This window comes from Hyperoodon ampullatus, assembly GCF_949752795.1.
Source record: "Hyperoodon ampullatus genome assembly, chromosome: 14".
In the NCBI taxonomy this organism is placed as follows: Eukaryota; Metazoa; Chordata; class Mammalia; order Artiodactyla; family Ziphiidae; genus Hyperoodon; species Hyperoodon ampullatus.
Window position 1 is genome coordinate 84,408,016 of NC_136927.1, and position 71,653 is coordinate 84,479,668.

Sequence of the window (71,653 nt, forward strand, 5' to 3'; positions counted from 1 at the left end):
AGAGCGACCCCACGGCGCCACCCAGCCTCGTGGCGGTCCAGGCCTGGCCGCCATACGCCCGCCCACCAATGCGCTTCTAACCACCCCGGCCGCATAACCTCTTAGGGCGTTCCAACGCGGCGCCCCCTATTGGACCTCCCACTCACATCCGGTTTCCGGTCCGACGCCCCCCGCTCATTCGCCAGGCAGCCTTGATTGGCGTGACCCCAGCCCAATGGCCGACCCAGCGCTGGGGTCGGAGGGGAGCGAGTTGACTGTCGCGAGCCAGTTGGCCCATTCAGTGGATGCCCAAAAGGTTGAGCCGTTGCGCGTGGGGATAGTTGTCCAAAGTTGGAACCAAAGTTCATTGTTGGCACTTGGAAGTGTGTAGACCCGAAGAGCCGAGAGGAGACGCCCTTGGGGAGGCTCCACACGTTACCCGGGGTCCAACTTGGTCAGCTTCCTCCTCGCAGCGCGGCCGCGTGCGGGGGCAGTGAGGCGCTCTGGCTGTGACCCCCTCGTTTGAAGAGGGTTGCGTTAGGTTTCACGAGGTTGGAGAGTGCGTGCGTACGTGGTTCGCTCGACTGCGGCTGGCAGATACAGCGATCCAGGCAATGCGATCCCGGCGATGCGCCCCGCTTGCCGCATCCCGCCACCCCTCCCCCCGCCCTAAGGCCAGGCGACCACCTGACTCTTGCCCAGCTGCCTTCCACCTAAAAGTGGCTCACAGGTCCCTGTCACCCACTGGCGAGACAGATACGATGCCCGAGTCCCGGGTCTTAGGCGAACTGCAAACAGCCAATTTTTCCCGGGGCTCAAAGCCAGATTTCGCCGACCCCAAACCCAGATCAGTGTGCATGCACGCGCGAGCCCACCCAGGTGGTGTGGGCATTGATCCCCGCCGGCTCGGAGCCCACCACGCGCTACGGCGACGGGAATGCAGCCAGGCGACTGCCGGGTTTGTGGCCGGACTTTGTGCCTCCTCAGCGGGCTCAAGCACTGGAAAAGTAAAGCAGCTGCTCTGGGAGACCCACAGCGAGAGCAGGAGGACTGGAAGGGGGCTGGAAGAGGGCTAGAGAGGGGCTAGAGGAGCAGACTGACCAACCCCGCAGCCGGTACCCGAGGCGGGGAGCAGCGCACCGCGGCCGCAGCTGCCCGCGCGGCACGGTGTGTATTTTTGGATTTGGTGCGCATGGGGTTTGTCAGTTTCTGAGACCACCCTAAACCGGCCATAAATTTCAACTGAAATTCCATTTAGCCCTTCCCCCCGCACAGTAGGACCCCCGGAACTCTGGGGCCTACAGTCTGTGGGGTCCCTGTGTGCGTCCCATGCCCCCCCGCCCCGTTCCGTGCCGCGGCAGCTACCGCTTAGAGAGTCTCGGTGGTAGATGCCCGAGACCCTCTTATTCCCCCGTATTTATCATAGTCCCCATAAATGGGGAGGAACCCTGCCTGCGCCACCGCAAGCCACTGCTGAGACCCCAGAGTGTGGTGGGGATGGGGGACATAGAGGTGCTTTATAGGAGCCGACGTCGGCAACCGGCAAACAAAAACTGCAGAAGCGATGGGAAGTACCCCCAACACATTTTAAAACAAATTGCGTGCTCACACTCGGCACCCCTTGCCCCTCGCCTCCTGCCTGCTCCGCCGGTGGGCTCACGACCACCTGTCGCATCCCCGCGCGCGCCTGCACCCCCTTCCCACACGCCCAAAGCCTTGCGCTCCAGACCTGGGCAGGATCCGAGGCTGTCCAGGGCTGGGGGCTGGGGCTCAGGGGTTCAGGGGTAATTTGGGGTTATGAAACACTCCTGCAGTCCCCCCTCCCCTCGAGGAGAGTCTGTTGGGTCTGGGAGGGAGGGTTTCAGCTCCTGCGCTCAAGCAGCCCGGGGCCCACGTCTTGCATCACGTGTCCCGCAACGCAGGAGAGCTCTCTCTCTGGCCAGGGGAGAAGAGAGGAGAAAGACTCCAAATCAGTCAGGGAGAGGACTGGAAGGAGCCAAAACGTCCCTGCGAGGCCTGCGCTCATCAGCCCCCTTACCCAAAGTCCCGGGGCTCCCGGCTCCCGGAGCCGGCTCCCAGAGCCACCTCGGCCGGGGCTGGCATCCCCTGGTGGCGGAGAAAGAGCACTACGAGCGATTTTCGGACCGAATCGGCGCGCTCCTCTGATCCAAGCAGGCGGGGCTGGCCTGGAGCTGAGAGAAAGAGAGAGGAGGGGACGAGGCAGGCCAAAGGGGGGGCCAGGGGCAGCCTGAGGGGATAAAAAGTGGCCAGAAAGGAGCCAAGACTCAACCAGCAACAATAGACTTGCTTCTGCCATGGTCTGGGGTTTGAGGTCCTGAACCCCTAGACCTCACTAGGGTTAGAAAGTGCGGTTGGAGAACTTTCCAGCTGGTACTTTAATTTTTTTTGTTTTTTGAAAATATTTTTTTCACCCTAGTTCGGTCGGGTGCTCCGTCTTACGGGGCCCCAAGTTTATTTTAAGAAGCCGCCACCGTGTTATGGGCGTGCGCAACTGCCTCGACGGCAATAATATGTCAGGACAACGCAATATCCCCCTTGAACTCGGCGAACAGCCCGAGCAACCACCTTTGGAGGCCCCAGGGGCAGCTGCCCCCGGTGCTGGGCCTGGCGCAGCCGAAGAGATGGAGACCCCACCGCCTCACAGCGAGCCCGTCCCCGTCGAGATTGAAGGCGAGGCCTGCGGACCCCCAGAAGTCTCCAGGCCCAAGTTCCAGGGCCTCAGCCAGGCCATCAAAGAAGCCGGAGCCCATGGAGGCTACAGCCCACCTCCTGAAGAAGCCATGCCCTTCGAGGTCGAGCAGTCCAGCTTGGGAGGCTTCTGGCCTACCCTGGAGCACCCTGGAGACACCACTGGGGCCCATGCAGGCCTTGAAGCCTTCAGCCCACCGATCATGGAGCCCGGAGCCTTCGGTGAGGCCAGGCCAAGCCTGGGAAGCTACAGCCCTCCTCCCGAAGAAGCCATGCCCTTTGAGTTTGAGCAGCCTGCCCAGGGAGGCTGCAACCAACCTCTCTTGCAGGTCTCAGACCTCGCTCCAGGAGGCCCAGGTGCGGGGGTCTTCAGGGCTCCTCCCGAGGAGCCCCGAGCCCTCAGACCTGCAAACGCAGGCTTCAGAGGAGGATGCAGCCCTCCCCCTGAGGAGGATGTGCCATTTGAGTTTGATGGAGCAGCCTTTGGGGACGACAGCCCACCCCCTGGGCTCCCCCGAGCTATCCCGCAAATCGACGGCCTTGGCGGCAACCCGATCGCGGCAGTTGCGGCCCCGAGTGCGGTCCTCCTCGCTCCCGCCGCGAACGAGCCCCCCCTCTGGGTCCCAGGCATCATCGGCAGCCCATCTCGAGAGGCTGTCAGACCTCCTCCACACTTCGCAGGCAACAGCCCCCCGATGGAGATCTCCGGACCCCCGCGCGAGATTGGCAGCGCCCCCGTTGGGGTCGACGACGCTCCCGTCAACGTGGACAGCCCCCCAGTCGCGCTTGACGGCCCGCCCATCGAGGTCTCCCGAGCCCCAGTTAAGAGAGAGCAAGCAGAGGGAGAGAGACCCCCAGCTGAGGGAGAAACAGCCGAGATGGAAGGAGGCTCAGCCACCGCTGCCGCGGAGAGAGGCAAAGTCCCCGATCCCGGAGACGGAGCCCCTGCCGCCGGAGCAGCCCCTGACACGCCAGCCGCCGGGGCAGCCCCTGCCGGCCCTGACACTCCAGCCGCCGGGGCAGCCCCTGCCGCCCCTGATGCTCCTGTCGCCCGGGCCGCTCCCGCCGCCTGCGCAACCCCAGCCTCTGGAGCCCGACCCAAAATCAGTTTCCTTAGACCCCCCAGCCCCGAGATCCAGGCTGCCGATCCGCCTACTCCGCAGCCTCCTCGCGCATATGCCTGGCGGGGCAGGTCCGAGCGCAGCTGCTACCGCGGCGGCGACGACGACGACGAAATATCGGTCAGCAGCGACAGCGGAGATGAATCCGACGATGGGACCTTCGGATGCCGCCGCTGGTTTCAGTCCAGGCGAAACCGCCGCCGCCGAAAGACCCAGCGCAACTTGCTCCGCAACTTCCTCGTTCAGGCCTTCGGAGGCTGCTTCTGCCGATCCGAGAGCCCCCAGTCCAGAGGCTCCCTCAGCCCCAAGGTCAAGAAGGTTGCCCTGGCGGAGAAGCGCAGACAGACCCGCAAGGAGAGCATGGAGAAGCGCGCCCAGAAGCGCGCAGAGAAGAAACGCAGCAAGCTCATCGACAAGCAGCTCCAGAACGAGAAGATGGGCTACATGTGTACGCACCGCCTGCTGCTTCTAGGTAATGCGGCGGACTCTGCCCGTGGGGAGCAGGGCCGCCCGGGGGCCCCGGGAGCGGGTGGCAGGGCTGCCCGGTGGGGCTTGGGGCCCGGCGGCGGGAGGAGGGGGTCTGGCCAAAGGCGGGAAGAGCCTGCCAGAAAGTTCCAGCTAGGGGCCCTAACTTTGCCCCGGGAGCGGGAGGGGCCTCGGGTGGGCTTGGGTGGGGAAGTGTATGCCCTTTAGGGAGACAAGTGGTGCGGTACAACACTGAGGGTCGTTTCCAGCTGGACAAACCAGCGCCAGCGACCTTAAGACGTCGCCGAGTCGTGGGGTGGGGGACGGCAAGAAAGGCTGGGGCTTCAGGTGAGCCAGCAACTGCAGGGGAGGGCTCCGGGGTCGCTCAGGCTGGGCTGGCTGGGGCCGTTGGTGGGTTGGGGTCATTGTTGGAGGTGCGTCCCCGCCTCGCCTGGCACGGCTGCTTGGACTAAGACGGCTTGTTGTTGGTGTGTGTTGGTGTCCATATTGTGTCCGCCTGTGCATGATATGCTCAAGCGTTCTCCCATTCCCGCCCCTGGCACCCCCAAATTACCCGCCGACTGTGTACTTGTACCGGGGAACGGGCTGTCTTGTGTTTTGCGCCATTGCGCGGGCAAAAACTTTCCGTGTTCGCACACTTGGGTGGTACCTGTGCGCTGGCGCTGTGCAGTGGGCGGCGCGAAAACGCCCGAGAAGGTAGCGGGAGACGCTGGGCAGGATGTCGGGGCGGGGGGAGGGGGCCGCCTCCGGCCGGCCTCCGTAACCTGTTTTCTGTCTGTCTTTCTCTCCTTTCTCCCTTTGCGCTAAGCGTTCCCTCACTTCTCATTCGTTCGCCCAACCCTCCCGCCTTTACGGTTGAAAAACCAGACACTCAGGTATCTGGGGCGTCCGGGACTGCGCGCAGAAATTCGGTATTCTGCACACACTCTGCTCACCTGGCGGGGGATGGAGGGAGGAGGGGGAGAACCCCCCCCCCGCCCCTTAACCCGCTGTAGGCGAGTCCCGGATCCCAAACCACACGGGGCTGGTTCGGGGCGGGGGAGGGGCGGGGGAGGTGGGAGGGGGGCGTGGCCAAGTTTAAAAAATATGAAATCATTTTTCTTCCTAGGGAAGAGCCTGAGGTAAGCCAATCATTTACCCTCTTACAGAATACAGTAGGAGGGGCTTGGTTTAAAGAGAGAGGGGTTATGCGTTGGGAGTGGAATGCCCATCTTGTGTTTGAAATGCAATTAAAATAAAACTTTAAAAAAATGCTTCCAGTGTATTTTAAGTGTGTGGACAAAATGTGATAAAACTGTGAGACATGTAAATGTTTGCATGTGAATTTTTTCAAGCAGCTTTAGCTGGGGGCAAAGAGGCTCAAAGGTAAGATCCTCTGCATATGGGCTTGGGATACAGAAACATTAAAAAAAAAAAAGTTAATAATCCCATTGGAAGGTTACTTTTGGTGGCCCTGGCCTTCCCCTTCCTCCTCCCTTCACCTATGCCAGCTTTCAGGGTCCTCTCCCCTCTCCAGGACCTCCCTCCTCCCCCCACAGCTCGACTCTTGTGCCACAGCTAATCAAAGCAGCAATTAGCAAGGGTCTAAATGTGGGGCTTAAGTGAAAATTTCAGATGTGAAACTCCACAATCTTAATTTCTTTAATTATTCTCTAAGACCTCTCAAGGGATTTCAAGATCACAACTTTTCAGGTGGCGCTACTGTTTGTTTGCTAAATAGTTTATAATGTGTGATGGTGTCTGTTAATGACCTATGGTCATCACTGTTTGCTGTTGTGATATATGCCTCTTATGCATCACAGTTTTAAATGTGATGGTCATTCTATTTATGCCCACCCAGGGAAATACGGACAACATCATTTCCCCAAAAACATACAGGAGGGAGACACTTTTACATTTCAGATGCCTCAACTGCACGGAAGGCACAGCGCCTCAAACGACAACGTTCTGTTTTCCTGCAGACAACTGATTTTGCCACAAGAGCCCCATTTCAATATCCCAAGCATAGCTCTGGGTAGCAAACCTGTGATGGGGGAGGCGGCCATAATTGGGGGCAGACAGGAGAGCCAAGTGACGGTGTGCACTTGACCCCTAATTGGCCAGTGCCCCTCATATGCCGGGGCCTCAGTTGCCTCATTTGTGAAGTGAAGCTTTCAAGCAGATCTTCACTAAATTCTCCTTTGCTCCATGGCCTGAATCCCCTATTCTGGGAGTTTGGGATGGGGGTGGGGAGCACCATCCACTTAAATCAGGACTGGAGCCTTAAACCATAGATTATGCACGCACCAACTCTGTAGCAAGCAGTCCGTGTCTGGGGCTGAGCCTTAAGAATATTAGAAGTTTGCCTTGCTTACCCATGTTTTATATGTAGGGGGAAAAATTCACCTTAAGTAAAGGAAATTAGCTGGGGTCACCCTGCCATCATCCTGGCCCTGCACCCAGGTCAAGCACGTTTGCATGCAGTGTAGTCCAGTGAAACGTGGGCCCTGTCTAGCATGAACCTGAATTCAGAAAGCCAGATTGCCTGCTGTGGCAGTACGGCTTGTTGAGCCAGGCTGCAATCTGACAAGGTTTCATTTTGCCAAAGTGACAAGAGAGTCACCCCGCTGGGTCTGAATTACTGATTGCAGAGGGGGAGAGGAGGCAGGATGAAGACCCACTTCCATTTAGGACAAGCCTTTTCACTAACATTTAAATCCTAACATATAAAACAAGACATCCGTATATGCTGACCACTGAAAAGGGAAGATCAAATGACCATCCTTTGATAATTGGTGACATACAGATTCAACTGTTGCTTTAAAGCTGTATGTGTTTCTGTGTATATACCCTCTCCATTTTTACTGCCCAAACAGCTTAACCACATTACAGGGAATCTTAAAAAGGAAAAAGGTAGATAAATAGTTAGAAATAGATAAACAGATAGAGAGACAATCAGTAACATGACTGAAATTCTAGAATAGCTAAAAAGTTGAAGCCTTTTTCTTACTCAACACTAGCCAATAATAGACTTATTACCATGTTTCTGTTGCCTTTCTGAATAACTTTGGTGGCTTAAACATGTTTTGGAAACCTAATTTGGGTGATTCCCTCATTTTTGTTAAGAATTGAAGGGACTGCCAGACTAGAATTTCTTAGTAGCTGCTGAATTTATTAAAATTGTGCAGGCAAATGCTATATACAATAATGGCTATTCTGCCATGACACTTTATTTATACAGTGAATCTCAATTAATTATATGATAATTTATTTATGGCACCAGGTGCAACAGTGAGGCATCCATCTCATCCTGCTGGAGTGCCCTTTTTCTTTGCTTTGCTTTTTTATTTATTTTTAATTCAGCCATTTTTCCGTATTCAAAATGCCTCCACTGAGCTGTTTGGTGCAGTGGGAAGGGCATGGCTTACCAGGCCAAAAGTCTCTTCCTTGCCTTTTAAAATCCAATTTCCCTAGATTTTTCTCAAAAAAAAATGCCTTTCTATACAGCTATGTTAATTTTTATCATTTGCCTACGTTACATATACCATGGAAAACTGGTATGAAGCAAAATAAAGTGGGGCTTGTCACCTTCTTGTACATTCCTCCCACCCCCTGACTCTCCCCACCCCCAGCTTGAGAGGGATAGCCTCACTGCCTTCAGAATTATTAGTAACCTGTAAGAGTAATGATTACGCATAATGATAGCACTTTTTTACTGTATTTTTAAAAGCCTTTCATCCAGTCACATTTGTCCTTTGCAACAGCCTTGGGCAGTAAAAATGTGATGGGACCCCATTTCATAGGCAAGTAAACCAAAAGCTCAGAGATTAAATGTCAGGGACTTTTGCTTAAAGACTGCAAGGTAAGTGAAGGAATCAGAAGTTTCTAATTCAGTGCTCACCCCCAAAATGTGGTAATAAGTTATAAAGCGTCATTTCAGTGTGAGGCATGATTATTGTTAAGTGCGCTATGTGCTCTTAAAATCCCTTGTCAGATGACAGGTGTCCCGCAGTCTTCTGCCTCCTGAATTATAGCCAGAACCAGACAGATCCTTGGTTATAAATGTCCATTGAGTGTACGTGAAATGTGAGCCTCCTCATTGCTGGGATACCTGTCACTGCTGTGGTGATATTTTGTTTCCACATTTGCTGTCATTCATCTGCCAACACTGCGGTCTTTGTTTGTTTGTTGGACTTCTTTTTTTAAATGCAGGTTTTCTTTAAAGTCTTTTTAAAATCCCCCAGAAGTGTTCTTTAGCAAGGTCTAAAGCTTTTTTCTTTACTCAGGTTTCCACTAAAAAATCATTATCATCTTCATTTAAAAATACAGTTGCTTTTATGCATAGCCCCTCCATTATTAGTGTTTGAGTGTAATAGACTGTTTAGAATCTCCTGGCCTGGATCTAATGACCCTATTAAAATAACTCTTGCTCAATATTCTTCATAGTGATTATTTTTTAAAAGTATTCCTTCCTTTCAGTCGGGGCTAATTCCTTCTTAGTGAGTGTCAGTACATAATCTTGGAAATCACCTTTGACTTTTATGGGGGAAGGTTGGTATTAAGCAAAAAAAAAAAACCAAACAACAACAAAAAAAACTTTTTTAGAGACGGTAACCTAATTGACTAGATTTAAAATTCTCCATCCCAACCATGTGTCTTCGTTTTAGAGTTAATTTCCCCACCAAATAAAACATACCCCTCACCCCCAGCAAAACAGTGGCCCTCCAAATCCCTCTCCATTAAGTGACTTTTAGGAGGCATGTAAATAGCCAATGAAAACTGGTCTCTACACTTCTTGGTTTCTTTAACCTGTGGCCAAGGCGGGGTTCTTCCCAACCCACCTTGTGCCTCCTGGGGTTTCTAATGGAATGTGAAATTAACATACCAGTTGTCCATTTCAAAATCGGATTCCTCTGCAAGTGTAGCAATTTTCAAAACAGAAAGGGCAGGGCCAGTTGCTGTGACAGGTTTCCCACCAGCAATTAAAACAGTTAGTCAAGTCCGTCTAATTAACCCTCTCCAGCTCTGGTGGCCCCCCAGTAAAAGGAACCCAGACTCTGGCCCTGTTAACACCAACCTCAACAGATTTCATTGAATTAGCCTGAAAGGGTCTTTGTCCCATCAGATTCCTGTTCTGGCCTGTGGTCACCCTGGGCATAAGAGCCTCATCTCTTCAGGGAGTGAGAGAAAGATGGGCCTGAGTCTCTCTCTTTGGGATTCTGCTAAAGAGTCAGCAAGTCAAAGTGACCTTTATAAAACTGAGGAAGGCTAGTGGGAAGCCCCAGATACAAACTGGCCATTGGAGTAGGCCAAGGGAGGGGAGGGCGTGTTTGCAGAAGAATCAGAGGAAGATTTCCTTAATTCCTCTAAACTGGGGGCCAGATACTAGAAATTGAGAGAAGCCTTGAACCCCAGGCCTGGCACATGTAAGTGTCTGATAAATGGCAGCCATTATTTTTAGAAATTTACTTTTCTGCCTGGACTTCTCTCTCCCTGGTCCAAGTGAGGTTTTTTTTTTTGGTTTTTTTTGGTGTTTTCTGTTTGTTTGTTTGTTTTTAATATTTTCTTGGCCATACCATGTAGTATATGGGATCTTAGTTCCCCGACCAGGGATCGAACCCATGCCCCTTGCATTGGAAGCATGGAGTCTTAACCACTGGACCGCCAGGGAAGTCCCTGGTTGTTGTTTTTTGTTTGTGTTCTGTATTCCCCATGAGACCTAAAGTTCTAAAAGTCCCAGGCACCCATCCTGTCTCGACATTTCAGAGTACACTCTTTGTACACGTTTTATAAATAAGGGTCAACCCAAGCCGTAGACTGACGACACTTTGCCAAATGTATGATCGTGTGGAGTCACTGTTAGGTGTGCAACAGGATGAGGCAGGAACTTATTTTTTACCTGTCCTGAGAAAGTGCCGCCCACCCCCCTCTCAGAGCCCACAGCCCCCTCTGTCTCTCCCCCTCTTTTTATTAGCTCCTATCTGTAAACCAACTGATACTGTGGTTGAGCCCGGGGTCCTGAGCACAGACTGCTCTGTGCTTATTACACATGGAAAAAAAAAAAAATTGTTTCTAGTTTTCCTTCCCAACAGCCAGATGGTGACGAAGGCCAGCCACTGGGAATGGAAGACGGGGAGACCTCCAAGAACAAGGTAGGGAACAACATACACACACAAAAAGCCATGTTTGAATTTTCCTGATTGTTGATCATCACATGCTCAGTTGAGATATGGGATGCTCTGTTCTCTGACAGACAGCAAACACTTGAGAGGTGTAGCCCCCTCCAATCAGAATTACTGGAGTAGTTTTACCCAGACAGCAACTGGGGGCTGTCATAGAGAAGGATGTTAGGTAACTGATCTGTGACAGAGCAGCGAAAATCAAGGGCGTGCGCCTCTGCCGTCCTTACTTAGAAGGAAAATCCCACGTTGCATTGCAGGGTAATTTGTTAAACCTCAGGAGAATTCCCGAGCATTTCGACTCCTGGAGTTCTGCCCACAGAACTTGAACATTAGATCTTACTAAATGTTTCTTAATGATTCAATTTGGGGCGAGGAGAGAGGTATTAAAGGTAGAAATTGTTATCGGATCCCGAATTTATTATGAGTCAGTCAATGTTTCTGAAGTTGTCACACATACTTGGTGTGTGGGACAGAGTATGTACCTTAAACTTCCTTTAATGAGTTGATAATGGGAAGGAAAAATCTCTCGTACCCACTTCTGAAGGAGTGCCACAGTCAAGCTTTCACGAGCTCCGTGTCAACACGGAGTGTCGATTCTTCTAAGGGAAAAAGAACTCGATTTATCCAGCTCTTGACTCTCCCCCTCAATCCAAAGACCAGAGTACCTCTCTCCTCTTTCCTATTTGAACAGTTTTGCCTTGCCTCAAACTGATTGCTAATTTGCAAATGACCTTGGAGATTTTTTTTATAGGGAACCTCCATTCAGGTAAGTTTGCAGCTGTGGGATTTTTGCAAAGAAAGAATAATTCGTATGATGAGGCACACAAACTAAAATCAGGCATTGTGATAGAGTCCAGGGCCAAGAAGGGCTGCTTGCCAGGGCTCAGCCCAAGGAAATAGGAACAAGGTCCTACATCTCAGCTAGTGTCCATCCCAGCACCCTGCTGACCTTGGGGACCACATGCCTAGGCCTGTTTCTTTAGCTGTAAAAGTAGCTGATTGTTACCTTTGAAAAAGAAAAAACGAATCTGTGGAGAATAGGCTGTTACTTAGGAAGTATATAGTTACTTAAATTGCTGGGGCCACTTGGACACCCCCTTTTAAGTAGATGCTACTTGCTTCTCTGTGGTTACATAAGGTAACTCAAGGTTTTTGGCCTTTGTGGGCTGCTGAAATCCTAGAAAGGGTTCATTTTAATTCCTTATAGCTGTTCTCTATAGAGGTCTGTTAGGCCTACAAGATGCTTAATTAACTTATTAATTAAATCATATACGTCGTTTGGGGTCCTTCCACCCACTGCCCCCCCATATGAATTTTTTTAATGACTGAATCTAGAATGGCGCAGAGATGGTGAAGGTGAGTTGATATTTCAGGTGGCCACTAGATGGTGAGACGGCACAGGCAGAAGAAAGGTGTCACATCTATAGTGAAAATGAGAGGGGAAGGGGAGAGCCAGCAGAGGCAGAGGAGGGTCCCACTCCAACTGCACCCTCCCACCCCACCCCAGGACAAAGCCTGGATTTAACAGGCCCCAGAGCTTTACTCAGACCTAGCCTTTTATGTTTAAGCTCTGACTTCTCCCTGCTGGCTCTGTGCTGGGATTTTAGCATTTTCAGGGGGCTCTGTCTAACAAAGGGGTCTTCCATAGGCGTTCTGTTGCCATGGGGACCATCCTGTGCAATGTAGGGTGTGTAGCAGCCTCTCTAACCTCTACCCACTAGACGCCAGTAACACACACACACACACACACACACACACACACACACACACACACACACACACACACACACACACACACACACACACACACACACACACACACACACACACACACACACACACACACACACACACACACACACACACCCTACCCCGACCAAGCACCACCACATACACAGTGTGACAACCAAAACTTCCTGTAGTCATTGCCAAGTGTCCCCTGGGGTGGAGGGTGGGGGGGCAGAGAACATCCCCAGTTGAGAACCACTACCCTTACATTATCAACATCAAATAGTCCTGGGGAAGGTAGAGATCATACAGGTCAGAACTTGAACACCTTAAAAATAAAAAATTATCTTCAGAGGAAAGCCTGTTGAGCTCACTTACTAATAACCAGTCAGAAATGTTTATGCCAGTGTTGGTGATCCTACATTCCGGGGTAGAACTAATTTCCAAAAATCTCTGAAAAGAAGGTGACCTAAAAAGTCACCAGCTGACCCTAAATAGAATAGAAAAGGGTGGAAATGATGAATCGGTCTAATACTCTGATTAACCAAGTCAGTCCCATAGCTAATCAATGGGCCAGGATAAATCGGGGCTTACATAGACTTTAACCCTTAAATGATCACATCTACCACTTAGGGGTTCTTTGGGGGCCTTTGTCTGCAGCAGGCAGGGAATTCTCCCCGTCTGATGTGCGTAAATTAATTCACTGTGCATCGTGGAAGAAGGGTGGCCAAGATACTAAGGACTGGTACTCAGATGGCTGCTGGTCATATATCAGCTCTGGGATGGCTGGGGACCCACCTTGCATGTGTCCCACAAAACGCAAATGGAGCCTGTGATTGGCAGTGCATACACACCTGCCATGGGCGTGGGCCCTGTTAACTGGGTCACCTGAGTCCCACGACCACAGGGAACCAGCCCACTGAATGGAGGTGCCCCCTAACCTATAGCAACTGATATTTCAAGGCAGGAAGTTGTAGGGGTGGGATAGGGGGCAGTGGAAGGAATGCCTCTGAATGACTGTACTGAGGAAGGTAAAATAAGATCTTTTAGGAATAAAACATACTTGTGCCAACAGGAATAAGAACCCAGGGACATTTCCTGATCAAGAGAGTTGCACTTGGTTTTTGATAAGATGGTAGATGCACCCTGCCCCACCCCATCTTAGGGCAGATTCTATAACCGATATCTTGGAATAATCACAACAGGAATAAATCATTTTTTAATTTTACGTTTTACAAAATTTTTTTTTACTGAGGTATAGTTGAATAAATCATTTTACTTTTAAATAGTGGTCTAGGCCCCCAGCTTGCCCCTAACGAGTCTCTCCCCCAAGTATCCCTTATGGAAGGAGACTTTATCGCTTCTTTATTATATTTTGAGCCTAAAACACTTAAATTTTTGCCCCCTTCTGATCTTCCAATACAGTTATTACAGATTCATCAGAGATTTAACTTTTTTTCAAAAAGTTTTTTTTTCTTTTTCCTTAGAGAATTTGGAATTTGTGGCCTTTAAGTTAATTGCAAAGTCTAGAAGGAAAAACAGAAAACAAAAAACCCACTCTCCACTCCAGACACCTACATGAACTTGGACTTTTGCTTTTACTGTTAAGATTACTTTAGGGTAAAGGGTGGAAACTGATTAGTAGTTTGATAAATTATATATTGGACATGTTAAATTTAAAATATCATTTTTTATAGGTTCCGAGTTTAGTTAAGTGAAGTGCTCCCTAACTAAGATCTTCTTATTGCAGAATCCTCAAAACTACCCAAGGCATGTTTTTTGAATGTTGATTTTGACTTTTTGCCTGGGACCAAGTGCAGCATCTTTCCAAGGAAATGCTTAGAAGGCTCCAGGCAGAACCCAAAAACAAATGCCAGACGTTAGGGGAAAATTTTTTAAAGTTGGATTGCCAGAAAATAATAGCTATTTATAATTCAGCACTTAGGTGATTTCATTTCTTCCTTTTTAGCTGCTAAAAGGGAAGCGTATTAGATCATTTTGTTTTGCAAACAAATGGCCAGGGCTGATTTTAAGATGGACACTTGATGGAGGGTTCCCCTTTCCAAATGGAAGTCTTTGGGCCTTTTCCCGACGGGATCCGGTCATTCTGGAGCGCTATCAGGAAATCTGTATCCTTGGGCGGTTGGGATGGGGTGAGCTTGTGGTGATCATCCTTCGCTGTCTCCCCACGTTGCCTTGATTGTAGAGGGGGCAGGCAGAGGGGCCCAGGATCGTGGAAAGAGCACACTGGGTAAATGTTAGCGGGCTCTCATTTCTGGAACCTTGGTTGATTCCACTGCTCTATTCAAGGATTCCATGAATTTGCCAGGTGACATCCAGAAAAGGCCAAAGTTTGACTCTTAAAAGTACCGACAAGGCTCCATGTCGTGATGATTCTGCCATGGTCAGGATAGGGACTTAAATTTGGTGGGCCATCCAAGAGAAAGCCAGGGGGGGATCTCTCTGTGTTCACCTTTATGTAGAAAGAGGTAATGACCCAAGGGACAAATCCAAAACCCTTGCAGACATCTTATCCTGAGACTTAAGTTGCCAGACGGCAGAGGCCTCACTTCCCTCTTTCTTTCTGGCCCTAGAACCTTGATTCCCCAGAGATAGGGTCTGACTTTTGATATTAAGGCAGGCTCCAAGCTGGGCGCTGATCTTTCATTCTGCCAGGAAGAAAGGGTCAGGAGACAGACCACCAGGGCTGCCTTCAATGGAGAAAGCGAGATGCCCTGTCCCATTCTCCCCAGAGGTCCGCACAGCTCAGAAATGGGGGAGCAGAAATCAGCCTCTTAAGAGATTCCCTCATTTTTTCCTTGCTTTCCCTTTTTTTTCTCTCTCTCTCTTGCAATTAAAAAAAAATAATAAGATTCTTATTTTAAGGGGGTTTCTGAGCAAGAAATACCTTTTTTTTTTTTCTTTTTTCTTTTTTAAGGGAAAGAAACGAGAACACCAACTATTTAAGGGCTGAGAAGTAGAGACAATAAAATAAAGCAAGGCTGCTCAGAACTGGCTGGCAGATGGCGCTCGGCTTTTACTATTGAGAGCCTGGCTTTTCAAAATTCACCGTGTGCTGGTGCCGAAGGCAGAATTCCACGGCCCCTCCCCTAATCCTCTTTCCCAGGGACACAGCTCCCTCCCCCAAGGCCCAGGGATAGTTTTAAAGGTGTTCCAGTGAACAATTGATATCTGAGGTCAAACCCTGTCCCTTTTATTTATTTTTTAAATATTTATTTATTTATTTTTATTTATTTGGTTGCACCAGGTCTTAGTTGCAGCAGATGGGCTCTTTAGTTGCGGCTCGCCAGCTCCTTAGTTGTGGCACAAGAACTCTTAGTTGCAGCATGCATGTGGGATCTAGTCCCCTGACCAAAGATCGAACCCAGGCTCCCTGCATTGGAAGCGCAGCAGAGTCTTATCCACTGCGCCACCAGGGAAGTCCCAATCCTGTCCCTTTTAACTAGTGGCTCTATTAGACCCTAGCCAGTGCAGGAACACACACTATCACAATGACCTCTAAATTGCTAGGCCGTGTATGTGCCCTGGGTCTTCTAGGAACCAGTTTCTGAGACCTTGGACAAATTGCTTTATCTTCTGGGTCCCAGTTTTTCTCATCTGAAAAATGGGAGGGATGTCCTTCTCACTTTAAAACTTCTTTAATTCTCTTGTTAAAAGTTTTAGTAGAACTGGTATGCCAAACCACCCCCCTGCCCCGCCACACACTCTCTCTCTCTTTCTTAAAGTATCCTTTTCAAAATGGCAGCTTGTACACGAAATTTTAGGCCTATCTTTTACCCCTTGGTACATAATTAATAATTTCTGGGAACCCATCCCTGGGATAATCTCTGCAGGATGCAGAGGAGGGTGGGGCATTCTTTCTCACCCCAATCAAGGGCTAGAAAAGAAATTCAGAGGTGGGTTGAGGTCCTTTTTTCCATCAGGGAAACCCAGGGAGCCTTCCTGGAGGAGTTAGCATTTGAGACAATATGGGAAGATGCAGGGAAATGAGGGAGTAGGCTTTGGGGTGAATGCTCGGTGCTGTCTTATAGAGAAGATACTGGCTGAGAGTAAATCCTTATGGTTTTTTCACTCATGGGAGCATCATTGGGTTTTTGAGGGTCTCTGAGATTTCAGAGCTAGTTTTAATTTTCTCCCCTTTACAACCCTTCTCTACCTCTCAGGGCTGCAAACCCGCTGAGCACTCAGGGGCATTCTTACTAAGAAGAGTCTTCTCCATCTAAGGATGGGACCCGCACCCTCCATCTCAGGCCCAACCCTGGACTTGGGGGAAGGTCACTTCTGTCTTGTTTAGGCCAAGTTTCCAGTGGAGGGGAGGTGAGATCTGATGGTGTCTGAGGCCAGGTTCCCTGGTTCCAAAGAGAACAGGCATCCTTGCCATTTCTTCCCCCACCTCCCCTCCCCTCCCCGCAGCAGCTGTAAAATCATGAGGTCATCTATTTGAGAAGGGCCATGTGAACTTACCATGCCAGGACCTACCAAGTCCCATCATGGGAGTTCATTCCTTTCCAACGAAACTTACCCTCCATATACCGTTCTTAGATACTTTCTCTTCCCTCCCTCTTTTATAGTTGAACAAAATCAAAGGGACTGAATAAAATATATTAACTTTGGGCAAAAGCTTCCCCCGCCCTGCTAGTAAAATCCTCTTCTTTAAGTCAACAAACTTTATTCCGACATGCTTCTCTTAAGCTCCTAATCACCTAGGGCTCCTTTAAAGCTTTTCTGACCTTTTTCCTCCTCACACCTTCCAACCTATAGCCCTGAACCTTAGACGAGGCAGGTTAACAAAGCCCCCCTGGGGAAGGGGGTTCCTCTGGATGCTGGGGTCCCTGGGAAAGCAGGGCAGGTGCGCTGCCCAGTTTCTAACACCTTTTCTGGGCCAGTAGAGCTCCTCCCCCACCAGAGGTCAGCAGAGAGCTCAGAATGGCTGGGATGCTCGCAGGAAGTGGGATCACTTAGAATTTTCTAGATGAAATGTAGGAAAAAAGCCCCAGGTTTCAGGGGATATCTCAGGTTGCGGTCTCATCCTGTGCTGGGTCCCTGGGAGTTTAGTTTTAACACCAATCCTGCCATTCTGTGCTTTGGGGGAACAGGGGGCTTTGGTCTGTTCATCTGATGGGTTTCTTTGCCAGTTTCTCCCCACCCCGCCTCCCCTGGACAGCACGCACATCTTGACCTTCTAGGGGGCCATGCCCTCTTAGAACTCAGGGTCTCCCACACAGGGCCAAACCGCCCACTTTCGCTGCCCACAGGACTGGGAATCCACACCCCATACTTTCCCTGACCGCTTTCCCTTTTTCTTCCAGAAGTCATACTTATTGTTAAAATGACATTATAATATGACAGGAAATCCCCCCGTCCCGCCCTTATCCTGTCAGGATTTTATATCTCCTTATCTCCTCCTGTTCTTTACCCAGACGTATGGATGTTTCTAAAGAGGGTACTAATCGTGGTGTGCAAACAACTTCACCTTTAGCTCACCCCCCAGCCAACACACACTGACTTCCTGAGAGCTTTTCCCACATTCTCCATTGTGTCTCTTCAGGGTTCTTTTACTTGCTCAGCGCTTTCCCTGGGGTGGGATGCGGGGGGGGGGAAGGAATCTGAATTCCTTTTTTTGTGTTTCCTCCCCCGAACTTTTGTGAACTACTCCAAAGTTAAAACCCAGCTCCCCTCAAGCCAGTTCTTTATTGTTGAAAGAGAGAGAAAGAAGGTACAAAAGGAAGGAAAGAGCCACAGAAACACAGATGAAATGAAAAGTTTGAAAGGGGGAGAAAGAGGAGGGAAGAAAACGTGCCTTTGCTAAACTTAGCTCTAGACACTATAGACGTGGTCCCTGCCCTCTAGGAACTTCGAGTCTGGAAGGGAGCAGGCGGAGGCCTGGGGTGCAAGGAATGGAAGCTGCCCCAGGCAGAGGATGGAGAGCTGCCAGTGCCTGCACAGCTGAGGGGGGCCAGGCTGCCCTTGACCGGAGGACTGGGGAGGCGGGCCCAGGAGTCCTGCGGGGCGTGCATCGCCCCCTCCCCGTCCCTCTGCCCCGTGGGCCCCGTGGACCCATGTGGGTCCCAGGAGCCCACTGAGTAGGACAGGGACTGGAGGGCTGGCGGAGAGTGCCAGGACCAGGGCCCCCGCCTCCCTTCCCCACTGTCCCCTGAGCTCTGACCACTGCCCTCTCTCCCACAGTCGGCCCTTTTTCACTTTCCTGAATGTTCCTCTCCTGACCCTAAAACGATAGCTCAATTTTTTTTTTTTAATTAGTAATAAGCCCCCTTCTAGCATGACCTAACTTTCCAAGTGTTTTCACCAGCCTTACCCCACTGAGTGGTTTGATTTTAAGAAATCTGGCACCGGTTGGACCTTTCTGACCTAAAAAAAAAAAAAAAAAGGCCAATCTTTATGAGTTCTTTGATAATTACTCAAAACAAAGCAAAGCAAAGCAAATCTTAAGGCTGAAAGCAAACACCCTGTATATTACGTATACATCTCAGACGTTGAGGAAATCCTTAGAAGTTTATAGGTTAGTGTCCTCGAGAACTTGGCTCCGGCCAGACCCAGTATAGGCATTGTGTGCTTTTTCTTTTCCTTCCTTCCTCCCTTCCTTCCTTTCTTCCTTCCCCACACTTTTGAAAAACAACTTTTATTCTCCTGGGTACGTTCATTAGAGAGGGGAGACAGTTCTATTCAGTGAGGAAGGGGGAGGGGGATTCTGCAGCAGGAGACAAGATTGATTGCTTTGTGCTGGGGGGCCCCCAAGTGCACATCACACCCAGATGCAAATCTCTCAGGCTATAAAAAAAAAGTACAACAGGGAGCAGATTTCAGCTTCCTGGCATTAGTGGGGAAAATATTCCGTCAGCTGCCTCTGTGTCCTGTGCTTTATTCATTAGCTCAAGTGAAAAAAAAAACAACAACAAAGTCTTGTCCTGATTTGTTGTAGTAGGGCTCCATTCTCCCAAGTTTGGGACTTAAAAAAAAAAAAAAAAAAAAAAGGCACAGCCCACTGAGGCAGAAGAGGTTTGCTAGGCTGACCAGGATTTGGTTTGTCCTCAAGGTTTAACTTCCCTCCACCAGGAAAAGTTCACACTTTTCCCAAGCCCCCAAAAGTTAGAAATGTGTTACTAATTCATTGGAGCCAAATTTGCATTGCTTTGAAACCCAGCAAAATTACCCATTAGGGGCCAGTAGGGGAAAAAACAATTGCTGTCCTAATAGCCAGGAAAGGGGATTTGCCACCAATATGCTTATCAAATGGACCTTCTGTGACCTTTAAGAATCGTTGGGGAAGGGGGGTCATGGCTGTTCTTCAGAAAAAATAAAGAAAAAGTTGTTGGGAAGTGTTTAATGGGAATTTAGCATAAAGTGACACGCCTAATCGAGGGAAATCATGGTTCCAAATGAAAACAGTTGTCACGAATTAATTTTTCAAGTTTCTGACTATTGGCAGATCTGAGGTTTACCTCATAAGTAGACTGTGTCCAGCTTGGCAAAGAGCATGGAATACTGCCCAGTTCTCGGTGCAAATGCTCCCATTTTCCCTCACCGATAAGTTCTTTCCTAATTTGGGGGTTAAATGGGATGTCGAAATGGCTGTTTCCTTTTTGCCTTTCTAGTAGCATCTCTTAGCTTGCAGTAGCTGCTCATGTGTCTGCCAAGCGTCCCAGAAGGATGAAATCCTTGCCGGGTCGGTGAGTTGGCCTTCGCTGGGGCATTTTCATTTATTCATTCATTCACTCAATATATACCTAACATGTGCCCTTCCCCGTGGGGAAGATAAAGGTATAAGACATTGCTGCTCCCTTTGAGGGTCTCATAATCAAAACAGCCCCAGGAAGTTAAGCGTGGACCGTCGCTGCCTGGTGATTAGATAGGGGATAGACACGGCAGCTAAGAAAAGATGGAAAGGTTGTCAAAAAAACAGACTTTAGCAGCCTTCTGACACTACTCCAGCCTAGTTGAGCAAAGCAAATCAGTGGTTACGTGAAATTATTGTTGAGTCCTGATAATGAGATTGCAGAAAACCCCGAAGGATCTGCTTGGGTCAAAACTAACACCCGTGTGTAGATATTGGACAGGCATACAGTTCAGATTTCCATGCCAGTCTGGGGCTGAACAGTTATATGCCAACAGCGGGGACGGGCCTTCTGCAGGCGCAGTGTAGGCCTCAGAGATGCTACTGAACGACGATGCCTTTCTCTGGGAGGTGTTGCCCTGGGGCTCACTGGGAGAGCTGAGGCGTGGGCTTGCTTTCAGAAGGGACTCCAGAGGCCTGGCCCTGGGGTAGTGAGAGAACTGCCTTTAGCCCCCATCTCTCTTCATTTTCTGATCTGTCTGGAGCCTAACTATGCCTTCCAGGATCTTCAAGGACTGAGAATTCTCTTTGGGGTAGCCCCAAATTCTTCCACCGAACCTTAGAATCTTCTGTGTCTAGGGTTTGTATTCCGAGGGGTGGGGTGAGGGAGTGTTTGTAGTTTGCAGCCAGAAGTCCTGGGGTACTGTGGAGTGTTTTCACCTTAGCTTGGGTCCTCCATCTTAGCTTCTGGGCTGCCCTCCATTTTGGCTCCAGTCCTCCATCTTAGATCCTGACCTGCCCTCCATCTTAGCTTCCGTCCTCCATCTTAGGTCCTGGCCTGCCCTCCATCTTAGATCCTGAGCTCTGGGCCTCTTTTTCCTGTTTCCTAATGCAAATAGAGATCCGCGATATTCAATAGTATAATTAATTCCCAGTCATTGTGGAAAGAAAAATGCACTCTTAATTCCAGAATTTAATTTCCAGTTTTTCTTTCACAAACTTTTCAGTCATCTCTTCGGTAGCCTTGGAAGAGGCGTTTTATCTAAAGGTCTCCTGTACTGCTCAGCACATGGTATGTGATTTTTATAAAATGTGTGTGTGTGTACAGATAGGTAGATGGAGAATTTTTATTTTAGCTATACGATGAGGGAAGTGCTTTTGTGAAGGTTACTGAACTGAAGGAACTCCCAGGCGACAGGGACTGGTTTTATTCCATGAGAAAAATTCAGGTTTGCAGAATTATTGAATTTGGGCTTCTCCTTGTTTGTGACATTTTCATGCTCTTCACCTGAGAGGCACACTAAGAAATCAATGTGAGTGAAAACCCATTTTCAGGGCATAAAGCGAAGCTTGTTTACCAGCTCAGGAAAACATCAGTTTGCCAAGTCACTTTGAAAACATCCTTTATTACAAGTGGCTGCCTCTGTAAATGAATTAGTTATGTGCAATTACTTCCCCACCGCTGGCCTGATGCTCCTCTCTTGAATGCGGACCACTCTGCTAGGATACCTTGAAAACGATGTCCATCCTAAGAGAAATGATTGGAAAGAGATGGGGCCACCAAGGCGCCAAGAATTACAGTGAGCAAACGATCCCACTGCTGGGACTCAGGCTCCGGGCTGCAGAGTCCCCTTTCAAAGACATCTGAGACGGGGAAGGCTGAATTTTGCTTTCTGCCTGTTCAGGGATGAGCCTTTGGCAAATCCGAGAAGGTGGGGTCGGCCCCCAGGCCTCCTTACCTCCCTGCAGGTTGCTGTGTTCTGTTCACTTAATCCCATTAGCTGGCAGAGGCTTATGGGGCTACCCTTAAGGGACGTTTGCATTTTAATAAAGAGCTCTCCGAGGCCAGAAAGCTGAGAGAGCCACAGTTTTAATAGTGGAATAGAATTCTAACAGGAGGCGGTGGAGGAAGACAGGGGAGGGGGCGTTAGGGCAGTTGACACCTGAGCCCCATGCTCCCCAGCCCAGCTCTGTGCACCCCCAATGCAGTAAATTCAGCGAACTGGCTCCCTCTCCCCTGCCCCATGACCCCAGGGCTTTCTCCCCCACCCCAGCTCTCCAGGTACAGCTTAGTGGGTGGTAGGAGGGGACCCCATCCGAATGGCAGAGTCAGGTCCAGATCGAAGCTTCGGGTGCCTGACTCATTCCGGCTCAGGCCGGTAAGAACAAGCCCCATGTTTTTCTCCAGCGTCCACTGCTCTGACACACAGCATAGTCAGGAAATAAAAGATTTGAGTACTATACAGCTGCTTTGCTTTCTCTAAAAAGGGGAAGAAAAAAAAAAAAAGAAGTCTGGGGTTGGGGGGAGAAAGGAGCAAGGAGGCAGGAGTCCAGGCCAGCAAATAATGAAGCAGCAAAAACAAGCTTGCTGCTGGCGTGTTACATAAACAGCCCCACCATCCCGCGTTGCAGCCCGAGGAAAAAGTGGTGCTTTAGTGACACTTGGGTTGGTTTCACACCTGAGCTTGGAGTTACTCAGAGGTGCATTAACAACTAATGATTCAATTGAGGGAGGCCTGGATTGCCATTTTGACTTGCCAGATATTAGCATACCCTTCTAGAAACCCGGAAGCCTGCCAGTTAAGCTCCCCAGTGAAACTCAGAAGGGGCCTTTCCAAGATGCATGATATTTAGGAAAAGGAAATTAAGCTAATTTTGAAATGTTTCCTTAAAATCGAAGTAGTTGAAGGCTGGGATGAATATTATGAATTCCTCACATGATACGAGTTTGAATAATATGTCATGGATTCCAAAGGCACAGCTCAAAAGTACTCAGGGCCCTGGGTTCCTTTTCGTTCTTTTCTTTTTAATGTTTTTTTCTTTTTTTTTTTCACCCTTAAACATTACTGCATTGCTCACCTGAAATGTCCTTTTTAGAAAGCTCTCTGATAGCTAACAGGACAGGGTGACGTTTTCACAAAATGAGATGAGATGCCGTTGCCAGAGAGAGCCCTGGGCACTGCAGTGGCCGTGACAGGAGTGTCACCCAGGGGCTCGGGAGCACTCGGCGGGGAGGAGGAGGGCATTTCATTATGCGTCTAAGTTATAGCTTTATTTCAAACACAAACACGCAGGCTGGCGAGGATATTAAATATGCAGTCACGCGTTCCCTCCGAGCGAGGAAGGCGCTTGGATTTTATCTTCCCAGATCCAGAACCTGTTTACTTCCTTCCAAGCAGCTTCCTCCTGCCCTTTAGATAAGTCAACGGGGAGAATCGACCTCCAAATGTGGCTAAATTGCGACCCCTGACCAATGTCTGGTAATTAGGGAGCCGGGCGTGGATGGGGCAGAAGGCTGCGGCAGCCGGGAAGGGAGCCCCGCAGCACCTAGGCTGCTGCCGCAGAGGGGCCAGCTCCCAAAACATCCATCTCTCTCCCCACCCTCCCAAGGTTAGGATTCTGCTTAGAACTCTCAGCTTCCTGCTAAAATTTCCATCACCAAAGGGCCTGATTTCAGGCAGAGAAAGGACCACTTTAGCAAATGAGAGGCGAGGAAAGCAGAGGGTCATTTCAACTGCGGCAGAAATCAGCCATGCCGTTTTCCCTGACAGCACTTTAATTATGGTGAAAGAACAAGATGGTTTTTGGTTTTTTACCGAGGGGGCTTGTGGTGGGGGGAAGGGGAGGGGGCTCTGAAAGAGATGCGAGTGGAGTGCAAAGCGGGCTGTCACCGCGGGCTGATGTATACATGAAGGAGGGAGGGAAGCGCCCCCCGCCACGGTCCTGGGTCCCGGTCCCCGTTGCGCCGGTCAGGCCCGCTGTTTGCAGCCAGGGGTGAGCCGGGCATAGGAAGGGCCGGTAGGGCAGAACTCAGCCAGCTGCTGGGTGCCGGCTTCCCCCTCCCCCTCTGTGGGGTGAGCTGTGACTTTAACCCCGAGCCTTGGAGGGGGTGGGGGGGTCTAGCTTGAGTTCTGCTCCATCGGCTTTGAAAGCAGCCGAGGGGGTTTCAGTGGCCGTACGTCTCGTTCTTGAAAATGGTGGGTTGTTTTTATCTGTGTTTTTTTTAAGTCAGGTGCTTGGTTCAGATGGCCGTTCCAGGGCCTTGGAGCTGCAGAGGAGGCCAGAGAGAGCCCTGCAGGCCTGGGGCTGCTGTTCTGAGGGCAGAGGCGGCGTTTTAGCGATGGGAAAAGAGGTGGAAAGCCGATGTTAAATCAGTTTCATTCAGCTCAAGCGAGAATCAGGGAAAGGGCCCATTTCCCCTTCCACCCACCCTGCCTTGACCTTAGACATTGAGCCCTCAGGAACTCCCACCCACCCCCGCCCCCAACTGGGTTGCTCACAGCCCCTGAAGGTGGCCCTGGGATTCGTGCTGGCAGTGTCTCTCAGCTGAAAAGAGCCTTAGCTCCTGGGCTTGGGAATGTGAGGAAGAAAGCACCCACATGCATCCACATTGCCCGCGGGTCCCCAGGGATGGAGGGAGCGGGCGGGGGGAAACAAAAAGGCATAGAAGGTGCATTATTTCAGCCCCCGTCCTCCGTTTTAGGACCCTTTCACGCCTTGCAAACACCAAGTGCAGGCTGCTGGAGAGCCTCTAGGACAGAACTACACAGAACAGGAGAGATGATCTGACCCTGCTCATCTCCGCTGCTTTTGTGTAACTGAATTACCCGATGGCTCTGTGAAAAGTGATGTCGCCCACAGAGAGCACCCCGCAGCCTCGCGATCAACACCGAGGGGCCTCATTCCCCTCTCCCCAGGGAGGCTCTCTAGGCAGCAACTTCTCCCAAACAATCCGTGATTTTCCCGGGATCCCTTATGCCCCTCACTGAATCATCGTGCTTCTGGGGACCCTTCTGATTTTGATGATTATTACCGGGCAGAGGATAATGAAACAGCAGGGACTTAGGGCTTTGTGTGGTAGCTGAATGACGGACATTTCCGAGTAAAGCCACTTTATTCCCTGCACTTACCAAGAGGATTCACAAGCCAAATGCAACATCTGCAAGATCTTATGGGAGGGGGGGTAGTGGTCTTGGGATGCTGAGGCGGTACTGCAGGGATGCAGAGATGCCTCCTTTTTCTAGAACGACTGCAGTGTCCCCATCTGAGCCCAGCCAAAAGGCAAATTCTTTATCTGGATGCACGGTGATTCTGCCTTGCTGCATAGACAGAGGAACCGTGATCCTGTTGATTTTCAATGGACCGGTTGAGGAGAAAACACGAGGAAAAAAAATCGTTATTTTTCTCAGTTTTCCCTTTTCTGCTTGGAAAACAATATTAGGAGCCGGCAGTTCGGTCTGCAAGGAGAAAGATGCAGGGGCGGCATCCCCACTTACGACCGTTGGGGTGTTTAGATATTTTAGAGGGATTTTAGTTTGGAGGAAAAAAACAAAAAAAGACATAAGATACAAAAGCTTGCAGAGTTGGGAGTGGGGGGGTGTCAAAGCAGCCCACGTTAGGAGGCTGTACCTTTTCAATGTCGGAATAAGGGAAGTGTGTGAGGATTTTGGTCCACTCTTAGAAATAAATAGGCCCTTTGGAAAAGGAAAATATCCCGTTCTTTGAGAAACAGGGTGAGGTGATCGGTTAATGTCGGGTGGTGGTGATCATAATCCTGTTTGAAGAATTGGTCTCATTTTTCATGTCAGAATTAATATTGGTTGAGATTAGATGGCTTCTTAATTTAGACCATTTACATTTTATAGAGTGCTAAAAAAGAGGGCTCCAAGCCACTTTCTGGCAGCAGCGAAGCCAAATAAATAGGAACAATATAACCTTTGAAAAAATCCATTCTCTCTGCCGTCTCTTCACTCTGGCAAATTTTGAGTCATTTAGCACAACCTGAAAACTCAGATTTTTGTTGCTAGAAAAAGTAATGCTTCCTACTGTAGTATGGTTTTTTTGTTTTTTGTTTTTGTCGCCAACAAATTTCCTATTCTGGTGATCTTTTTGACTTGAGTTTTTGTCTTCTTGACACCAAAGCATCCAATCAATTTGGTCGAAAGTTCAATCATGGAAAAGCATCTGGTTGTTTTGTCCACAGACAGCCAGTTTGTCAAATATTTGAGCAACAGCTCATCTGACCACCTACCCTGACATCCCCCCAACCCAATGCCGTAGGGAAACTTATTTTTAGGAATTGGAGGGAACAGACCTAGAAGCCATTCCTCTGCTCTCTGAGGAATGAGGAAGTAGAGGGGACACGAATAAGATGTTAGGCCCTCTTGCTTTCTCTGCAGTGGCCATCTGAAGTCTGCGGTACAGGGGAGGTGGGGACACCAGTCTTCACAGGCAGGCATGCAGAGGGGAATCTTTATGACCAGGCTCTTGGCAACATCACGGTCAGGGTCAAGATTTGTCTGGTGCCTGCGGCCATCTTAGGATGTGGTGAAGGCTGAAGCCACCTGCCCTCATTTTGTTTTAGGGTACCACCAGCCCAGTGCAGCCAGTGAAAAAATAAGGACGAGAAGGGTTGCTTTTATAAAAAAAGGGTCATGATTCAGTTTCTTGAAAAAGCCACCCCCCATCCTTTTATCTCAAAGTCACCATAACTAGGACCCCATCATCAATCTTTTTGTTTCTTTCTCATGTGGATAGTTAATTGAGGCTCTCTGGGCTACAGGTTTTTTTCCTGCTCTTTCAAGGCACTCAATAGCCAGGCAGGTGGGGGAGGAGGGGGATGCTAGGAGGGGCAGAGGAAGGGGCAAGGGCTCCTTGGCACCCCCCCTGCTGTACTTCAGTCTTGTGCAGAGCATTCCTATTTGCAAACAGCTCAGCCCAAAGCAGAGCGTTGCTGTTACCCCCAGATGCTGTTTCTAATCGATCTGCCTTATTTTCCCTCTGGGGTGCAGGCAGGGCAGAGCCCAGATGTGCTCAGACCTCCAAAGCCACCCAGCCTTGATCCTTTATTTTTATGTTACAGTCACAGAACCTTGAAAATATGTTTTCAGCAGTTTAACCGCGTACCGAGAATTTCAGGGGAAAAAAGGTCAAGAAGTGATGATGACTTACATTTATTAGGGGCCCCATCAAGCAGACCTCTGAATTCTAATAAAGACAAATTGGTGTCATGTTTCTAAAAGGAAAAGAGTGACAGCTGGGTGATTTCACAGACTTATCAGCTGTTGGGAGGAAGGTAAAGCAAAGGTTCAGTTACTATAAATTAGAGTGATTTTTTTGTTTGTTCCCCTGGGGTTTTCATGCTGCTGGTACCTTTTTGGTGTGTTTGTAGCTTTGCTGAAATACACATATATTTTTCTCTCAATATCTTTTCTACTTCGGCATCCATTTTAGAAACTAACTTTTTGTTGTAGAGTTCTATTCTTTAGTTTTCTTCTTTCTTCTTCTTCTTTTTTTTTTTTTTTTTTTTTTTTTTTACAAAGTTGCCCTGTCTGCCTTCTGTACCCTCAGTAAATCTAGAGGATATGTAGTTATGCCAGACTGAGGAATACATATCTATTTAACACATTTAAGAATGTGCAAGGCAAATGAAATATAAAGTTATCTTATATCTAAGATTAAAACATTAAGTGTCCATGGGGATCACCCTAGTTAGCCCAGTTTTTCCCCCCATTTTGCATTCAACTAACTCATGGCAGATTACTGAAATGATGTATTTAGACTAATTACTGATTTAACTAATAGAAAACCGTTTAAGAAATTCACTTTTGAGGCTGAGAATGACTTTAAGTTCCCCTGCTCTAGGGCGCCCCCCTGAGGCCCGGGTTAATAATAACATCATGATAGGAGGGGGTCAGGTTTTTCTAGACATTAGGATGCTTTGAATGGTTATGAATACATGGAATATCCATTTAACTTGCAGATTAGATGTCTTTGTGTCCCAACTAAGTTTTATATCAACTTCCTTTGAAAGATTCTTTCACAGCTAGGCTTTTTGAAGCAACTCCCAGAGAGTACAATTATGAAAATATCCTGGTACTCAGAAGGTAGAGATTTGTCTTTTCAGGATAAGGAAGCAAAAAACCTAATGCTGCTTTAAGCTGGTTGATGCCTTCAACCATCATAGTGAGAAGCATCCTTATTGGAACCAGTCCCCAAAGTAGGAGATTTGTCAACTTTTGGAGGTGGTTCTCTGTCCGTCAGCCATCTGGCATCATCTTGCTGGAGGATAGGGACCCAGGGCCTTTGTGGCTGGTGGGATGGACCAAGGAAAGCTTTTTCATCTAGCCTCCTTTTTGGCTTAGCAGAGCCTTCTTTCTGCCCTCTGCAGACCAGGACACCCCATAGGCATTTTGCTCAGGCCGGACTTTGACATTCCAGAGTTGTCCTCTTACCAGCATGCTGACTTCATACCAGAGCTCCCCAGGTTTGGTCTGGAGCCTCACTGGCCCTCCTCCACTGTTGCCGAGTTCCCTTGAAAGTTGACTACCTTCGTGACTGCTGATTTCTAACCCCAGGTCAGATTAAAGGACTCAGTGAAACCTTTGCCCTGTGGCCCCTGCCCTCAAGGTGTTCATGTCTTGTATATGTGAAGGGCTAGTTTTCTAGAGTTTTCATTTCTTGGTGTTAGGTCACTGCATCCCTGGGATAAAAATAGGTGTAATTAGTATGTTACAGATTAGACTCTGTATTTCTAGCTTTGTGCCACTTCCTCTAATAATACCAATTTTGGTGACACATTTCCTAGAATCCTGGGCTTGCTTCGTTTGCTAAAATCCTCCAAGAGCCAATTATAGGACAGATATGTTTGCTTTAAAACCTAGAAGGGTCTGATCCTGATCAGACCTCTCAGCTCCCGCTTCCTCTTTCCCCTGTCGTCTGAGGTCTGTCTTGATTTTCTTGTTCTCTATTCAGGGAGCAGGGCCTCCATCCCCCTCAAAGGCTGGCATGTTTGTTGACGGCTGAGCGCACATGGTCTTCCGTGGCAAAAGGCCCTTTCCTGGCTGGCTCCAGAGTCCCCACCAATTAATCGGGGGTGGGGGGGACTTGAGTTAGGCATCACTTCAGCCAAGCTGGGCATACATCGAGCACACCTGTCACTTGTGCCGGTGTCCAAAATTCAGCCCTAAGGGTCACAGCTGTGGCATTATTTCAGCATGAGCAATTCAGTATTTAATGCTCCTTAGAAAAATAAATCATTCCAAGCTGCTACTGTTCACCTATTAACCCTTAAAGGATTTCATAGAGGGAGGGCGGGGGTGTCATCCATAGTTTTCTTGGCCAGTAACAGACACTTCCCAGTTCTCCTTTTAAAAGACCATTTCTTATATAATGGCGAACAGGAGCTGCAAAAACAGCATCCTCTCATTCTCTGGCAGCCACAGCCTCCCAGAGTGAGAAGTTAGACTTTCTTTTCCTTTCATTTATATTTTTACCTGCGTAATACATAGCTTTCTACACATTGGCATTCCATCCCTTTCCTTTTTCATGGTAGCTTCTATTAGTCTGCCATCATTGACAAGTCTTTTCTTTTCTTTTTTTAAGTTTTGGCCACACCGAACGGCACGCGGGATCTTAGTTCCCCAGCCAGGGATCGAACCCTCGCCCCCTGCAGTGGAAGCGCGGAGCCCTAACCACTGGGCCACCAGGGAAGTCCCTGTGGCAAGTCTTAATTTACAATTAAGTGCTGGTGGGTGGAGTGGGGAAAGTTCATCATTAACCAGATTTGGGATTTTATGTAAATGGCCCCCCAGAGCAACACACATGTTAGATGTATCCTCCCTTCTGTCACCTGGGTCTTCCTAACTGTCCATCTGCAGTTAATCCACATAGTACAAATCATTTGAAAGCTGAGTTGTCTGCCTTCTGAAAGAAATTGGCTATATTTAGTTTTTAAAGCAAGCCTGCTTTGTGTTCTTTGTAAAGTCAGCGACATTCTTTCAATTTTTTCAGTGTAATTAGCACAAAAGGAGCCGTAATCTGAGAAGGTAGTAGAGACTTAAGCGACTGAGAGACAGGAATGTTGGAGAAAGCGGGCAGAGGCCTCTTTCCCCTTTCTGGGCGGCGGGCAGAGACCCCGGGACGTGGGTGTGGGTAAAGCTGAGGTCTGTAGCTCATAAAAACATCTCCTTTTCATCTGATCCCCAGACTGATTGCAAATGCCTGATGCTTTGGCTGGATAGTTTTCTCCTCCTCCTAACTTCCAGAGGTCGGCAAAGACCTTAGGAAGCCACAGTGCCATCTGGGCTCCGCTGAGTCGAGTGGGCTCCTGACTTGTCAGGGAGAGGGCTGTGCAGGCTGCCAAGCCCTCCATAAAGTGCTGAGTGAGGGAGGGAGTGGAGGGCACAGCCTCTGGCTGGGACTTATATGTAGCCACGTGCAAAGGAGGAGGCTGCCTTCATCCTCTGGGAGCCAAGCATTTGTGCCCCCTCAGAATAAAAACCCGGGGAAAGAGGTGGAGCTAAACTATAATTGCACGTTTTTCAATTTCAACGTGTGTGGGCAAACACAGACATATGAAAAGGTACCTACATTTTTAGATAAATTAAACGTGTGACTAATTATGTCCCATTAATTGCTTAATTCCGGGTTTACCAACAGCAGGCAGAAGTGGGTTTAGAGAGGAGGGTTCAGCTACGAAGGCAGGTGACACCTACAGCCCTGTCAGAATCTCACTTGTCCCAAACTGAGGCTAGTAACTAAGCGCAAGCCTGTTTGAAAACGGTCACCCATGCTTGGTTGGTAGGTACATAAAGTAAAACCCCAAGATGTAAAAGTTGTATTTAGCAGTTGTTTCCTATGTATATATGTATACACAAAGCAGCATTTAATGAAAGGAAATTTATTACCTGATTCATCCAGAGTGTTTAACGCTCTGAACTCTTAATTATATGGGGCTAAATTTGAAGAATTGAATGCAATGAAAAGAAAAGGAAAAAAAAAAACAGTAAAATCTTTAAAATCAGAGCAATTAAAGAGCTTTTATCTACAGAGATCTTATTAGGACTTTGAGACTCTCTTGATTGCGCCAACTTGCTTTTTGTTTTGTTTTTTCCTGTTGGTACTTGTTAAGTAAGATGTTGGATCAAAATGTCATTTAAATAAGGCATCTTGTAAATAAAAACAAAAGTTAGCTGACCTGCACCTGTTTTTAACTAGTCCTCCCTGCATTATTCCCCATCCTGGATGAGTTTCCATCCTCAAGGCCAAATTAAAAGTTCTAAGCAACAGGCTTTCCCATTACCGTAGTCCTCATGAAATCCCGCCCCCAAGGGAAGCTAAAGATATTTTAGTTTAGGAAAATCAACGTTCCTGCTATAGAGTGGTAACAAATTTACATCTTTTTGCTCCCCCACCAAGATCTCCAGTAAGTGGGTCCATTGGTCTGTGGTTGATGTCAGTAAACCCCTAATCCAAATTATCCATCTAGAATCTTTTCAAGGCTACCATATGTATCATATTATTTAGGTTTAAGTTTTTAAAAGGAACATTGTAATGCACGTAGTCTCTACTTTATTGTTTCCCCCTTTTAAAGTAGATGGTGGCTTTGGTAAAAGTCCACTCCCACTTACTCTGGGGCTCCTGGGGATGTTGTGAGAAAGGCACTAATCGTCCTGGGAACTGGGCATCCATGGAGACCAGGAAGTTCCTCTCTTCGATGGTGTCCACACATCAAAGTCAAGGAAGATCCATAAAGGCACAAAAGTCCCAACTGCCCTCATTTTGTGAACTGTGGTTTTAAGTAGATGTTTGATTGGTATGTCAAAGCCACTGGCTCAAGAAATTGTGTCCAAACACATTGGCCAATGTGCCCCTATATTTTGTTTGGATTCGAGTATATTCTAAATTAAAAACAAGTTATTTTTAAAATTAGTTGATAGAAATTAAATAGGGAGATTTCATATGGCCTTGTAGTTAGTCCCTTAATGTCAGGGCTTTTGAAATGAAGTTTTGCTAACTTGAGCACCATGTTTAGTTCTGAATGCCAGTTTTGGATTACTCTGTGGTTGCCATTATTAACTAGTGAATATGACAAGGGGGAAAAAATGCCCTAGGTAATCACTACATTAGATTTTTAAGAACTTTATGGTCCTAAGTAATAGAACCTTCTCCCGGGGATTAACTGGGACTAGGAAAAGGCTTTTTACAATACCTGCTTCATCATCGGTATTGTGCAGGCTTCAAGTCACATTCATTTGCAACAATTTCAGTAATTCTAGTTAAATAAAGTGCGAAATGTGCTTTAAAGACAGAAAGCACCATTGAAGTGCTAAGCACTATTATTAAAACGTTACAGCTAAGGTTTCTGTTTCAGTGGAAGCCTATTTATGTTTCCTAGGCTATTAAAATAATATTATAATTCTGTTTTCTCTGGGATCTTACAGTGACCCCATCTAATGAAAGGCCAAAAAGAACACCCTTGTCCAAAAACTGAATTACCTCAATAAGTGTAAAAACGTTTTCAAGATACTAAGCTATAGCGAGTCTGTTTCTTTTAAGAGCAGACGAGGCATTCTTTCTCAGACAGGAAGATGCAAAAGAGCCAAGGAACACATCCACCCATAAATATGAAGCTTACAAGACCACAAAATTCAAACCCCGACATGACATGCAAATCCATCCATTGTTGTAAAATATGCATTGCTGGAAAGAGCTTTTGCTAGGCCGGCCCTGTGTATAGCGGTGGGACCCCCATCTGTTTTACCAAGTTGTATCGTGAGGTGACCTAGTGCTTTAGGTTACTGTTGTGTTATTATCCCAACTTGCTGGCTTTGGCATGAAGCAAGTCACCTGAACCAGGCATTTTACACCCAGGACATTCTGGCCCTTTGCCCCTCTCTGGAGCTTAAAATTTCCACAACTTCCATCTCTCCCTGAGCCAAAAAAGAGGCCCCTTCCACTGGAAAACTCTAGAGTCTGGACTGTTCCAAGAATTATGCTAATGGATTGCTCACTCGCAAAGCATAAACCAGGCACTTAAAATGGTAACAACCTATTAAAATAAATTACTAATTCATATGAAAAGGTCACGCATGGTGGCCTCCAAACCTGAAAGCCTTTTTAAAAAATTTTTTTATTAAAATGTTTAAGACCCAGGTAGGTCAAATGCTAGACTGAAAACTGTAGACGGTATCAGCTCACCACGCCAATTAAGTAAAAATCTCATCTTTCACTTTGTGTCGGGTGAAAACAGAAAGCTGAACAGACCACAAACGAGCTTGTGTTTCAGAGCTCTTAGTGGCCTTTGCTTACCTGTAAACCCTTGATTCCACCTGCTGTCATTTATTTACAAAGTAAAAGCTTTATTTGTCCATCAGTGGTTGGTCATAATAAAATATAGGTGAAACCTACACTTAAAAAAAATTTTTTTTTTCCAAGGATGGCCGGCCAGGTTAGAAGTTGAAATGACTGAAGCCTGACCTTGCTTTATACATTCTAGGACAATAGTCCCGATTGTGCCTTGCCTGGAATATATGTCAGTATATGACATGGGACAGCTTCACTCCTTTCAAAGTTCAGGTGTGATATTTATCTAAAAGGGGGGAGATGGTAACCCAACTCAGGGATTTCCAAATAAGGAGCCTTCATTATATTCATTGTAGTAATGTGTAGCTACTGGCATTAAGTATCAAGGTTGTATTGGTTACTATTTACCTTCTTCCTCTAAAATACAATGTATTTGCGCTTTGCCACATTAGAAGCAGGAAGGAAGATGCTTTGGAACAAATGGAGCATAACAAAAATTTCTGGCCTGTTCCTCCTCCTTATAAGTCTTCACCAATTTTTAAAAATGACAATCAGTTGATTAATCAAATTCAACCAACAGGTTTTTATTTAATGTATAAAGGTATAAAACTTGGGCCCCGTCTTTAGGTAGTTTCTAATCTAGTTGGTGAATGATTGTGTCGTGATCTTTTCAAACAGCCTTACTGTCGAATTTGCTTAGGAGAACATTCCCGTCTATAGGGTAAATATTTTTATCGGCTTTTGTTTAGACGAACGGTAGTTCCTTTGAGTTTTTGTCGAAAGAAGGTGTATTTTTGTGTAAGAAGGAGAGGCCATATCCAGAGTGTGATCAAGACCTGGTTTGTTTGGATGTGAGGAGGAAAGGCCAAACGCAGCAACTTTTCTGTAGAGTTCGAGAGAGTCTGAGACCCGCAGTCAGGCGAGGTAGCAGATGTAGATCATGAGGGTCTGGCGTGAAGATTTCGCTTCCTGTTCTTAATTCCAAGTGTTCTCTGCTGGCTTTGACTTGCCCTCCGCTGTCTTTCAGGTCCATAAAGTGAGGCCTTGTAGAAGGGGGGTAGAGGTGTACTGGATGGGGCCAAGAACAGTATTAGATGACATCTTCATCTGTCACAACTTTTCTTACTTTGAGTTGAGCAAACTGAGGAGAAGCGGGGGATTGCAGCAGTCCCGTTGAATGGTTAACAGTGTCTATTTTCAAAGAAAACAACACTATTTGGACAATTTACTCAAGGCCTCTGACCAAATCGAACAATCACCCCACCCCCTAGGTATGTTAGCTGTGTTTCCATTTACAAGTAGGCTGCCTCTTCCTTTCTTTCTATCCCCCCAAACATCCAAAGTTTTACTGTTTCGAAGTGAAAGAAAGTTAAAGGCAGGAGAGAGTTGACGACTACTTTGTGGATTTGGGCTGACCGGCAGGCAGCCGTGACCCACCAAAGGCAGTTGCCAAGTCTTAGGCTGACGGCCGGGCTACTCTTGACTCACCTGGGCCCAAGGTGGGCCGCACGGACCAAACTTTTATTGACTGAATGAATGAATTGTACCCAAGCAGACACGCGCAGGGCTCAACCAGGAGACTCAACCAAGGTCCCAGGAAAAGTGAGCCGCAGCCGAGTCGTTGAGAACTTGCTGTCACGGCTCTTCACCCACTGCGCTGTACCGCAGCCTCATATGGGACAGGGCTGGGGTGGGACACCTGAAAGTCTTTAAACAATTCTCAAAGAAATTCGTGTTCAATAAACTACTTTTCCGTCTGTTCCAGAGCATCCCCCCGCGGCACCCCGGTCCGGCCTCGTATAACCGGGACGCCCTGGCCCGCCACCTGGCCCGCCCAGGAGGACTCCGGGGGCGCAGACCGCGCGGCCCCGGCCACCACCGCTCAGCTCTTGAGTCGCCGGCGCCTGCTTGCTCTTGCGACGCTCGTTTTTCGCGCTCACATAACACCTCTCATCGGACGACCCGCTGCCGGGCACGCGCCGCCGGGAGGGAGGGGTGGGTGGCGGTCCCCGCGCGCGCTAACCGGGAAGCTGGAGGTAAGGAGGCGCGCAGCAGGGGTAAGCGCCGCCGTCGCACACTTTGCACGCCGCCCAGGGCTACACCACTCACCGAAAATTGGGAGGCAGGTCTGGGAGGCGGGGTCCGGCGCCCACCGCCTTGGGCGCCCCCTCGGACCCCGCCACCGAGTCCCCCGCGCCCCGCGCCCACTCCCGCGTGGCCCCCGCACCGGCCTGCACCTCCGGGGTGCGCGGCGGCCCGTTTGGGCGCGTCCCCGGCGGGCCGATTTTTCGGCTTCCCCTTCGGTTTATAGGGGCCGCCACGGTGGGTCCGTCCTCTGAAGAGGCTGGGGCGTCATCGGGCTGCTTAGGAGCGCTGCTCTCCGGCGGGGACACTCAGTCGCGTCGGCACCGCGGAGCGGGCTGCGTCAGGTGGCCGGCCCGGCGCGGCTCGCTCGCTGGCTCTCAGGCTCTCTGGCTCCGGGCTGCGGCGCCGCGGCTGGAGCGAACCCCTGTCCCAGCGCGGGGCGGCGGCGGGCGGCCGGCAGGCAGGCAGGCAGGCAGGCACTGCCTTGCGTGTGAGTGCACCTCACTCACATGTAAGTCCGGGGGCACCGTGGCCTCCCGCGGAAGTGCGAGTCGCCCGGCGCGGGGAAATAGCCACCGGGGCCGGGACGGGGCAGGGGCGCCCCAGCACTGCCGCCCTGCCCGCGCCTCCCGGGCACCCCCCAATTCTCTCTCTCTTCTCTTTTCTCTTCTCCATTGGCGTGCCCAAGAGCCTAACCAAGGAGCGCCTGAGGGTAACAGCAACCTCGTGCCATCGCGCCTCTGCACTTTTCTTTTTTGAGTTGTTTGACATTTCTTGTTGCTTTTTGATTTCTCGTGTTGTTGGGTGCTTTTCGGTTTGTTCTCGCCCCTTTTTCGTTTGCTCACCCTTTTTGGCGCTAACTCTTAGGCAGCCAGCCCAGCAGCCCGAACGAAGCCCGGCAGCCGCGCTCCGCGGCCCCGGGGCAGCGCAGCGGGGACCGCAGCCGACTCCCCCGACACGGGGCGCACGGGGTCCGGCCAGCCCGAGGCCGGGGGCAAGCAGGGCGCCCGGGCCAGGCGAGAGCCAGGCACCCCGAGGTGGCCGAGCCACCATGCTGAAGATGGCCATGAAGATCAAAGCTTGGGCGGTGGAGAGCGAGAGGAAGATAGCGTTGGCTGCGGCCAAGGTGGCTGCCGAAGCTGCGGCGGTGGCTGCAGCGCTGGCCGAGCCGCGCGCGCCGCGGAAGCGAGGGGACACCGAGAAGCCCCCCAAGAAGCCAGAGCAAGAGGCGCCCTCCGAGAAGTTGCTGACCGAAAAGGAGCGGCGGAAGATGGAGAAGAAGCTACTGGAGCAGAGAAGAAACGAGGAGAAGAAGAAGGAGAAGGAGAGGAAGAAGTTGGAGAAGATGCAGAAGAAGAAGAAGAAGAAGGAGGAGGAGAAGAAGAAGAAGAAGAAGGTGCCAGAAGCCCAGGAGGAGGCCCGAGGCCCGGAGGTCGCCGCCGCTGCCGCCGCCGCCGGCGCAGACGAGGGCGCCGCGGAGGGCGCCGGCGGGGGCGGCGTGGGCGCCGGCGTCGGGGCCACGAGTAGGATCTGGATCGAGTGGGACACGGACTCGAGCGACGAGGACGAGGACGACCTGTTCGACGCCTTGCGAGGCTTCAGGGGCGCCGTGTGGGGGTCCGGGCTGCTGAAGATCAGCGCGCTGAGCGCCCACCTGCCGCTCCTGACCTTCCTGGTCCTGTCCGTGCGCAGCCCCGCGTGGGTGCTCGATTTCCTACTGCAGAAGCGCCCGGAGCAGGGCCGCGGCTGCGGCTTCTTTTTTGGGGCGACCTGCTGCTTCCGAATGTTCCTGGGCTGCGCCTTCTTCTCCTTCGTGGGCGGCCGGGCCAAGCGCAGAGGCCGTGGGCGCCCCGGGACCTCGGGTGCCTTCGGCTCGGGCCATGGCGCCCAGCGCCAGGGGCGCGACGAGCGGCTCATCTAGTCAGACCCCCGCCCCTCCCCACCAGACACCACCATCGCTGTGTAGTGTGGAGTTTTATTGAGTATTTGTGTGTGTGTGTTTGGACACATTTTCCTTTTCGGTTGCTCTGTCCTTTGGTTCGTGCTCGCCTCGCTTCTTCCACACTCCCTGCTCTCTAGCTCTCTCTGTCTCTCTCTTCTTTTCGAAAAATTTCCTAAGTCCGGGCTCTGGCTCGCGCTCCCTCCCCTTCCGCCCACCCCGGCCCCTCGGCGGCGCCCGCGGGAGGGGGGAGGGGGCTCGGCCTCGGGGGCCGCTGGGCGACGCGGCCCGGGGGGTGGAGCGTTGGCGTCGTGCGAGGGGTCGTCACTGGCTCGGAGACGCCCCCTCTCCCCCCGTGGCCAGCCCCGCTTGGGGCCCGAGCCAGGGGGGGCGAGGGGGCGTCTCCCAGGCCCGTCCCGTCCCGGGCGCGGGCAGAGGGACCCCCTCCCCGGGTACCCGGGGGGGGGGGCGCCGCCCTCCGCCAGCTCCCGCCCTCCCCGCCGCCGCGGCTGCTGCCGCGGCTGCTCCTCATCCCTCCTCCTCCTCCTCCTCCTCCTCCTCCTTCCACCCCCCTCGCCGCCGCCGCCTCCTCCTCCCCCCGCCTCCCCCCGCCCGCCGCGGAGCTTTGGGTCGGGGCGGCGGCGGGGCCCCGGCCGAGGCAATAAGAGCGGCGGCGGCGGCAGCGGCGGCAGCAGCTCCCGCAGCTCCTGCTCTGGTCCGCCTCGGTCCGCGGCGGCCATCAGACCCCTCGGCTTCGGCTCGAGGGGCTGGGAGCCGCGCGCTCGGCTCGGTCAGACCGACACCACCCTCCCCGCGCGGCCCGCAGTCCGCCTCGCGCGCTCCTCCCCGAGGAGCCAAGCCCGCGCCCGGCCCGCCCGCCCGGCTGCCCCGGCCCTCTCCGCCCGCGTGAGGCCGCCCGCGCCCGGCCCCGCCGCCGCCGCCGCCGCAGCCCGGCCGCGCCCCGCGCCCCGCCGCCGCCGCCGCCATGGGCTGCCTCGGAAACAGTAAGACCGAGGACCAGCGCAACGAGGAGAAGGCGCAGCGCGAGGCCAACAAAAAGATCGAGAAGCAGCTGCAGAAGGACAAGCAGGTCTACCGGGCCACGCACCGCCTGCTGCTGCTGGGTAAGGGCGGGGCGGGGGGCGCCGGCCCCGGCCCGGCCCGGGGGCCCCTCGGGGCGCCCCGCAGGCCGCGCGCGCCGAGCCCGCCCCCCGCCCCGGGCGCGCGCTCCCGAGCCCGCCGCCCGCCCGCGGGCTCAGTCTCCCGGGGGCGAGGCCGGAAGGGGGACCCCGGGGCGCCATTCGGCCGGGCGGGGGCCCAAAATGGGTCCGGGGGCCGTGGCGACGCGGGCGCGGGTCCCCCTCCCGTGGCCGCTCGCTCTCTGTCTCTTTCTCGCCCTCCCCCTCGCTCTTTTCTCTCTCTTTTTCCGCGAGGCCTACACGACGCCAGGGGTTCGGGTGCGTGTTGGGGAGGGGGAGGGGGAGTCCCACAGGGCTCGGGAGACTGCGACAAAAAGAGGGTTTCGGGGACAGGAAATGGGGTGGCGGGCCGAGGGAGGGGGACCCGCCTCCGTTGGGTGTGTGATTTGTTGGGAGAGGGAAGGGGAGAAAGCGAGAGGGGCCGGCGGAGAAGGGGGTGACGCGGGGGGGGGCGCCGCGGTGGCTGAGGGGGCCTCGTCGAGGGGAGGTTCGGCGGGAGAAGTGGCCGAGGAGAGTGGGGGCGGGTGACATCAGCCCCTCGGAAGGGCTCGGAGTGGTAAAGGTGGTGCAGCGAGGGGGAGGGGGCGCGGGCGAGTCGTGGCGCCGGAGGCGGGGGCGGGCGGAGGAGGGAGCGCGGCGGCCGCTGGGCGCGACTTGGTGCGTTGCGGGCAGGACACACTGTGTGCGCGGAGCAGACGTGTCCCGGGCCGGGCCGGGCCGGGCCGTGGAAGGAAGAGAAGGAGAATCGAATAAAATAAGGCCGAAAAAAAAAAAATGGAGTTAGTACTCTAAGTGCCCAGTGAAGCCAAATGACACGTCATTTTACAGTATGACCTTTTTTCCCCTTCCAGATATGCAGGCTCTTTGAAAAGCAAAGAAGAGAATTAACTGTAGCAGCTGCCGCCCCCCCAAACCATTAACACACACACACATTTTCCTGTTAGTCGGCCACATTGAGAGTGCTTTGTGAAAAAAATGGAAAGAAAAAAAAAAAAAGACATGCACAAATCAGAACTGGAAAATGACATTTGTCTGTAAATGGCTTCTTGGTCTGGAAATGGCGTGGGTTTTTTTGTCCTTTTCAAGGTGGGAGGGGGATTGAGAACGCTTTAAGGAAAAGACTTTTTTTCCAGGTGGAAGGAGATGAGACTACATTAGTTGTTTGTCAAGTGACATTTGGTTGTTTGGTTTGGGGTTTTCTCTTTTGATTGCGGTTTTTCCTCTTTCTTGGCCAAAAAAAAAAAAAAAAAAAAAAAACGCGGGGTGTGTGTGTGTGTGAACTGTAAGGAGATGGCCTTTCCCCCTTTTGTCTTAAAGGTGCTGCTTTGGGAAAATAAAGAAAAGAAGCATAAAAGAAATTGTTGAAATAACCAGAAGAATTACACAAGCATTAATTAGTATGGAAGTTTTCCACTTCCTTAGTAATTTGGCTATCTGAGTTAATTTATGAATTTGCTAGGTTAAGACCTAGTTCATGGTCACATATCAAGAGAACAGCCTGATTATGAGGAATAAATTGTAAAGGGCTGTTTTTTCTTTGTGGTGGCGTCTGCTTTGCTTTTTTTTTTTTTTTTTTTTTTTTGGATGGGTCACGTCTTTGTTCTCCTGGGTCCAGATTTATGTAAAGCAGAAAATTATTAAGTGAAAATAAGTCCCTTTGGTGTGTGTTTATGCATTTGCAATTACAATAATTAAATGGTACGTATGTTGAGGTGTTGTCAAAAACTTCTAAAGGTGGAACTATGGTATGTGAATGTTAATGTGCATGTAATTTGATTTCAAAGTATAAGCCTAGAAAAGTCTAGAATCTTTCCTAGGAACACTTCTGCTATCTGAATACTAACAAGTGTGATGCTAATGGCACCTTAAATTTCTAACACCGTTGCACGGAGATCACAAAGTCTTCACTTGAGACTGTTGCTCTGAACACACCTGGCGTCACTGGGCTAACCTTTCCCAGGTGTCCTAGCCCTATTACCATAATTTATTGAAGGCTCTGGCATACGGGGGTCTGCAGCCCAAGGCAGCGCCACACATTTTGCATCTTTAAATCGTGATTCTCACCAAATGATGCCCCCCCACACAAAAGAGGAAAAGTAGTGATGCCCAGAATCCTCTTTTTTAATTTAATGATATGAAATCTGAGTGAATTACAGTACCACAAAAGATCTTGCAGTAATTTTTCAGTCCAATTCTCTAATTTCCTAAATGTGGAAACTGAGGCACGGACCTGTTTGTGCCTGTAAAGAGAGGTGATACACATTTTAACACGAGAGTGTTGGAGATTCTGATTAAGACTATGTATTCTCTTCATGGAATCTCTTAATCGTACCTTTAATATTTTAATTTATGAGAGTTAGACTCATTAAGATAGAATGTTTGCTTTGAAATCAATGTTTCTGTGGAAACTGATTTTAACTTTTTACAGATATTGATTACAGCCTTGTGAAAAGGCAAGGGAAGGAGGAATGCTTTGCTCTCTGGGCAGTAAAACAAAACAATTAATAAAATTAAAAGTGAAAAAGAGGACTAAAAAACCAAACAGGTTTGTGCTTGAGGAGCACAAAAAAATGTCCCCTCAGGGTTAGTTGTTGGAGAGAGTATCCATTTGCAAAAACAGAAAATGAGAAACTAGCAATCCTCCTTCTAGCTTGGTGGAACTGTGTTTTTTCCATAAAATATGTTTTTACAAATGAAAGGTGGTTTAAAATGGGGGCATGTGCCCCTTCTAGCTCTGTTCGTTGAGAAGGGCTTGGAATCTTTGAAAATTCAGTGGTTCCCAGGAATATTTTCCCTTCTGATTAAAGTCCTGTCCTTTTAGCATGCTAATAGGGTAGTTCTCAAGCCCTGTATTTAATATTTAAATGTCTTTTTCGAGAAGGTGACAGCAAATCAGTGGTGTCCCTCCCCCCCCCCCCCCCCGCCATGGTTGTTGTATCCTGAGAGAGTTTATCTTTAGAAAAATAAAGTTAGCAGGAAAGGGGGAGGGGTGTGGAGAAGTGGATAAAATGTAATATTATGGGGCTTAGGGGTTGATTTTTCAGTAGCCCAGGGGGCGAGAACCCTGCAGAGAAGGCAGCAGCCTTGAGAAAATGTTGAAGAGGCAGTTGCTGCGTCAGTACGTGATCTGGGGGCGCCTGCAGGGCCGGGGCATTGTTTGTGAACACTGGGGTATTTTAACCATGAAACATCTGACAAGCAGTGAATTATGTGGCCGTATACATTAATGTGTACATTTTTACCAGTGAACGCTCATAGTTCAAGCATCCAGTTTCATGGCTTTAACTGCAATTTTCTTGACCCCCCCTCCCATGACAGAATTGCGTCATTCTTTCTTTGCCCCTTTGCCCACCCCACAAATTTTAAGGCAACCAAAAGGAAAAATAAAAAGAAAACAAAACACCTAAACAAAGCAAAACCTTTAATTCTTGTTTGTTGTTCTGATGGTGGAATACTGCAGGTACACACAAAGTTGGATGTTTATTTCATTTTCTCTGCGTCGAAATGTCAAGGAAATTTGCAAGTCTCTTGTTTGTTTTTTGTGTGTTGCTTCTATGGAGAAAACGGCAGTCCTCTCTCTCTCCTCCCTGCCCAAAGTGTGTAAAATGCCTCCCTCTTAACCTGAGACTTACTTTCATTTTCTAGGTGCTGGAGAATCTGGTAAAAGCACCATCGTGAAGCAAATGAGGATCCTGCATGTTAATGGGTTTAATGGAGAGTAAGTGTCAAATCTGTGGCAAGGGCACAGGCAGAATAGCACATTGGATACTAACCTTCAGGAAGTTTAGGTAGCTTTTGGGGGCCGGGCAACGTCCGCTTGATTTTTTTTCAGTCTACATGTTAGAAAATTCAGGGAAGAGCTCTTTAGGCGTTGTTCTCCTCTCCCTCCTTTTACTCTTTGGTGCAGCAACGAAACAGTAATAATAATAAAGCCCCAGTGTTGGCCCTGTGACGGGTCTGCGGCAGAATTTTGGTGCAGTGGGTCTCAGACATAGCTGACGCTGGCCGTGGCCACCCTTTTGCCTGGTGATGCTGACCACTGCAGAGACGCCCCCCGCCCCCAAGCACATTTCAGCGCAATGCACCAGTGCAGGATGTTGTAAACTACTAGGGAAACATGGTTTCAATAATAGTCTCACATAAAACTAAGTTGGAAGAGTCAGCCCTTGCTCATAATTCCTCATTCCCCACCCCCCCACCCGCTTTGGAATTATCATGGGTAAATCATTGTTTCCCTTTTTAAAAATCGATGGTCTTGCCTAAAGAAAAGAAAAAGGAGACGTTTAAATGATGGAAAGGCTGGGAGTTGGGCACTTCCGGCCAGACCAAGAGGTACTTTTGCCTTTGAAAAGTCCTTCAGGGCATTTTGCTATAGGACAATATGACAGTACCGCAGTGAGAATAAAGATGAAACGAGAGAGTGCCTGTATCAGGGACCTAAAAGATGGGAATGGTGTTCTACTTGCCTGGAAGGATGCACATAAGGGGCACAAGTCTCCCCAGACCCAGCCTCTGTTTTCACGGGGGTGAGAGCAGTTAACCTCACTAGATTACAAACACCTGAAGGCACTAGTTTGCAGTTAGTAGTTGGTTAGCAATCCTATTCCCTTTCTTAAACCTGGATTCAATTGAAAGTTGCATTCCCCCTTGGTTTCAAAAGGGAAGGTTGAGTCAAAGGGGCATAGTTTAATTCAGTTTTGCACCCAAAAGAAACAAGTTTAAAAAAAAAGTTACTGTCGCCTACTAGGGGCGGGGCGGGGGGGGACACAGGACAAAGATGAATTTTATCACCTTCCAGAGGTACAAGAACTGCGCTGAAGGCAGTTTATGGAAAACAAGCTCTTTATGGAAAATTCTAGAATTTCTTAGACCAAATAGGGGGGGTGGAGAAAAGGATGACATCACCCATACAAATGGACATTTTAGTTTAGGATGCTTTTTAAGCTTTAAAAGTCAGAGGGATGGACTATTAATTGTATGAATGGCTCCTGATGAGTTACTGATACGCACATACATGCTGTTAATTAAAGAAGTCAGTTCACTTGTCACAAACCAGTTCTGAAATTCTTAATTTCTAAAGCCTTGCCACCAGAGTTGCCATCCGTCAATTAAAACAAAAAACCTGAAATAGGCTTCTTGCTCTGATTTTGTAATCTAAAGAAAAATCTTGCATAATTTTCCCCCCTGCAACTTGCTGGGGAGAGCTTCTTCATGAGGCTAGTTAAGCAAAAATAATTTGACCATGTACCCTCTAGATAAATATTTTGATTAAAACTGGACATGGCTCGAATTTTTTAAAAGGATGCAGCAGCCACTGTTTACCTTAGCTCCAGTCCAATAGAAGATAGGACATCCTTGACATAATTCACTTAAAGTTTTATTACTCTGCAGATTGCCCTAAAATTTTTTAATTTTTAGGGAAAGGATTCTCCTCCCTAAGTGAGCCCGTCTGTAATGCAGACGAGGCATTTAAACCAGAACTTCTCTTTTCTATTTTTTCAAAAGAGGAAGCGACATTCCCAGTTTGCCTGCTTTGTAGAGGAAGCCATAGGTAATCTCCGAGGATGTTAAATTTAGCCCGTGAAAGTGACATACAGGGGAATTCTTTATGTGAGTCTAGAAACCTTATTTTTATCTTGTCCAACTGAGCCTCCTTTTTTCTTTTTCCTCGCTGTGGTATTGCAACAAAAGCGGTTTCCTTCTCCACTAGGAATTCCCTGTGAAGTGGGGACATCCATCCACGGAAGGGTGTTTTGTGTGGTGCAGGGTCTCTCCCTCCTTCCCCCATAAGTGTGCGCTTTGTCAGGGCTGGGCTGAGCTATTACATTTGCCTTAACTGTCCGCAGACTGCTGTGCCAAGTACATCTGCAGAGTAACATGTCATTAATCTGACCTTCAGAAATACAGAGGTCAAATGCGGATTTTCCTAACTCAACGCTAACTCTCTATCTTACTTTTTTTTTTAAAAAAAGTGCCATTAACACTGGTTGAGCTAATAAGCTAATCAAGTACAAACCCACGTAGACAGCTTAAGCCATCTTGCCCGTCCCACCTTCAAGGAGGATTTCCTACCATTCATGAAGATTGGGTTTTGGGGGGTGGGGAGGGTTGGTGGTAGTGGGTTTTATTCTTTTAATTTTATTTTTTGTTGCCTTACGGTCCAGGCACACTTTTAATTGATGACAGTTTATGGGGAGCAATTATATAGAAATAACATAGGTAGTTTCCCGACTACAAAAAGGGAGGAAATTAATATTGGCACCAGGAAATCATGGGCCAGAGCACCCATGTCTGTGTTCAGATGCAACATGGTGAAGATTGAGGTCTGGGACAGTCAGGGGCCTTATGCGCTGCTGTATTCTCCAAAGAATTGTGAGATAAATCACTGCTTTAGCTCCCTGATGCATGTACATTTAGTGAAAGCACAAGAAAATAATTATCCGTCTCTTCTGTGCCCGACGGGAGTTCCCAGAGGACTCTGCTAATACTGCAGCGAAGGTGTGGAATTCTTCCCTCTATGGCCTGCAGTCTCAGTAGACATTCCAATTTAGCCAGAAAGGCGACCTAAGAATTAACGGGAGGATGGTGGCCGTTTGTTTAGGAATGTAGAGAGGCTGTGTGGGGTTTTTGTGAAATTGCGGTGCCTTGCAGATTAGGTGAGCTTTCAATCTCTCTTTAAAAGGGGCGGCGAAGAGGACCCGCAGGCCGCAAGGAGCAACAGCGATGGGTAGGCACATTCAAAAACAGAGAAACTTCTTCACACGCACATTTGACACACACGAAGGTCATACTGGGAAACTGAGGACACAGAGACCCGGGAAGAAAACCAAAATCATTTAAGGGCCATCAGTCATCTTGGTATATGTCTGCAAACTGCATCATTTCTTAACATTTCAGAGCAAGCGAAGTGCAAAACAATTTTTTTTGGCCAACCTTACAGTATAATTAGATCCAGCTGGGGGAAGGCTATAGATTTCAGCTTTAGATGATCAGTTTAGGGTTTCTCGAGAATTGATGTTTTTCCATATGGTTTCTATCCTCCCCCCCAACCCCCCAGCTCACCATTTGAATTGGCTACTTGCTTTTAAAACTGGCTACTTGTTTTTAAAACTACTAAATTCCATCTATCCAGTGGTTGGTCTGATTTTAAAATTTCAGACCTCCGGGGGGAAAAAAAATTTTTTTTTTTTTTTTTTTACCTCTATTAAAATACGTGGTGCCACACTGTCCTTAATTTCGGGGGGGAAAAAAAAAGTGCCGAGGAGGAGGGGAGGTCATTGTTGAGAATGATCTCGAAAAGCCTCTGGTCTTTTTTAAATTGTCAAATTTATTTTAACCCAAGGCACTTTATGTTAGCTAGTGGACAGGAAATTAATGATGGCCTCCATCTTTTTCCATTCATTATCAAATTATTTTTTTCTTCACTTCCTGCATCCGCACTGCCCATCACGCGCGTGCACGCGCACACGCGCACACACGCACACACGCATGCCAGGTAACCCTCTCTGAGCACTGCTTTGCTTATTCAGCTTGCAGTGAGGGAGCAGCTATTTCTCCTGAGAACATGCAGAGCCGACTGACCTAGCCTAGGGCATCTCAAAGCAATAGCTTCTGTGGCCTGGGAGGGGAGGGGCAAAGGATACTGGGGGGTCGGGACCAAGTAACTGACACATGTTTGTTCATCTGTTTTTTTTAGACAATATTACCCCTAGATGATGGCTTCAATTTCTCATCTTCCCGGCTATGTCCTATCACACTTTGCATGCTGGAATTGCCCGTCTTAGGAACTTCTAATAAGAATACTATTCTGTTGGGGGGGGAGGGGGCGGGGGCCCTACCACCTAACCTCTAAAGATAACCAAAAAAAAAAAAAAAAAAAATCCCTAATTGACAAAATGTAGTGTATCAACCATCCAAGGCATCTACATAAAAAGTGATTGACAGCTTACTGTACCAAAAGTTGGCATTTAAAAGCTATGACACATCCTTACTGAGCCACCTACTGTGTACTAGATGCTATGCTAGACCCCTGAACCCTTCTAATACCTACTAACAGCCTGCTCTTCTATCTGTGACTCTGTTCTACAAGTAGAAATAAGTATTAACATGTGATAAATAAAAATTATCTGCATGTCTCGGCAATCCCTGTATCCTGCGTCTGTCTTCTGTCTTCTGTCTTTTCCCACAAAAGGAAAAAAAGAAAGGCCTAAAGATAAAAAAGGTATAGAACTTAGTACGACATAGCCTTCCCCTGATACTTAGCTGAAGGGGGGAGCGGGGTGGGCAGCTCTTAGAATTCAAACCCAGCATAGAAAGCAGCCCTGATCTGCTTTATACGTGGGGGGGGGGGGTGGGGGCGGAGAAGCTACAATATCCTAAAAGTACTTCCAGCCCCCATTTTTCAGTCCATCAGAATTCTAGCAATTGATACACAATGTGGCCTTGTTAAGTAGTTTAGAGACATCTGAGGAATTTTCTCCGAATGTCACAATCAACATTAAGTTCATTAAGCCATAGTAAAAATTATGATAAACCTGCCAGCCCCCAGAATCAGCTCCATCTACAGAGTAACTGCTTCAATGGAGGAATTTTTATGTTTTAGTATTACACGCCCGAATTAGATTTTAGATTTCTATTTTAGCTGTTTTATACTTGATATACTCCCACACCTATTCACATACGTAGATGAATACTGAACACGTTCTCAAAATATCCGTATTTAAGACTGGAAGTTTTCCAATTATCATACTACTACTTAGACCAAAATATCAAACTGAATGAAAGAATCAGGTTTCTGGAAATAACTTTTCTCTTGCTCTGTGTTCATTTGGGTATTAAATACCCGGTCATATCTAATTTTAACTCTGGTGGGACCATAAAAACAAAGGTTAAAGGCTCTCAGTACCATGGAAATGGAGCTTGTTTCTAATGAATGGGAATGGATTTGTCCTACGGGGTTTTGACTTTGAATTCCTGGGTGAACGTTAGGGACAAACACGTGTCCTTTTAAAACTCCAACGGCTTAAATACCTGATTCAGACTGTAGCACCAAGTCTGGACACGATTAGTAATTTTCAGAAACGTACGAAGCAGGATAGCCCCACAGAGGGGTGGGGACACTCGCCCTTTAAGCCTAGGGTCGTTGCGTTAAGAGTCTGGGGGCTTGGGGCACGGATCCCACTCTCCTGGTTGGCAGCACGTTCTCAGATCCGTGCCTGGAGTTCTCCCGACCATGAGCGGGTTCCTGGTACCATACGTCGCCCCACACCCTCAGCCCCTGATGAGCACAGCACCTCTTAAACCAGCTCCTGATTCCGGTGTGAGAGGGGCGGGGTCTCAAAGGCTAGTTTGACCCTGGGGTAGGGATGAAATGCGATGAGATCATTCAGAAAACGAGGGCCCACCCCTCAAACGAATATGCAAGGAAAGGCCAGGTTCTCGAGGGGGCGGGGCTCTTGCAGGAGAGCACGTGACATCCCCCATCCCCCGCCGCCGCCGCCGCCGCGGTCCCCCGACCCGAGAGCCGCCTCCCCACGTCACATGCTGACCTCCCCGCTGGGCTGCACTTTGCTGTTATCCGCCCCCCCGTCCCCCCACCGCGAGTCCTCTGCATTAATGTCCTGTCGTGTTCTGCCCCTGAGGGGCTACGTGTTTAATTCCTACCTCCATCCCACGACTCTTGGGCAATTAACCCCGTGAAGACGTCAAAAATTGGGACTCTTTTTAAAGAGATTTCTTTTAAAAGCCCGGCAAGAAAAAACGTAAGCTCTGTCTCCCCCTCTGTCGTCCTGCCTCTGTCACTCAGACCCTCCCTCCCTCAGCCTCAGTTCCCTCCTCTGTGAGGACAGCACCTTAGGTCCTCGTGACGGTGCTGTCACATCCCAGGGCCTAATACGCAGTAGGTGTGTCATGGCTGTGGGTTCAATACCCCGTCCCACCCCCAAACCAAGAGGGGACGCCTGGGCAGTAGAGTGGCAAGATTTACACCCCGAGCAAGAGGTCCTTAACCCCTAAAAACACAAACCCGAGAATGTTCCCTGGCTGTGCCTGTGATGAAGGACAGTGTCTGAAAGACACAGGGGGACAAACAACGTCAGGGGACCACAGAGCCAAAGGGCGTGGCCTTTACCTGTGGTCCCGGGGACCCTGAATGTAGACGGTTCCACATCCACACACAGGCCGTCCCAGGTGCCCAAGTTAAAGTCAATAAGCAACAAACGCTAACCTCTACTTAAACCGAGGGGCATGGGCCACACCGCCTCCCTCCCCCGCCCCCAATAAGTCCCAGATCATAAAGCCTTCCGGCGGCAGAATCTTATTTTACCTTAGTCACGTCGAGGGATCAATCTATATTAACATCATCAGCTAGAAACGTCATCCGCTGCTGCTGCCTGCAGTGACAGACACACAGTGACTATTGAAATAAACAAAAATAAATAAGCAGGGCCCCAAAGCCCTCAAATCTGTAATTAACACTACCACCTGCATTTCATCCACTGGTTTTCCATGTGCTAATCCAGTGACTGAGGAGGCCCCAAGGCACACCTTGAACTTTTCCCCCTCCCAGCCCCACCCCCACCCCCAAAGCAGGGATGCTAGCAAGGGCCAGTAGGAACCTTTTCGGAAGTGCTGGTGTGCCGTGTGGGCCTCAAGAAAATGGAAGCACCCCTGAATGGTAGTGAGCCAGCCCCCACTTCTGGTACAGTAGCCTTGATCCTTATCTAGATGCCGACTTGGTAATCTGCCCCAATTGGGCGTGTCCTCAGGACACAGTCTGGGAGGTTATCATTTGAAACCACCTTTATTCGGGAATCTCCAACCTCTGCACAGATCTGAACCCACCACTCCTTCAAGAACAGAATACTATTTTAGTTGGAAAATCGTGATTGAAGCGACACTGTGAGTCAGCGTGATGCAATATGATTTTTTTTCCCTTTTCAATCCCACTGTAGTGAGAAGGCAACCAAAGTGCAGGACATCAAGAACAACCTGAAAGAGGCCATTGAAGTACGTGCCTGGTCCTTTTTGTCATTCTTTTAGCCTCCCTTTCAGACAGCGCTGTCCCCCTGACCGCTTTGCTCCCATCATTTTCAGACCATCGTGGCCGCCATGAGCAACCTGGTGCCCCCCGTGGAGCTGGCCAACCCCGAGAACCAGTTCAGAGTGGACTACATTCTGAGCGTGATGAACGTGCCAGACTTTGATTTCCCTCCCGTAAGCTAAGCCCATGCCCCTTCCCACCCCACACACCCCCTGGGATGTCCCCCACACAGGCACACTGCCAGCAAAACCCATTTCTGTGATATTGATAGGAAAAATAATCATTAGAGCTTTGGTCAAGATGGATGAGCGAATTTCTGTCACCCCTTGTCAACCTTGGCTCGCCCGTCCCCGCAAGTAAACATCACAGTTCAATACTACAATTCTCACTGTATTAGATTGTAAATGTTTATGAGAAAAAGTCATGAGTTGTGGCGGCCTTAATTATTCCCTTATACACATCTTGTGACAAACAAAACTGTTAAGTATGGCACACAAATGCTAATTGTCCAGCTAATCGAAAATATCCTAAGATACCAAGGAATGCAGAAATGAAGTGCCAGCTCTGAGTTTTATAAACGGAAGAGATTCTCATTTTAAACAATTTGCCATTTAACCTTTATTAAGGTTTTTCTAAAGTCAGTCCTTGTCTTGGGGCAAATGAAGTCTTTTCTCATTATTCAAAAAAAAAAGAAAGAAAAGACCTTCCCCTAAAGAAATCATAACCCAGGGACTGGCCTCTATGCACCCTGGCTGGCGTGCAGGACACTGCTTACAAAGAGTTGTCTGCTCCATAAAGAACTATTTTTAGGGAACACAAAATTGCCTGTGGCCCAAGCATATATGTTTTGACCCCTTTGTGGGGGAAGAATAGTTTATAAGAGGGGAACAGGAAACAAGATGGAAAGATGGGCACGTTTATAAGGCCCAGAAGGAAAAGACTCGTCTACAGCAAAAACAATGACTTATTGTTGCCTTTTGTCAGGCTTTCGTGGGAATTTGTGTTTGTGTATTTTAAATGGGTTTGGCTGCAAACTTCTCCTAGCAAGGAAGCAGTATTAGTAAGTATGGCTAGGTAAATACTTTTAAATGGAAAAAAAGTCGAGCAGTAAACACAGCACACATAATGCCAAACAGACTTTCATGAGACGTGATTCTGTATTTCTAATAGGAGAAAAAAGGCAGCCCGTTAAAAATACACCAGGACGGTGACCTCTTAAGGGTCTCCTGTTAGCTGAACTTCACATTCCTGCCTACTTTTGACCCTTTTCTTGCTGCATTCACATTGCAGAAAAACCTTCACTTTCCTTGCAAGGGACGAATTGCCCCGATACAATTAAAAATGTTATTCTGTTCAAATGAAATGTGAATCATGACCTACTGCCATTTAAAACCACGTAGAGATCATTTGCTCCTTTGATTGACAGGCATTGATGGACAAGGTCAGGTTTGCCAGCAACTCCCAACCATAATATTTTTTTCTAAAATTCAAATTTTCCTGGAAGGAAAATTTCGATCCCGCCACATCTTCACAAATGAAAACGTCTTGTTTCCACGACATGGAATCATACATTGGCAGCGCCTCCTAACGAGTGTATAGTCCTCCTAGATGAGCCGTGGGGTGAACAAAGTTACTCGGTAGTTTACTCTGGCCCCTCCCCCCACTCCCAAAGATATAGGATGAAAACTACCCAAGAACAGTAATTCACAATACGAGGACAGCTGGATTCAATTTTTGAATACGTTTAGCACGCTGAGGGTCTTTAGGAACGCCCATTCCTTAGTTTGCTCCGAAATTGGCAATAATCACACCCAGGGTTGGTGGCAGAGTAAACTCCAGTCTCATTGACTTGGAGCAGCTCCCGCGTCTAAACCTGCCCTCTCGTGTTCACTTTCAGGAATTCTACGAGCACGCCAAGGCTCTGTGGGAGGACGAGGGGGTGCGCGCCTGCTACGAGCGCTCCAACGAGTACCAGCTCATCGACTGCGCTCAGTAGTGAGTAACCGCGTCTCCACGTCCGCATGTGAGATAGGTGCACACGGAGCGCACCTTACAAACCTGACTCCCACTTTCCAAGTTTCTTGTAAATGAGTTCTTTTCATAGAAGCCAGCCAGTTATTCCCACCTGCGGTTAGAAAGTTCTAGTCTGATTCATTTGTTTTATAAAGCCCTTAATAGCACTTTTCAGTGCAGTGACATTATTTTTACACAAACAATTAACGCCTGTTAGAGCGAAATGATAATTACCTGCAATAAAGTGACATTCATAATTAATCAGCTTGAAGTAATTAACTGAATGGACCTCCAAGCATTTAGGGAGATAGGGCAGCTCTCACACTTTGGATCAGGTAGAAATATTCTGTTTTATTGCTGTGATGTAAAAACCTGACAGAGGAACAGTGAGGACAAAAATACGCCTCCTCCTCCTCGCTGACTGATAAGTCGCTTTGCTATTTCTGCTGTCAGGTAGGTGACTACAGTAGCTGCCAGAGTGCAATACTTCTAGTTCATCTAGAGCCGGGTATTGTGTTGAATTCCATTTCCTCTCCTTATTTATTCATTCACTCTGGGCCTGAATTCAAGGATGCTCCCCCCATGGGGTCCTTGCTGTGTCCTTTCATGGGCTGTCTTCCAGTGGGTGTGATAACACAGCTGGAAAGTTGCCTTTTAAATAGTTTATGACCCTCCTTATCCTGTACATAACATAGCAAATATGTGAGGTTCAGAGCCATAAAAAATATTTGAAAGATACCGTTTGTTTGCTGATGTTGCACAAATGTACTAAGTTATCATTTTCTCAAGTTGGATTGTCTTTTATGACCGGGGGAAGGGCAAGAGAGCTTTGTGATGTTTTAGCCTCTCTCATGTAAGTGACTGAAACTCACAAACCATTTTACTATTGAAAATATTAAGTAACCAGGACCAAGGTACCCCGGCTGGCTCACAGAAAGCTAAAATCGCATTACGCAGGAGCCCCACGCCGGAGGAACTTATTGTGAAAACCACTCGAATAAACAGGAGGGAGGAAGAGGTGACGGCGCTCAAACAGCAGACACGAAGCCAGCTCCCCAGAATCCTGTTACAGACACATCACACAAGCTGATGTTAGGGGCTGTGAAACCTATCAATTTATCTTTCCCTGGCCCTGCTTTCCCATCGAAAATGCATTTGATTATTTTCAGTTGTCACACATGTAGCTATTTTGTGATTTAATATACAAGCAAATCTGTATATTTTTTCAAGGAGCAGAAAAACAGTCCATCTGGGCCGGTCCCTGTGACCCTCCCACCCCCACCCCTCCTTCAACAAAGCCCCTGATTTTCTCAAAAGTTTGAGCTTAGAGCTGGAAGTGCTAATTATAGTAACGCAAAACAAATGGAAATCCTGGAATTGTTTGCCTTTTGTATTTTGGATCCAAGTCAGAAGTACAGGTACAAGATTAGGAGGGTTCAACCATCCCAGTTTTGAGCGCTCTGGAAGCACGGAGGGTGTAACAACTTCATTGATGAACAGTTAGCCAGGTTTTTTTTTTTTTTTTTTTTTTTGAATCTCACACCATTTAAAAGTTGTTTTTTTAAGGCAAAATTCAGTTACTCCTGCAACTTTATCTGAAAATGGCAACATTTGCACAATTTATGCAAAGTTTCAAGGGAACTCCGGGAAAAGGGGAACATAGCTTGAATCTTAGAAAGTGTCTTCCCCAGCCCGATGATTAAAGTAGCCCTGCCTTTGCAGTGACCACCGTGGTTCTGGTTTAACGGCTTTTATGTTAAAGTTGAGCTCCTGGTACCTTGCCCGTTCCTTAAGGTGCCTATTTTTATTTGTTGAGCTGGGGTTTGGCTGGCCTTACTCCAGATGTCTCTCTCACAAGATTTGGTGCTGATGATCTATTTATAGAACTGTGGTTCTGTTGCCATGGCAACATGCTTCAGGCCAGGGCGGCTGGGGAGCTATTTCTGGCCCGGTGCTGTAATGTAAGACTGATTGGGCAAGTCGGTATATCCTCTAAGCCAGACTAACTTTAAACTGGTAAAAAGGAAGGTGGCGGGGGGAACCTTATAGAATTTCTTTAAATAGACTTTTCTCTCTTTGTGATTTTTTTTCTGATTAGCCCACTTGACAACAATCCAGACCCCTGCCCCCCCCCCCAAAAGCTGGTTTTAATATTAACTTTTCACAGTAGTTTAATTAGTCTAGTCTTTTAGAAGTTATTTTTCCTAACAGTGTATCTAGTCAGGCAACACAAGCAAGATAGTTTTTACTTTGGGAACAGTTATGGCTGTGGAGTGGGAGATAGAAAACACTGCTTTTCCCTCTAAAGCTTTGGCATCACTAATGATGGCCCCTGAGACCACCCCCGCCCCTCCACTGTACATGCTCCCCGCCCAGATAAGGGCCCCTAACCTGGATGGCCGTGAGGTTTTTTGAAAACTCAAAGTTTAATATCTGGACTGTTCTATTTCATGGACCAAGTGGAACGGAAGGGAACTTTGTGTCTGTTTCCTGTTCACTGTGGTAAGGGCCAAAAGGGCCCCTTCTTAAAAGTAGAAGGAAGGGATACCCTTTCTGAGTAACTCAATCTTATTTTCATTAGTCCCTTGGGGGGCGGGGAATCCTTGTTTCTTTAAAGTGTGCCATCTTTTTCATTTTTTAAAAAAAACTGCGTGACATGGAAGGGTACAATTTTCAAACTACTTGCCATTTTAGTCAAAGCCAAACAATTTGAAAATCTGAATTTTTTACTCAGCCTTTATCAAATGGCACAAAATCAGACCTGATTTTGGGCCCTCAGCTAACTGACATGCACAGAACCAGCCTTTTAAAATTAAAGCAAGACCAGAGCTCTGCACTGGCCTGTGCTGTACCTGTAGGCCAGGGGTCCTGAGAGCCCACCCCTAGTTCCTGGTTCCTAGACCTACTGGTCAGCCAGGTACATTTATCTTAAATTCTGTTTGCTCTAACCTTTTCTAAGGCATAAGCTTGGACTCATAATGAACACAAGCAAACTCCCCATTGACTTAATGCCAGGTAACTGTGGGGTGATCATTTCCATTTAGCTGGACTTGGCAGAGAGGCCGCAATAGTGGGCAAAGTGGCATGAGTGTGTGGTCACCCCTGTGCATTTTTCTTTTCCTCCCAGCTTCCTGGACAAGATTGACGTCATCAAGCAGGCTGACTATGTGCCCAGCGACCAGGTATGCACACGGTCTCACAAGCAGAGGACGCAGAGCCCTCTTTCCGAACTAGTCAAGACTTTTGCTCCAGATTGTCAATTATTAATAATGTTTTGGTTGGTTTGGGTGAGATCCCTTGACCTAAGATTTTGTTTTAGGACCTGCTGCGCTGCCGCGTCCTGACTTCTGGAATCTTTGAGACCAAGTTCCAGGTGGATAAAGTCAACTTCCAGTAAGTAAATGGTTCCCTTTAAAAAAAAGAAGAAGAAGAGAGAGAGATTTCTTGACGTTCCCTCTGGCAGGGAGAATGGTGGACCAGTGTTGGCCCTTGGAGTGACCAGGTGTCATTTCTCTCCTGCAGCATGTTTGACGTGGGCGGCCAGCGTGATGAACGCCGCAAATGGATCCAGTGCTTCAATGGTACGGAAGCCACGGGCTTCTCTGCTCTTCAAGGACATTCGGGTTTTTTCATCGTTAAGGATCATTTTCTCTTCTAACGTGCACTTCTTTTGCTTTCTTGTGCCGAAGATGTGACTGCCATCATCTTCGTGGTTGCCAGCAGCAGCTACAACATGGTCATCCGGGAGGACAACCAGACCAACCGCCTGCAGGAGGCTCTGAACCTCTTCAAGAGCATCTGGAACAATAGGTTTGTGCGGTGACCCCCTGGTCTCCTCCCCACTGATCTCAAGGCCCTGTATTTGCATGGCTAGTAGAAAAGAATCTTGGGCAAGCATCTCAAACCCCTTGCAGAAAGAACGCTTTCTTTTCCTGGGCATTAAACCTGTGTCTCTCTTTCTTAGATGGCTGCGCACCATCTCTGTGATTCTGTTCCTCAACAAGCAAGATCTGCTCGCTGAGAAAGTCCTCGCTGGAAAATCGAAGATTGAGGACTACTTTCCAGAATTTGCTCGCTACACTACTCCTGAGGATGGTATGTGTGGCCTTCTGCGGTTGATTAGTGCCCCTTGGTCCTATGGGGTGTCTTGCATATGTTAAAAATTTCTGTTCTGGATTTTAAAAATGAACATCCTCTAAGAATGGAACCCCCGCCTCTCTCAACCACCACCACACTATAAGGGATCTGTAGGGGGAGCCAAAGAACCTTATTTTAATCACTTAAGTAACAAAATATTTATATTCTTTGCAGCGACTCCCGAGCCCGGAGAGGACCCACGCGTGACCCGGGCCAAGTACTTCATTCGAGATGAATTTCTGGTGAGTAGAGACTGTCTTTGGTTCCCTCTCTCTGCTTGTTCTTTATTCTTAGGGGTGTAAGTTTCCTTACTTCTAAATTTGGGGATCAAACCATCCAGTTCCTCAGTGTTATTTCACCCGTAGTCGGTATGAATTTAGCCTCTGTGCCCCTCAATTTGGGTTTGTTTTAACATGACATCAATGACTGGTGGGCAGTCCTGGGTAGATGACCCCACTGCTGACAGGGGGACTTACTGGAGAGGCGGCACTGACCGAGTTTCCTTCTGTGCCCACAGAGAATCAGCACTGCTAGTGGAGATGGGCGCCACTATTGCTACCCTCACTTCACCTGCGCTGTGGACACAGAGAACATTCGCCGTGTGTTCAACGACTGCCGTGACATCATCCAGCGCATGCACCTCCGTCAATATGAGCTGCTCTAAGAAGGGAACTTCCAAATTTAATTAAGGCCTTAAGCACAATTAATTAAAAGTGAAACGTAATTGTACACGCAGTTGATCACCCACCATAGGGCATGATTAACAAAGCAACCTTTCCTTTCCCTCAAGTGATTTTGCGAAACCCCCTTTACCCTTCAGCTTGCTTAAATATTCCAAATTTAGAAAGCTTAAGGCGGCCTACAGAAAAAGATTAAGGAAAAAAAGGCCACAAACGTTCCCTCTCTCTTTAAGTAAGTAAAATAACAGCAGCAAACAGAAATAAAGAAATAAAAGAATAAATGACATAAATGAAACAAATGAAATAAATATTGTGTTGTGCAGCATTAAAAAAATCAAAATAAAAATTAAATGTGAGCAAAGGATGTGACTCCCGTGAATTATTTGTGGTTTCAAGCAAATACCCATTGTTCAGGGTTTTGACTGCATCAAAAGTTGGGAGGCCCCCGTGTTGAGGTGACAAGGCCCCAAGGTTATAAGTGGGTATAAAACATTGCCGCTCTATGTTTTTGTTGACCTAATCTTGGGTTTCTGAAAACAATTTGCAGACAATACAAAATGTCCACCCTGTTCTCCTCTCGAACCCAATGCCCCATAGAAAACCTCTAAGCCCCATCAAAAAAGTTCTATACTTTGATCACTGCTGCCCTATCCAAAGAGTCTATCAACTTATACCCTTATATATTGTCTCACAGTGTGCCTGCTTACCTAGTCTCCCCAAATAGGTGTTTGAATTTCAGCTGTCTGTCCTGCATTAAGACAGGGACTCAGTTGGGTGGGAGGAATTTAGGAATGCAGTTTACAGTCAGGAAAAGAGTTATTCAAGAAATGGTGTACAATGTATATTAAATCATCACATTTTACACTTTATCTTAAGATTTTGTCAATTATATCTCAGTAAAGGTGGGAGGTGGGGGTTGAGGAGGAATAAAGCTGGTACAAAGCTATCAAGTAATCAGAAAGAAATGGTATAGCAATTTGGGGAAAAAAACTGGATCCCTACCTCATTCCATACACAAATGAACTCAGTGTGGGTCAAACACATATGGTTAAGTACAAAAAGTTACTTTAAAAATGTCAATTTTTATAATTAAAATCTTGGTTTATAGAAGGCCTCTCTAAGCATGACCTAAGATTTAAAAAAAAAAACAAAGAGGGGTGGGGGATGACCGTACAAAAATTAATATCAAATATGAATGGGGTGGGGGTGGAGACTGGATAAAAATCTGTAACAAAGGGTTAGTTTCCCTAATAAGCAAAGAGCTCTGAAGAATTAATAAGCAAGCACCTCTCGCAAAAATGAGCAAGGTACATGAACAAACAATTTTACTTTTTTAAAAACGTACAAATAACTAATTAACATTGGGGAAACCATGCAACCTCACTCATAATGAAGTGAAATACAAATAAAACAATCTTCCACCACTGTTGGGGGAGGGGATGGCCACCAGCACTCATGGGCCCCACATCAAACTCTGAATCCTTGGTGGGTTATGGCTTGGACCTGAGGTCCGCTTGGGCTCCCTAGTCCTTCACCCCCCAGGCTCATCCCTTAAGTTCACGGTCACCCATGGAGTGGCTTCCTGGAGGGGTGGGAGGGAGAGACCAGTTTGCCCCCAGCATCAATCATTGCACCCTCTGAAACGGGCCAAATGGGACATTAATCAAGTTGATTCTGTAATTCAGGCCAAAAACCTACTTCCTATTCCATTTTCTAGGTCAAATTAATCCCAGCCAATTAATCCTGAAGCAGAGTATACCAGAGGTGAGCAAAGCATGCCCCACGGAGGGCAGGAAAAGTAGCAAATACCCCATGTCCATAAACCTTCCCAAAGCTTCCTATGTAACATTCATTCCACATAAAAATTGTTGGCTTACTAGGTAGATTTCATTACAAAACGACCCTCAAACCGCCCCCCCCAAATTAACATATAATCTACACGAGTGCTTGCTATGCAGATATAGCCAGAAGACCAGTCCCCAAATTCCCATAATCGTCCAAAGTACTCCAAATAAACACAATTAACTAAACCCTAGGCAACAAGTACAAGACCAGCCCACCATACAAACACCCATCCAAGTAAAGTGCTGGCGGAGAATAAAGTCCCAAAGCCCCTCTTCCAAGATGGCCGCCTGTATGCCCCGCCCACACAGAAATTCTAGAGCCTTCTCTGAATAATCCACATAAGATTGCTATGCTAGCCACATAGCCATCACAATTAGGAAGCAAATTCTCAGGCTATAGAACATTTATACATAGAAAATGATATCCCAGAATCCCCGGCCCTTGCTGGTCAAAACTGGCAGAGACTTTGTGATCACGTCCAGAAAGAGGGTAATAAAAGTCACGGTTATCCACCACCTACTATGTGCCAATTAAATCACTGCCCAGTGAGACAGGTTCAGCTATTACTGCCATTTTATGAGGCCTAGAGAGGCCAAAGTAACTTGCCCCAAGAGTTAAGCAGGGAAAATGGGCTTCAAACTCAGGTAGCCAAAGCCCACTGCTTGGCTACTACAATATCCTGTAGTTCTAAAAGATATAGAAAAAAAGAGAAGGTCTACTGCTCTTCTTTCCTGGATGCCAGTTGCCAGGAGCCCAGGCAGGACCCATGACCCCAAGGGGAAATCCTGCATGTCTCCATTGATTCCATATCCGGTGGTGATGGTGGGGTGGGGGGGTCGTGAGCAGGTCGGGGAGGGGAGACGTACGTCCTTGTCCCTCAGAGAATGGCACTGGACACAGTCCTGCCTTACCCCCAGTTCAGAGGTTTGCCATGGGGCCACCTCCAGTCACTCAGATGTGTTTCAGGGTCCCTTCTCCTCCTTGGGATTTATCCCTTCTACTAAAACAATTTCATTTTCGTTTTCCCTTTGACTTGGTACCAAATGTAACTCTTACAGGGCTATTTTAAAATCTAAATTCTAGGATCTTCAGAATTCCAAAAAATCATGAAGAATTTCATCTAAATATTTGATTACAATAAACCATTAGTTTTTTAATTGTTAGCTGAATTTTACATCCCTACTCAAATGCAAAACAACATATTTTTCTAAAAGTAACAATTTGTGCTCCACTTTATAAAGCTGTGGAGGCCAAATATTAAAAATAACTATTCTCGGGCCTCCCTGGTGGCGCAGTGGTTGAGAGTCCGCCTGCCGATGCAGGGGATACGGGTTCGTGCCCCGGTCTGGGAGGATCCCATATGCCGCGGAGCGGCTGGGCCCGTGAGCCATGGCCGCTGAGCGTGCGCGTCCGGAGCCTGTGCTCCGCAACGGGAGAGACCACAACAGTGAGAGGCCCGCGTACCGCAAAAAAAAAAAAAATAAAAAAAAAAATAACTATTCTCTGATCTTTTAGAGATTAAAAATAATAATAATAATGATAAAAAACCACTAAGCCCCCTGAGGGTTTAGCTTGAAGAGGGTCTAGAATTGGTCAGAAATTTTACCCACCTTCACTTTTATTTAAATGTAGGCAAAATTATTCCCAAAGAAATGGCCACCTCAGAACAGCCTTTCTATGTCAAATGGTATTCTCTTATGATAATGGTTTCTTGGACTTTTTTTTTTTTTTTTTTTGCAGTACGCGGGCCTCTCACTGCTGTGGCCTCTCCCGTTGCGGAGCACAGGCTCCAGTCGCGCACGCCCAGCGGCCATGGCTCACGGGCCCAGCCGCTCCACGGCATGTGGGATCTTCCTGGACCGGGGCACGAACCCGTGTCCCCTGCATCGGCAAGCAGACTCTCAACCACTGCGCCACCAGGGAAGCCCTCTTGGACATTTTTGGTGATCTTTTTACTCAACAAATATATAGAGAGTACAGAACCTATGCCAGCCACTGGTAGTTCTGCTCTCATGGGTAAGTTCTATCAGGGGAGAAATGCATTTACCAAATAAATAACTAAAAGAATTATAAATGATGAAAAGGTCTCTGGGCTAATAAACAGGATGGGGGTGATGGGGAATGGGAGCTATTTGGGGAGGGATTCCACTTGAGATAGAATAGCCAGGGAGGGCCTCTCGGAGGAGGTGAATTTTCTTATGGGAATGCAAAGGATGACAAGGAGCTAGTCATCTAAGTATGCGTAGCAAACATCACTATTCTTTAATCAATATTACTTATTAAAACATTATAATTAACATTTATGGAGCACTTTACCATGTGCCAGGCACTGTCCTAGGCCCTTTATATGGATTATCTCATTTAATCATTTTGAAACCCTAGGAGGATATACCCTATCATCTGTACAAGATGTAACCAATCTGTATCCCACTGTACAAAAATGAAAAAGGTAAAATACATCTAAAACATTGTGAATAAATTATGCAAATTATGCTTTTAACAATGGTTACACTAAAAAGGCCATGCAATATGCACTTAATTTGTGAAATTGCTATTCAGGTTCCTAACTTAGAGTTGGCGAGTTTGGTGTCCTTACAATAATTTTTCTGTATATAAACATTTACATACTATGAACAACTAAAACTGCCTGGTTTCGCCTAAAAACTGTCTGGTTTCGCCTATCTTACTTTCTCTATCAGTTAGGAATGTATTCAGCTGCAAATAATGGAACCCTGACTTGGAGTTGCACAAACAGAGGCGTATACCTCTTACTTACCAAGAATTCTGGAGGTAGGTGTTTCCTGGTGTTATCTCAGCAGCTCATCAATGGCAGAGCCTATGCCTCCACAATTCTTTTGGCTTCTCTCCTGTGGTTGCAAAAAGGTATCATGTCTCAGCCTAAGGCAGAAAGAAGAAAAGGACAGCCCAATCAATTCTCTCATCAGGAATGCAAATGCTTTGTAGATGCCCTTTGTTCTCTCTAACATGTGAAATATACACAGATACCAGGATAGCAAGATAAATAGATGGTGAGATAAATAGCTAGCTAGCTAGATAAGACAGAAAAGTATGTGTTCAATAACACTATTACAAAAAAAAAAAAAATAACACTATTACAAACACACGCACACAGAGATTTATAATTTTTTGTCCCATGGACCATGATGGAACTTTAGAAAGATACACCCAGAACCTGTAGTTTTTAAGAATTAGGGAATATAACAGGTAAAAACATTTAAATCATAAAGGACTAATTTGCATAATTATATATAAATCAGTTTGAAAGCCTAGATGAAATAGATAATTGTCCAGAAAAATACTGTTTATCAAAACTGGAGACAAAAAAATCTAAGCAGACCACTTAACATAGGGGGGAAAAAAAATACAGAGCCTAGAGGGCACCATGACAAAAGGGCTTCAGGCTCTTGTTGTGGGAAGCTAGTGAGTGGAAGGAAACATGAAGGAGGCTTATGGGGCACCAGGGTCTGCTTCTTGATCTAAATGCTGATTAAACAAATATACTCTATTTGAGAAAATTCGCTGAACTGTACACCTATGATTTGATTTTTTTTTCAGTATATATACTGAAAAAAATTTTTAGGATGGAGGGGAGGAGAGAAAATTTTTTTTTTTTTATAATGAGGAAAAGGAAAAGGCACCAGACCCAGGTAATTCTATAGGAGAATTCTACTAAACCTTTAAAGGTCAAATAATTCCAATACTACTTAAAATTATTCCAGCATATAATGAAAGGAAACTTTCAAAAGTATTTTTATGAAGTATAACACTGACTCTGAAACATGCCAAACATTGCATCCAAAAATAAAATTACAGACCAATCTCATTTATGAATATCAATCATAAAATCTTAAAATATAAGCAAGCAGAATCCAATATTAGTTTAAAAAAAATAAACATCATGCCTAGGTAAGATTTATTCTATGAATTCAAACCTGGTTCAATATTGGCAAAATAGTAATATTTGCCAAATTTTAACATCCATTTATATTTTTTAAAATCCAATAAAATAGTGATTAATGGATGCTCCCTTAATATGAGTCTATGTAGCATATATTATATAAATGTTATATATATAAATTATATATGTATGATACATATATAAAATATATTTTTCTACAAAACACAACATTTTACTTAATGAGGAATATCTAAAAGCTTTTCCACCAATGTCAGGAACAAGAATCAAAAAAGACAAGGATGCCTCACGTTGCCATACTATATTTATCATTTTATCGAAAATATAAGCCAATTCAATTAGACAAAAGAAATCAATCAGAGGTCTGAGAGTTGGAAAGAAAGAAGTAAAACTATTCTTTATTGCAAATAATATAATTAAATACCATAAGTCCCTCCCCCCAAAAAAAATTCACAGAAAAACAATTACTAAAAAATGAGAATTTAGAAAAGAATAGGTTTATAAGATCAACATACAAAAATCCATAGCCTTTTAATAACTGATTTTCTTTCTGGATGTTCTATCCAACAGCTGACTTGAACAACACAATAGACGACATAGACACAAAGACCTAACAGATATATACTACTGAATAAACCTTATTCTCAAATGCCCATGAAATATTCTCTAGGATAAATCATGTGTTAGGCCACATAACAAATCTTAACAAATTTAAGAAGATCAAAATCATTCCAAGTATCTTTCCCATCTAACATGGAATGAAACTAGAAATCAAAACACTAAGAAAATGAGAAAATTCACAAACATGTGTAAAGTAAATAACACATTTTTGAACGATTATTAGGTCAAAGAGGAAATTTTTTAAAAAGGAAATTTTAAAAGTATTTTGAGGGCTACCCTCGTGGCACAGTGGTTAAGAGTCCAGCTGCCAATGCAGGGGACATGGGTTCGAGCCCTAGTCTGGGAAGATCCCACATGTTGCAGAGCAACTAATCCTGTGCGCCACAACTACTGAGCCTGCGCTCTAGAGTCCATGAGCCACAACTACTGAAGCCTGCATGCCTAGAGTCCATGCTCCGCAACAAGAGAAGCCACCGCAATGAGAAACCCACACACCACAACGAAGAGTAGCCCCCACTTGCTGCAACTAGAGAAAGCCCGCACGCAGCAACAAAGACCCAAACTCAGCCAAAAATAAATAAATAAATTTATTTTTAAAAAGTATTTTGAGATAAACAAAATTGAAACTATAACATGCCAAAACTTATGGGATGCAGCAAAAGCAGCACTAAGAGGGAGGTTTACAGTGATAAACTACTACATTAAAAAAGAGGAAAGACCTCAAATAAACAACATAATTTTACAACTCAAAAAACTAGAAAAAGAAGAACAAACTAAGCCAAAAGCTAGTGAAAGGAAGGAGATAATAAAGATTAAAGCAGAAGTAAATCAAATAGAGAATAGAAAAACAATAGGAAAAAAACCAGGAGTTGGTTTTATGAAAATATAAACAAAACCAACAAACCCTTAGCTAGACTGGCAGAAAAAAAGAGAGAAGACTCAAATTTTACAAATCAGAAATGAAAGGGAGCCATTATGACAGATGCCTCAGAAATAAAAAAGATCATAAAGGATTATTATGAACAATTATATGCCAACAAACTGGATAACTTAGATAAAATAGATAAATTCCTAGAAACATACAACCTGCCAAAACTTAAGAAGAAACAGAAATCCTGAACAGACTAATAACAAATAAGGAGATTGAATTAGTCAGCAAATCCTTCCCAACAAAGAAAAGCCCAGGACCAGATGGCTTCTTGGGTGAATTCTACCAAACATTCATAGAAGAATTTATACAATTTCTTCTTAAACTCTTCCAAAATAATAGAAGAGGGAGTGCTTCCAAACTCATTTTATGAGGTAGGCATCACCCTAATACCAAAGCCAGACAAAGATAAGAAAAGAAAGCTATAGGCCAATATCCCTCATGAACATAGATGCAAAAATCCTCAATAAAATACTAACAAACCAAATTTAATAACACATTAAAAAGTTCATATACCATGAACCAGTGGGATTTATCCCTGGGATGCAAAGATAGTTCTACATGTGCAAATCAATCAATGTGATACACCATATTAACAGAATGAAGGGTTAAAATCACATGATCATCTCAATCAATGCAGAAAAACATTTGACAAAGTTTAACATCCATTCATGATAAAAACTCTCAACAAAATCAGTGTAGAAGAAACTTAACACAATAAGGCCACATATGAAAAGCCTACTTCTAACACAATAATCAATGGGGAAAAACTGAAAGCTTTTCCTCTAAGATTCAGTACAAAGCAAACATGCCCACTCTCATCTGTTGTTCAGCATAGTACTAGAAGTTGCAGCTAGAGCAATTAGACAAGAAAAAGAAATAAAAGGCATCTAAATTGGAAAGGAAGTAGTAAAATTAGCTCTCTTTGCAGACGACATGATCATATGTGCAGAAAACTCTCAAGACTCAACAACAACCAAAAAAACTGTTAGAACTAGTAAATGAATTCAGTAAAGTTGCAGGATAAAAAAATCAACATACAAAAATGAGTCACCATTCTATACAGAAAACAAATTATCCTAAAAGGAAGTTGAGAAAACAGTTCCATCACAAAAGCAAGAAAAAGAATAAAGTACTTAGAAATAAACTTAACCAAAGAGGTGAAAGACTGGTACACTAAAAATGATAAAACACTGATGAAGGAAATTAAAGAAAACATAGGTGAATGGAAAGACATCCTATGTTCATGGATTGGAAGAATATTGTTAAAATGTTTATTCTACCCAAAATGATCGATAGATTCCATGCAATCTCTATCAAAATCCCAAAGGCACTGTTTACAGAAATAGAAAAAAAATCCTAAAATTAGCACAGAACAACAAAAGATCCCAAATAGCCAAAACAATCTTGAACAAGAACAACAAAGCTGGGGGCAACACACGTCCTTATTTAAAAATACATTACAAAGCTACAGTAATCAAAACAGTATGGTACTGGCATTAAAATGGAGATAAGGAAAAATGGAACAGAATAGAGAGCCCAGAAATAAATCCACACACCTATGGCCAACTGACTTTTGACAAGATTACCAATGAGGAAAGGATAGTCTCTTGATTCAATGGTATACGGAAAACTGGATATTCACAAGCAGAAGGATGAATCACTTCACTGTACACCTGAAACAAACACATTGCAAATTAACCACACTTCAATTTTTTTTAAATAAATTTATTTTATTTATTTATTTTTGGCTGAGTTGGGTCTCCGTTGCTGTGCGCGGGCTTTCTCTAGTTGCGGCAAGCAGGGGCTACTCTTCGTTGTGGTGTGTGGACTTCTCATTGTGGTGGCTTCTCTTGCTGTGGAGCACTGGCTCTATGCACACAGGCTCCAGTAGTTGTGGCTCATGGGCTCTAGAGCACAGGCTCAGTAGTTGTGGTGCCCCCTATAGGGAAGCCCCCTATACTTCAATTTTTAAAGAATGGCTAAAAAAATCAACTCAAAATGGATTAAATTGGGCTTCCCTGGTGGCGCAGTGGTTGCTAGTCCACCTGCCGATGCAGGGGACGCGGGTTCGTGCCCCAGCCCGGGAAGATCCCACATGCCGCGGAGCAGCTAGGCCCGTGAGCCATGGTCGCTGAGCCTGCGTATCCGGAGCCTGTGCTCCACAACAGGAGAGGCCACAACTCTGAGAGGCTCACGTACCGCAAAAAAAAAAAAAAAAAAAAAAAAGGATTAAATAAAGACCTGAAGTCATAAAACTAAAATAAGAAAACATAGGAAAAAAGCTTTTGGACATTGGTCTGGGTGATGATTTTTTGGATATGACACTGAAAGCACAGGCAACAAAAGTAAAAATAGACAAGTAGGATTGCATTAAACCAAAAAGCTTCAGCACAGCAACGGAAACAATCAACAGAGTGAAAAGACAATGTATGGAATAAGAGAATATATGTGCAAACCATATATCTGATAAGGGGTTAATATCCAAAATATGTAAGGAACTCACACAACTCAAGGGCAAAAAATGTAAAAAACCTGATTATAAAATAGGCAAAGGACATGAATAGATATTTCTCAAAAGACATACAAATGGCCAACAGGTATATAAAAAGGCACTCTATCATTAATCATCAGGGAAATGCAAATCAAAACTACAATGAGATATTGCCTCACACCTGTTATAATGGCTATTATCAAAAAGGCAAAATATAAGTGTTGGTGAGGATATGGAGAATAGGGGACACTTGTACATTATTGTTGGGATGTAAGTTAGTGTAGCCATTATGGAAAACAGTATGGAGGTTCTTCAAAAAATTAAATATAGAGATACCATATGATTCAGCAATCCTACTTCTGGGTATCTGACAAATGAAATGCAATCAGTATCTCGAGTATCCCTCCTCTCCTGTTCATTGCAGCATTAGTCACAAATGCCAAGATATGCAAACTGCCTAAATCTGTCTATGGACAGATGCATAAAGAAAATACTGTATATACAATGGAATATTATTCAGCCTTAAAAAAGAAGTAAATCCTGTCGTTTACAATACTATGAATGAACCTGGATGACATCATGCTAAGTGAAATAAGCCAGACACAGAAAGACAAGTATTGTGTGATGTCCCTTATATGTGGAATCTAACAGAGTCAAACTCATAGAAGCAGAGAGTTAGGATGGTGGTTACCAAGGGCTGGGGTGATGGGGGGTGGGGAGGGTGAGGGTGAGGGGATATTGTTCAGGAGGTGAAGTTTCAGTTACACAAATGAATAAGTTCTGGGGATCTGATGTACACAACGTGACTTTTGTTAATACTGTACTGTATGCTTGAAATTTGCTAGGAGAGTAGATCTTAAGTGTTCTCACTGCGAAGACAAAAAAAAAGAAAATGCTATCTATGTGAAGTGATGGATATGTTAATGACCATAATGTGGTGATATATCAAAACATCAAGCTGTACAACTTAAAGGTATACATTTTCCATTGTCAATTATACCTCAATAAAGATGGGGGAAAATCAGTTAGCATGTGAAAGGTAGAAAAATAAAATTTTTAGGAGAAAGCATAGACAACTACTGCTTGGATATGGCCCACATGTTGTATTTGTGTTTTGTTTTGTTTTTTTTAGTTAATTAATTAATTAAATTTGGCTGCACTGCGTCTTAGTTGCGGCATGTGGGATCTAGTTCCCTGACCAAGGATCGAACCTGGGCCCCCTGCATTGGGAGTACAGAATCCTAGCCACTGGACCACCAGGGAAGTCCCTTGTATTTGGTTTATATGACTTTTTTAAAAAATATTTATTTATTTATTTTTGGCTGCGTTGGGTCTTTATTGCTGCATGTGGGCTTTCTTTAATTGCGGTGAGCAGGGGCTACTCTTTGTTGTGGTGCGCGGCTTCTCATTGTGGTGGCCTCTCCTGTTGTGAAGCACAGGCTCCAGGCACACAGGCTTCAGTAGCTGTGGCTCTCAGGCTCTAGAGTGCAGGCTCAGCAGCTGTGGCAAATGGGCTCAGCTGCTCTGTGGCATGTGGGATCTTCCCAGACCAGGGCTCTAACCCATGTCCCCTGCATTGGCAGGCGGATTCTTAACCACTGCACCACCAGGGAAGCCCCTATATGACTCTTAAATCTTGTTTAATTTGTAGGTTTCTCCCTCTCTTCCTTTTTTTTTCTCTTACAACATATTACAATTTACTTGTTAAAGGAAAAGGGTTATTGTCCTCTACAGTTTTCCATAGTTTAGATTTTGCTGATTGCATCCCATAGTATAGACCTATTTGGAATTCTTATTTGAACAAACCAACTACTTTTTAAAATTATGAAAAAATAAAAAAATGCAATTATCAGGAAAATCTGAACAATGGGTATTTGACAATATTTTAAAATTTGGTGTTAATTTTTTAGTATGTGACAGGGGAATTATAGTGATAATTTTTAAGGAATTCTAGTATTTTAGGTGTACCCACTGAAACAAAGTAATATGAGGTTCCAAAAGAATCCAGTGGGGTGGGAGTGGGAGCAGTGGATGGTCTGGTAATTCCTTAACAACAGGCTCTCCAGCCCGGAGGTGGCAGAGAGAAGGAAGGCTTGATTTGTAGTATTTGCCAATTTCCATGATGCAAATACTCCCATCGCAGCTGGTTGCAAACTCCCAGCAGTGTGTCACTGAACATGGAATTGGGAAGAAAATCAGGTCTTGGCAGGCAGAGCCAGATCCAGGACATCATTGATAGGGGGCAGAAGCGAAACAAGATTGGCTGTGAGTTGATACTGGTTGAACATGGAGGATGAGTCCATGGGGGTTCATTATACTATCCTAATTTTTTTTTTTTTTTTTGCGGTACGCGGGCCTCTCACTGTTGTGGCCTCTCCCGTTGCAGAGCACAGGCTCTGGATGCGCAGGCTCAGCGGCCATGGCTCACGAGCCCAGCCGCTCCGCGGCATGTGGGATCCTCCCGGACCGGGGCACGAGCCCACGTCCCCTGCATCAGCAGGCGGACTCTCAAGCACTGCGCCGCCAGGGAAGCCCTATCCTGATTTTTTAAATTGAGATGTAATTGACATATAACATTGTATTGCTTTAGGTGTACAACATAATGATTTGATTCATGTATATATTACAAAATGATTACCACAATAAGTTAACATCCATTGCCACACAGTTACAAAATTTTTTTTTCTTGTGATGAGAAATTTTAAGATCTGCTCTCTTAGCAGCTTTCAAATAGACAATACTGTCTTATTAACTATAGTCACCATGCTGTACATGACACCCATCTAATTTTGAATATGCTAATTTTGTAACAAAAATTTTAGAACAAGGAAAAAAGAAATCCTAAATCTCAAGACTAAATTTTTAAAAACTTCCAGTGTTATGAGTGGCCATTGCAAATAATGATGAACAAGAATTACATGTAGGGACTTTCCTGGTGGTCCAGTGGTTAAGAATCTGCCTTCCAATGCAGGGGATACAGGTTCAATCCCTGGTCCGGGAACTAAGATCCCACACGCCCGTGGGACAACTAAGCCCACGCCACAATGAAAGATTGGATGCCACAACTAAAACCCGATACAGCCAAATATATAAATAAATAAATATTCATTTAAGAATAATTGAGATCAGCTGCTAGAAATGAGGATCCATGGACCAGTAACAAGAATTAGTTCTGCTCTTCTTCCAAGAGGAGAGAAATAGCTAACGAAAAAATGTACTGTGACCCTGTTCCCCGAGGTCGGGGTACGTAGAAGGAAAGACAGTCTCTATTGAGTTGGGTTTCAGGGAACAAGGTCTTTGAGGAGTGGAAAACCACACATAGGGTTGGGATTACTGAACAGCCCCCAAAGCAAAGGTTAAGAATGCTTTTGTGTATGCTCATCATTTATTCCCTGATCATCTGGCATTTGCTTTAGAGTTTTATAGATTGGCAAACTGGGGATATCATAGTAACTGATCAGTGGGGGCATTCTAAATTATGTTCTTGGGGTTTTATGATTTATTAGTGTTTAGCAAACATCTGAAGACCCATTTTAAATCCCATTGCATTTTGTAAATCTTTAGTTATTCAATATTTCTCCCTCTTTCTTTCTTTCCCAATTATCAAGTAGCCTTTGGTGGCAGAGTCCACAATGACAAAATTTTTCTGATGGCTCTCAAGATTGTAATGTCTTAGATTCCTTAGGTTTGATGAACCCTTTATGTAGTTTCATTCATGTGATTTGATGCTACATTTTTTCTCTTAATTTCAAACCAAAACCTTTTTTAGTATCAGATCGCAAATCGAATGGCCACTAAAAAGCTGTAGATCAGAAAAATAGGGGCTCCTAAAGAAAAAACGGTAAAAAGGTGAGGGAGAAATCAGACTGGTTTTAAGGAAAAATTCAAATTTTCTCGCCTTCTCAGAAAAACAGAATTATTGTCACGGAAACAGCTAGAATAATTCTTATTCGTCTCTAGGAACCAGAATCCAATGAAGAAATGAATACATTTCATAAAAGTGAAGAGGCCTTTCCTTAATTAGCAACTGGAAAATCTAAAAATCAGCAGGTAATCCAGGTTAAATTCAAAGCGACAGTACATGATAGCAAAGCATTAAACCTCTACCCATAAAATTATAGCTCATTGTACAATCAGTTGACAAATTACCCCATAAAGAATTCCATAATTGCTTCTATCCACAACTATAAACATTTCCATTATCATCATCTAGAGGTTCAAATATTCTTATAACAGTTTCAGCAATTAATTGAAGTCATAATAGTAGCTTATCATTTGTCTTAAGGCTTTTACTTTTATTAAGTAGTAATAGTAGCTGAGACACCATGAGGTCCCTGCTGTGTGCCTGCAACAAGTTCAATCAATGAAGGTTCAACCCTCGATGAAACCTGTTGTGTGCTCAAAGTAAAACTGTCTTACCTGTGCTTACCAAAGGGGAAATGTGGGCGGCGGGTGAGGAGACATAAATTAGGAGCTTGGGATTAACGTACACACACTATTATATATAAAATAGATAACCAACAAGGACCTACTGTATAGCACAGGGAACTCTACTCAATATTCTGCAATAACCTATATGGGTAAAGAATCTGAAAAAGAATGAATATATGTCTATGTATAACTGAATCACTTTGCTGTACACTTGAAACTAACACAACATTGTAAATCAACTATACTCCAATAAAATTAAACAAAAAAACCGAAACAAAGTAAAACTGTCTTCTATTTCTTTCTTTATAAAAAAGGATTTGTTTTACACCTATGTACCGCAAATAAAAATTTAACTGATGTCACTTTTTTTTTTTTCAATTAGGAGTTTTAAATTCAGACATAGAATTAACTCATACTCACATCTGACCAAGAGCTTTTCCAGGTACAATTTAGTGTGTCTTCTGAAACTCTAACCTTCACTGTAAGAGTTTAAATTCAAATCAGTCTTGAGAGTTAGTCTCTGCCCTTGTCCTCAAAATAAGCAATTATGACAGATTTTGCTTTGGGTTTGTCAAAGCTGGTTCCACCAGTTGATAGGATTTAGAGGAATGTTGTCATGTTGGGCTTGGTTCTGGCTCATTTGGTTCTTCCCCAAAATGATATTGATCCTTTGCCTCCTGACCCTGATGCTTGATGTACTTTACAAAGTGAGAGATGAACTGAATCATAGCAAACAGGATTCAGACCATAGCAAGATGGGTTTAGGGACAGGATGCAAAGATGAGTATCACAAAACCGGTCAATATGATTCCCATTTAACAGGTCAAAAGAGAAGACACCTTCAGTAGCTCGTTGGGGACTGAAAAGGCATTTGAGAGCATTGGGTCCCTTCCTGGTTGCTTTGTTTGTTTGTTTGTTTGTTGTTTAAGGCTTTGGCAGACTAGTAATAAAAGGACACTTCCTTAATATCATTGTTTGTGAGAATGGATCCAACAGCTAGCAATAGTCTTAACATTCTTGAAGCCAGGAACAACAAAACAATCTACTCTCATCACTGTTATTTAATTTTGCTCTGAAAGGTTGCACTTCTAGTACGATTAGACAAAATAATAATAACTGGAACTAAAAACACAAGAAAGTAGAAGGTAATATTGTCATTATGTGTGGATGACATGATTGTATAGCTTAAGAAAATCTCAAAGAAAACTTACTAAGTGTAG

At 46.4% G+C, this 71,653-nt stretch overlaps 1 protein-coding gene across 5 annotated transcripts; it reads left to right on the forward strand.

The window, feature by feature from the left end:
- Positions 1 to 2,477: 2,477 nt before the first annotated feature.
- On the forward strand, positions 2,478 to 56,538 carry GNAS (GNAS complex locus; the record flags this gene model as incomplete). 5 transcript variants are annotated; one of them, XM_079718461.1, is made up of 13 exons in its annotated part: positions 2,478 to 4,281; positions 41,952 to 42,024; positions 44,989 to 45,033; positions 49,259 to 49,313; positions 49,401 to 49,520; positions 51,245 to 51,342; positions 54,488 to 54,542; positions 54,680 to 54,753; positions 54,883 to 54,941; positions 55,050 to 55,170; positions 55,325 to 55,455; positions 55,672 to 55,739; positions 56,015 to 56,538. In XM_079718461.1, 13 exons carry the CDS (start codon positions 2,478 to 2,480, stop codon positions 56,159 to 56,161), a joined length of 2,850 nt encoding a protein of 949 aa, XP_079574587.1. The 5 variants fall into 5 exon arrangements, with proteins under 5 accessions (XP_079574587.1, XP_079574588.1, XP_079574589.1 ...); XM_079718462.1 differs by lacking the exon at positions 2,478 to 4,281 and adding an exon at positions 38,027 to 38,231; XM_079718463.1 differs by lacking the exons at positions 2,478 to 4,281; positions 44,989 to 45,033 and adding an exon at positions 38,027 to 38,231 and having other exon boundaries at positions 49,256 to 49,313.
- Positions 56,539 to 71,653: the final 15,115 nt, after the last annotated feature.